Below are 72,089 nucleotides of genomic sequence, written 5' to 3' on the forward strand. Positions count from 1 at the left end.
TATTTATCATCCCTGTTGAACATACAATTCTCTGTCTTCAATTTTATCGTTTATTTAGATATTAGAGTACCTGAGGATTAATTAGAAACATCTTTTGACTTGTTTGGACGAACTTTACCAGTAACTTTTTGGATTCGTTTGTACTGTATGCATGTTGAACGAGTGGATTACTGAATCAAGCGAGCCAACTAAACGGCCATTTTTGGGATATAAAGAAGGACTTTGTCGAACAAAACAACCATTTGTTGTGTAGCTGGGACCCTTGGGATTGCAAACAGAGGAAGATCTTCGAAGGTAAGTGATTTATTTTATCACTATTTGTGATTTTGTGACGCCTGTGCTTGTTTGGAAAAGTATTTTGATGTGGGGCGCTGTCCTCAGATAATTGCATGGTATGCTTTCGCCATAAAGCCTTTTTGAAACCTGACAACACTGTTGGATTAATAAGAAGCTAAGCTTTTAAATGATGTAAGACACTTGTATGTTCATGAATGTTTAATATTACAATTTTGTCATTTGAATTTGGCGTGTTCCAGCTTCACCGGATGTTGTTGATTTTGATCCCCCTAGCGGGATCCGAGCCCTATTAATCAATATTTGTAATAAGGGTCGTCTAAAGGAGACCAAAAGGCGGCGTGTGAAGTGTTCATATTTACTTTTAATGAAGACACTTGACAAAATAACAAAAAACGACCAACACAGTCCCGTCAGGTACTTAGACTAGAACGGAAAACAACCACCCACAAAACCCCATGAAAAACAGCCTTCCTAAGTATGGCTTCCAATCAGAGACAACAAAAAACACCTGCCTTTGATTGGAAACCATACCCGGCCACAACATAGAAAATATAACATAGCACGACAATCTAGACAACCCACATAGAAAACAGAAAACCCAAAATACATAGACAAAAACACCCCCCTGTCACGCCCTGACCAATCTACTATGGAACAATGACCTCATTCTAAGGTCAGAACGTGACAATATTGGCTCTCAGCAGATATACAGTGCCTTCAAAAAGTATCCATACCCCTTAACTTCTTCCAAATGTTGTTGTTTTACAGCCTTAAATTCTAAATTGATTAAATATATGTTTTTCTCACGCATCTACACACAATACCCCATAATGACAAAGCAAAAACATGTTTTTATAAAATGGTTAAAAAATGTAATACAGAAATATCTCATTTACATAAGTATTCACATCCGAGTCAATACTTTGTAAAAGCCTCTTTGGCAACTACTACAGCTGAGTCTTTCTGGGTAAGTCTCTAAGCGCTTTCTACACCTGGATTGTGCAACATTTGCACAGTAAACTTTCCATTATTCTTCAAACTCTTTTCAAATTGTTTGTTGACCATTGCTAGATGACCATTTTCAGGTCTTGCCATAGATTTTCAAGTAGATGCCTGTGCTTAGCTCCATTCTGTTTATTTTTCATCCTAAAAAACTCCCCAGTCCTTAACGATTACAAGCATACCCATAACATGATCCCTATGCTTGAAAATATGGAGAGTGGTACTCAGTAATGTGTTGTATTGGATTTTCCCCAAAAATAACACTTTGTATTCGGGACAAAAAGTTAATTGCTTTGCAACTTGTTTTGCAGTATTACTTTAGTGCTTTGTTGCAAACAGGATGAATAGTTTAATTCTGTACAGACTTTCATCTTTTCACTCTGTCTAATCCATCCTCAGTTTTCTCCTCTCACAGCCATTAAACTCTGCAACTGTTTTAAAGTCACCATTGGCCTCATTGTGAAATCCCTGAGTGGTTTCCATCCTATCCGTCAAGGATGGACACCTGTATCTTTGTAGTGACTGGGTGTATTAATACACCATCCAAAGTATAATTAATAACTTCACCGTGCTCAAACAGATATTCAACGTCTGCTTTGTTTTGACCCATCTACCAATAGCTGCCCTTCTTTGCGAGTCATTTGAAAACCTTCCTGGTGTTTGTGGTTTTAATCTGTGTTTGAAATTCACTGCTTGACTGAGGGACCTTACAGATAATTGTATGTGTGGGGTACAGAGATGATGTAGTCATTCAAAAATCATGTTAAACACTATTATTGTACACAAAGTGAGTCCATGAAATATACAGTGCCTTGCAAAAGTATTCATCCCCCTTGGCGGTTTTTCTATTTCGTTGCTTTACAACCTGTAATTTAAATGGATTTTGATTTTGATTTCATGTAATGAACATACACAAAATAGTACAAATTGGTGAAGTAAAATGAAAAAAAATAAAGTTTGTGCATATGTATTCACCCCCTTTGCTATGAAGTCCCTAAATAAGATATTGTGCAACCAATTACCTTCAGAAGTCACATAATTAGTTAAATAAAGTCCACCTGTGTGCAATCTAAGTGTCACATGATCTGTCACATGATCTCAGTATATATACACCTGTTCTGAAAGGCCCCAGAGTCTGCAACACCACTAAAGAAGGACACCACCAAGCAAGCGGCACCATGAAGTCCAAGGAGCTCTCCAAACAGGTCAGGGACAAAGTTGTGGAGAAGTACAGATTAGGGTTGAGTTATAAAAAAATATAATTAACTTTGAACATCCCACGGAGCACCATTACAGTGCCTTGCGAAAGTATTCGGCCCCCTTGAACTTTTCGACTTTTTCCCACATTTCAGGCTTCAAACATAAAGATATAAAACTGTAATTTTTTGTGAAGAATCAACAACAAGTGGGACACAATAATGAAGTGGAATGAAATTTATTGGATATTTCAAACTTTTTTAACAAATAAAAAACTGAAAAATTGGGCGTGCAAAATTATTCAGCCCCTTTACTTTCAGTGCAGCAAACTCTCTCCAGAAGTTCAGTGAGGATCTCTGAATGATCCAATGTTGACCTAAATGACTAATGATGATAAATAGAATCCACCTGTGTGTAATCAAATCTCCGTATAAATGCACCTGCTCTGTGATAGTCTCAGAGGTCCGTTTAAAGCACAGAGAGCATCATGAAGAACAAGGAACACACCAGGCAGGTCCGAGATACTGTTGTGGAGAAGTTTAAAGCCGGATTTGGATACAAAAAGATTTCCCAAGTTTTAAACATCCCAAGGAGCACTGTGCAAGCGATAATATTGAAATGGAAGGAGTATCAGACCACTGCAAATCTACGAAGACCCGGCCGTCCCTCTAAACTTTCAGCTCATACAAGGAGAAGACTGATCAGAGATGCAGCCAAGAGGCCCATGATCACTCTGGATGAACTGCAGAGATCTACAGCTGAGGTGGGAGACTCTGTCCATAGGACAACAATCAGTCATATACTGCACAAATCTGGCCTTTATGGAAGAGTGGCAAGAAGAAAGCCATTTCTTAAAGATATCCATAAAAAGTGTTGTTTAAAGTTTGCCACTAGCCACCTGGGAGACACACCAAACATGTGGAAGAAGGTGCTCTGGTCAGATGAAACCAAAATCGAACTTTTTGGCAACAATGCAAAACGTTATGTTTGGCGTAAAAGCAACACAGCTCATCACCCTGAACACACCATCCCCACTGTCAAACATGGTGGTGGCAGCATCATGGTTTGGGCCTGCTTTTCTTCAGCAGGGGCAGGGAAGATGGTTAAAATTGATGGGAAGATGGATGGAGCCAAATACAGGACCATTCTGGAAGAAAACCTGATGGAGTCTGCAAAAGACCTGAGACTGGGACGGAGATTTGTCTTCCAACAAGACAATGATCAAAAACATAAAGCAAAATCTACAATGGAATGGTTCACAAATAAACATATCCAGGTGTTAGAATGGCCAAGTCAAAGTCCAGACCTGCATCCAATCGAGAATCTGTGGAAAGAACTGAAAACTGCTGTTCACTAACGCTCTCCATCCAACCTCACTGAGCTCGAGCTGTTTTGCAAGGAGGAATGGGCAAAAATGTCAGTCTCTCGATGTGCAAAACTGATAGAGACATACCCCAAGCGACTTACAGCTGTAATCGCAGCAAAAGGTGGCACTACAAAGTATTAACATAAGGGGGCTGAATAATTTTGCACGGCCAATTGTTCAGTTTTTTATTTGTTCAAAAAGTTTGAAATATCCAATAAATTTCGTTCCACTTCATAATTGTGTCCCACTTATTGTTGATTCTTCACAAAAAATTACAGTTTTATATCTTTATGTTTGAAGCCTGAAATGTGGCAAAAGGTCGAAAAGTTCAAGGGGGCCGAATACTTTCGCAAGGCACTGTAAATCCATTATTTAAACATTTTAAGAATATGGCACCACAACAAACCTGCCAAGAGAGGGCCGCCCACCAAAACTCACAGACCAGGCAAGGAGGGCATTATTCAGAGAGGCACCAAAGAGACCAAAGATAACCCTGAAGGAGCTGCAAAGCTTCACAGTGGAAATTGGAGTATCTGTCCATAGGACCACTTTAAGCCTTACACTCCACAGAGCTGGGCTTTATGGAAGAGGGCCAGAAAAAAAGCCATTGCTTAAAGAAAAAAATGAGCAAACACGTTTGGTGTTCGCCAAAAGGCATGTGGGAGACTCTGGTCTGATGAGACTAACATTGAGCTTTTTGGCCATCAAGCAAAACGCTATGTCTGGCGCAAACCCAACACCTCTCATCACCCCGAGAACCACATCCCCACAGTGAAGCATGGTGGTGGCAGCATCATGCTGTGGGGATGTTTTTCACCGGCAGGGACTGGGAAACTGGTCAGAATTGAAGGAATGATGGATAGTGCTAAATACAGGGAAATTCTTTATGGAAACCTGTTTCAGTCTTCAAGAGATTTGAGACTGAGACGGTGGCTCACCTTCCAGCAGGACAATGACCCTAAGCATACTGCTAAAGCAACACTCAAGTGGTTTAGTGGAAAACATTTAAATGTCTCTGAATGGCCTAGTCAAAGCCCAGACCTCATTCCTATTGAGAATCTGTGGTATGACTTAAAGACTGCTGTACACCAGTGGAACTCATCCAACTTGAAGGAGCTGGAGCAGTTTTGCCTTGAAGAATGGGAAAAAATCCCAGTGGCTAGATGTACCAAGCTTATAGAGACATACCCCAAGAGACTTGCAACTGTAATTGCTGCAAAAGGTGGCTCTACAAAGTATTGACTTTGGGGGGTGAATAGTTATACACGCTCAAGTTTTCTGTTTTTTTGTCTTATTCCTTGTTTGTTTCACAATAAAAAATATTTTGCATCGTCAAAGTGGTAGGCATGTTGTGTAAATGAAATGATACAAACCCCCCAAAAATCTATTTTAATTCCAGGTTGTAAGGCAACATAATGGGAAAAATGCCAGGGGGGGTGAATACTTTCGCAAGCCATTGTATTATGTGACTTGTTAAGCACATTTTTACTCCTGAACTTAATTTAGGCGTTTCCATAACATAGGGGTTGAATACTTATTGACTCAAGACATTTCAGCTTTTCATTTGTTATTAATTTGTACAAATTTCCAAATACATAATTCTATTTTGACATGATTGGGTATTGTGTCTAGGCCAGTGACAAAAAAAATCTAAATGTAATCCATTTAAATTCAGGCTGTAACACAACAAAATGTGATGTCAAGGGGTGTGAATACTTTCTGAAGGCTCTGTAGCTGAACAAACAGAAAACAATCGGATTATTATTTGACTGGGATTCAAGTCCTTCTTTCTCACACACACACACACACACACACACACACACACACACACACACACACACACACACACACACACACACACACACACACACACACACACACACACACATAGTCACATCCTGCCAGCAGTGCAATCCCGTTTACTGGTGCTTTCTCAGCTTGGGGCTGACTGTGGGCACAGTGACTCCCTCACAGAGTCACAGCAGGAGACAGACACATCGTTAAGGACAACAACAGCTACTCTGAAATAACAACCTCCCCTCTCTCTCTCTCTGTCCCCCTCTCTCTCTGCCCCCCCCTCTCTCTCTCTGTCCCCCTCTCTCTCTCTGTCCCCCTCTCTCTCTCTGTCCCCCTCTTTCTCTCGCCCCCTCTCTCCTTCTCTCCCCCTCTCTCTCCACCTCTCTCTCACTCTCTTTTTCTACTCCCCTCTCTCTCTCCCCCCCTCTCTCTCTCTGTCCTCTCTCTCGCTCTTTCCACACTCTCGCTCTGTCCTTCCTCTCTTTTCTCTTTCCTTCTCTCTCACACCTCCCCCAAACTGATCTGTTCCCCCTCTCCCCCTCCCTCTCACTACTCACAGCTAGTCAGAACTACATTGTCTTCCCCCCTGTCCAGGCTACATCATATTAACCAAAACATGCCTACCTTCTCATGTATCCCTTATCACTACTCAATAGGAAGTCTGTGCTGCTCTGACAAGTTTCAGTCTACAACCACCAACAGGTGGTCATTAACTAGTTCTCTTTCTGTGCGTACTTATCCTTCTTGGTTTCTGTTTTTCCCTCGCTCTTGCCCAATTCTCCTACTTCCCTGCTCTCCTGCTCCTTCCCCCGCTCTCCCCTCCCTTCTCTCTCCCCCTCCTTCCCCTGTCTCCCCCTCCTTCCCTCTCTCACCCTCTCCTTCCCCTGTCTCCCCCTCCTTGCCTCTCTCTACTCCTCCTTCCCTCTCTCTCCCTCTCCTTCCCTCTCTCACCCTCTCCTTCCCTCTCTCTCCCCCCCTCCTTCCCTCTCTCTCCCCCTCCCTCTCCCCCTCATTCCCTCTCTCCCCCTCCTTCTCCCTCTCTCCCCCTCTCTCCCACTCCTTCCCTCTCTCTCCTCCTCTCTCCCCTTCCTTCCCACTCCTCCTTTCCTCTCTCTCCCCTCCTTTCCTCTCTCACCCCTCCTTCCCCCTCTCTCCCCTACTTCCATCTCTCTCCCCTCCTTCCCACTCCTTCCCTCTCTCTCCTCCTCTCTCCCCCTCATTCCCTCTCTCTCCCCCTCCTTCCCCACTCTCCCCTCACTCCACCTCCTTCCCTCTCTCTCCCCCTCCTTCTCTCTCTCTCCCCCCCTTCCCCCTCACTCCCTCTCCTTTTCCCTGTTTGAGATTTGTGACAGGTGATGGTTAGGAGAATGTATGTCAGTCAGTCAAAGGGAAAAGACAAAAACAAACACAGGGACCTGACTGGAGATAACACAACTGGAATAACAAGACAAGAGGAGAATGGCCCCACTTTAAACAACTAACTACTGTCCCACTTTAAACCAACTAACTACTGTCCCACTTTAAACCAACTAACTACTGTCCCACTTTAAACCAACTAACTACTGTCCAATTTTAAACCAACTAACTACTGTCCCACTTTAAACCAGCTAACCTCTGTCCCACTTTAAAACAACTAACTACTGTCCCTCTTTAAACCAACTAACTACTGTCCCACTTTAAAACAACTAACTACTATCCCACTTTAAACCAACTAACTACTGTCCCACTTTAAAACAACTAACTACTGCCCCACTTTAAACCAACTAACTACTGTCCCACTTTAAACCAACTAACTACTGTCCCAGTTTAAACCAACTAACTACTGTCCCACTTTAAAACTACTAACTACTGTCCCACTTTAAAACAACAACTTTAAACGTTTTTAGGTTGTGCAGATAAGTAATTATCTTTTTGTTTTCTCATGATTTGATTGGGTCTAATTATGTTGCTGTCCTGGGGCTGTGTTTGGTCTGTTTGTGTTTGTGAACAGAGCCCCAGGACCAGCTTCTCCACAGGTTAACGGGACTCTTCTCAAGGTTCAGCTCTCTGTAGGTGAGGGCTTTGTTAAGGAAGTTTTGGGAATCACCTTCCTATTAGGTGGTTGTAGAATTGAACAGCTCTTTTCTGGATTTTGTTAATTAGTGGGTATCGGCCTAATTCACAGCTTTGTGGAAGTTACCTGTGAGGCTGATGTTTAGGCCAAGGTTTGTATCGTTTTTCATGTGTTCTAGGGCAACTTTGTCTAGATGGAATTTGTATTTGTGGTCCTGGCGACTGGACCTTTTTTGGAACACCATTATTTTTGTCTTAATAAGATTAACCGTCAGGGCCCAGGTCTGACAGAATCTGTGCAGAAGATCTAGGTGCTGCTGTAGGCTTTCCTTGGTTGGGGACAGAAGCACAAGATCATCTGCAAACAGTAGACATTTGACTTCAGATGGTAGTAGGGTGAGGCCAGGTGCTGCAGACTGTTCTAGTGCCCTCGCCAATTCGTTGATATATACAGTTGAAGTTGGAAGTTTACATATACCTTAGCCAAGGACATTTAAACTCCGTTTTTCACAATTTCTGACATTTAATCCTAGTCAAAATTCCCTGTTTTAGGTCAGTTAGGATCACCACTGTATTTTAAGAATGTGAAATGTCAGAATAATAGTAGATAGAATTATTTCTTTCTGCTTTTATTTCTTTCATCACATTCCCAGTGGGTCAAAAGTTTACATACACTCAATTAGTATTTGGTAGCATTGGGTCAAATGTTTCAGGTAGCCTTCCACAAGCTTCCAATAATACGTTGGGTGAATTTTGGCCCATTCCTCCTGACAGATCTGGTGTAACTGAGTCAGGTTTGTAGGCCTCCTTGCTCGCCCACGCTTTTTCAGTTCTGCCCACAAATGTTCTATAGGATTGAGGTCAGGGCTTTGTAATGGCCACTCCAATACCTTGACTTTGTTGTCCTTAAGCCATTTTGCCACAACTTTGGAAGTATGCTTGGAGTCATTGTCCATTTGGAAGACCCATTTGCAACCAAGCTTAAACTTCCTGACTGATCTCTTGAGATGTTGCTTCAATATATCCACATAATTTTCCTGCCTCATAATGCCACCTATTTTATGAAGTGTACCAGTCCCTCCTGCAGCAAAGCACCCCCACAACATGATGCTTCTACCCCCGTACTTCACAGTTGGGATGGTGTTCTTCAGCTTGCAAGCATCCCCCTTTTTCCTCCAAACACAGCGATGGTCATTATGGCCAAACAGTTCTATTTTTGTTTCATCAGACCAGAGGACATTTCTCCAAAAAGTATGATCTTTGTCCCCATGTGCAGTTGCAAACCGTAGTCTGGCTTTTTTATGGCGGTTTTGGAGCAGTGGCTTCTTCCTTGCTGAGCGGCCTTTCAGGTTATGTTGATATAGGACTCGTTTTACTGTGGATATAGATACTTTTGTGCCTGTTTCCTCCAGCATCTTCACAAGGTCCTTTGCTGTTGTTCTGGGATTGATTTTCACTTTTCGCACCAAAGTACGTTCATCTCTAGGAGACAGAACGCATCTCCTTCCTGAGTGGTATGACGGCTGCGTGGTCCCATGGTGTTTATACTTGCGTACTATTGTTTATACAGATGAACGTGGTACCTTCAGGCATTTGGAAATCGCTCCCAAGGATGAACCAGACTTGTGGAGGTCTACAATTTCTTTCATGAGGTCTTGGCTGATTTCTTTAGATTTTCCCATGATGTCAAGCAAAGAGGAACTGAGTTTTAAGGTAGGCCTTGAAATACATCCACAGGTACACCTCCAATTCACTCAAATGATGTCAATTAGGCTATCAGAAGCTTCTAAAGCAATGACATAATTTTCTGGAATTTTCCAAGCTGTTTAAAGGCACAGTCAACTTAGTGTATGTAAACTTCTGACCCACTGGAATTGTGATACAGTGAATTATAAGTGAAATAATCTGTCTGTAAACAATTGTTGGAAAAATGACTTGGGTCATGCACAAAGTAGATGTCCTAACCGACATGCCAAAAGTATAGTTTGTTAACAAGAAATTTGTGGAGTGGTTGAAAAACTAGTTTTAATGACTCCAACCAAAGTGTATGTAAACTTCCGACTTCAACTGTACATGTCGGTCTCTCACTCTTTCTAACCTCGGTTTCACACATTCATAATAGTTGTTAAAGCTATACAGGTGTCAGTGTGGCTGTGGAGGCAGGTGTCATTGTTGTGGGGTTGACTCCCAGACAGCGTGTCCCAACACGCATCATGGTTACATTACAACAGCTAGGGTCTAGTCAGTATGCCCTGACAACATGCTGCAACAATGTAGCAAGACCAATACAAATACTGTATTAATATAGAGGACACACACACACACACACACACACACACACACACACACACACACACACACACACACACACACACACACACACACACACACACACACACACACACACACACACACACACACACACACACACACGTCCAAAGAAATCAGAGATTAAAAGTGCCTGTCTATAACAGCTCTAGCCTTCCTTGTCTCAAACAGCTCTAGCTTCCCTTGTCTCAAATAGCTCTAGCTTCTCTTGTCTCAAACAGCTCTAGCTTCCCTTGTCTCAAACAGCTCTAGCTTCCCTTGTCTCAAATAGCTCTAGCTTCTCTTGTCTCAAACAGCTCTAGCTTCCCTTGTCTCAAACAGCTCTAGCTTCCCTTGTCTCAAACAGCTCTAGCTTCCCTTGTCTCAAATAGCTCTAGCTTCTCTTGTCTCAAACAGCTCTAGTTTCCTTGTCTCAAACAGCTGTAGCTTCCTGTCTAACGGGTTTCAGATAAAAAATATATATGATTGTGTGTGTGTGTGTGTGTGTGTGTGTGTGTGTGTGTGTGTGTGTGTGTGTGTGTGTGTGTAGTTCAGTGGAAAAACACTTATATCTTGTTTCAAAAGAAAAACTTCCCAGAGGACTATATTTATGACAGCCCATCAAATGTAACAGAACAATATAGTTGTACCCACATATATTTATGACAGCCAATCAAATGTAACAAAAATATGGTTGTACCCACATATGTCATCATAACGAATGACTGACAACAAATATCAAGTGGAATTGGAATGATAAGGGGCACTTTTGGAAAGGAAAAATTTGAGATAATGAACCACAGATTACTCAGTCAATTTACCCAAACTTTCACCGGTGGGTTATTTCGACTGTAGACTTCGGAATGTATCATTTATCAATTTCTAGTAAGTAGATACTAGCCTCGGTGAGATTTTGTAATTGTAGAAACATACTTCCAAGATCTATCGGAGAATGCATTGCGCAGGCGTGCTTGGTGAAGGGGAGTGACGTGGAGAAGACCTCGGAGCAGAGAAATTCACTCTGAACTTCCACTAGAGGAATTCAAGAAGCCCCTGGCCGATGTACGTTACGATATGGTGGATGGTTCTAAGTGAACTAACGCTTTTTTCACGGTTCTACTGGCTTTTACGGGAAGAAAACAACATTCGAAGACATTTCAACAGACGACCAGAACCGATGGGGACGTTATGTCGTTGGAGTTACGCGGGTGGATTCGGTTGTTTTAGTTGAGAAGAAGGAAAGTGTTGCGCTCGGAGCAACTGCGGTGGGATTAAACATGCTGACACCGACTTTAGCATACTTGTTATCGGTTATCCTGCTGTGTCGGATAGCGTTCTCTCAATACTCCAGCGACCAGTGTAGTTGGAAGGGCAGGTGAGAGTTCTTTATAACTTTCATTATTTCATGAACTGCTTGCTCATAATGGTCGAATTGAAGAGGAGCTGTGCAGACCAACTATTTGTAGGCTACCATTTAGATTTGAATGCTTCGTTTTGTGGAAATGAAAGTTACAGAACGGTGAATGCGTCAGTGTTTTTATCCAAGGCCGACTGGTTTAGAGATTGTTATAATGTAATAAACTAAATAGAGAATGTGTTATCCATTCTCTCCAGAGAGGTGAATTACACAAATGTTTCCCTCTTACTGAATGGTCACCTTGAGTCAGGTCTGAGGAATGCTACTTCTGTCAAGGACTCCAAGCGCGAGATGTTTTTGTCTTTATTTTATGTTCACAACATGATCATGGTTTTGAGATTATTACTTTAAAATGAAATGATATTTTAAAGCATTCACATTAAACTGAAATTGACCCTTTTTTCAACCTGAAGCGTTCTAATAAGGACCACTTTTAGGATCACGTTTAATGTTGATATGATCAAGTGGAAATGTCTACATTGTTTCATGAATGAACACAGTGATAGCCTAGCCACCCAGCATCAGTAAAAGTACAGTTTGAGGTGGCTCCTCACAACGTCTATAACAGGCTACCTTGTATACATTTCTACATCTCAACTGAGCACACAAGGCAACTTTTCCCTTTCGGTTCTTACTTCCCTTCACTTGTTCTAAAATTCTAGTCACTCTTTTTAGAAGCATCACCATGGCTTAAATAGTGACATAGTAAGAGGCTTTAGTACTTGATTTTGGCACCTCATGAAGTTTGACACTTTGTTAATGCCTCTAATATTTTATTTATTTATTTTATTGAACCTTTATTTAACTAGGCAAGTCAGTGAAGAACAAATTCTTATTTACAATGACGGCCTACCAAAAGGCAAAAGGCCTCCTGCGGGGTTGGGATTAAAATATAAATAAATTAAATAAAAATATAGGACCAAACACACATCACATCAAGAGAAACAACACAACAGTACATAAAGAGAGAGCTAAGACAACAACATAGCATGGCAGAAGCACATGACAACACATGACATTATGCTCAATGTAGGTATTAAATTACTGCTGGGGGTAGGCCGTCATTGTCAATAAGAATTTGTTCTTAACTGACTTGCCTAGTTAAATAAATAAATACAAATAAATGCTGATGTTATAGAGGTAAAAACATTATTTGTCATCATAAATAATCTATTACAGACAATCTAGTGGGTTAAAAATAATGTATTACAGACAATCTAGTGGGTTAAAAATAATCTATTACAGACAATCTAGTGGGTTAAAAATCATGTATTACAGACAATCTAGAGGGTTAAAAATAATCTATTACAGACAATCTCATTTTGTTTACCTGTTGGCCCCAGGCTGGAACTCAGGTCCTGTACGTACCTAACTGACCAGCTCTGCCCATTCTCCGTCATTTACCAGTTGTTGTCTTACCTCTCCTGATCAACACCTGTGATTGCTTTATGCCTCTCTCTAACGTCAATATGCCTTGTCTACTGCTGTCTTGGCTAGTTTTTATTGTTTTATTTCACTGTAGAGCCCTCAGTCCCCCTCAAAATGCCTTAGATAGCTCTTTCGTCCCACTCCACACACATGCGGAGACCACACCTAGGTTAACTGATGCCTCCAGAGACGAAACCTCTCTCATCGTCACCCAACGCATAGGTTTACCTCCACTGTACTCACATCCTACCATACCATTGTCTGTACATTATGCCTTGAATCTATTCTACCACGCCATAAATCTGCTCCTTTTATTCTCTGTTCAGAATGCACTAGACAACCAGTTCTTATAGCCTTTAGCCGTACCCTTATCGTACTCCTCCTCTGTTCCTCTCGTGATGTAGAGGTTAACCCAGGCCCTGTAGCCCCCAGTACTACATCTATTCCCCAGGCGCTCTCATTTGTTGACTTCTGTTACCGTAAAAGACTTGGTTTCATGCATGTTAACATCAGAAGCCTCCTCCCTAAGTTAGTTTTTTTCACTGCTTTAGCACACTCTGCCAACCCTGATGTCCTAGCCGTGTCTGAATCTTTGCTTAGGAAGGCCACCAAAAATTCAGATATGTCCATCCCCAACAATGTTTTCCACCAAGATAGAACTGCCAAAGGGGGTGGAGTTAGCCTGCAGAGTTCGGTCATGCTATCCAGGTCTGTGCCCAAACAGTTTGAGCTTCTACTTTTAAAAATCCACCTTTCCAGAAATAAGTCTCTCACTGTTGCTGCTTGTTATAGACCCCCCTCAGCCCCCAGCTGTTGCCATGGACACCATATGTAAATGAACCACCCGCCATTTATCTTCAGAGTTTGTACTGTTAGGTGACCTAAACTGGGATATGCTTAACACCCCGGCCGTCCTACAAATTGAGCTAGATGCCCTCAATATCACAAAAATTATCATGGAACCTACCAGGTACAACCCTAAATCCGTAAACACGGACACCCTCATAGATATCATCCTAACCAACTTGCCCTCCAAATACACCTCTGCTGTTTTCAACCAAGATCTCAGCGATCACTGCCACATTGCCTGCATCCGTAATGGGTCAGCGGTCAAACTACCGACACTCAACTCTGTCAAACACTCACTAAAACACTTCAGCGAGCAGGCCTTTCTAATCGACCTGGCCCGGGTATCCTGGAAGGATATTGACCTCATTCCGTCAGTAGAGGATGCCTGGTTATTCTTTAAAAGTGCTTTCCTCACCATCTTAAATAAGCATGCCCATTCCAAAAAAAGTTGACTAATAACAGATATAGCCTGTGGTTCACTCCAGACCTGACAGCTCTTGTATGCATCCAGTATACACAGGCAGTTAGGAAAACTAAGGCTAGCTTTTTCAAACAGAAATTTGCATCCTGTAGCATAAACTCCAAAAAGTTCTGGGACACTGTAAAGTCCATGGAGAATCAGAGCACCTCCTCCCACTGCAACACTGTCACTACCAATAAAACAACGATAATCGAGAATTTCAATAAGCATTTTTCTACGGCTGGTCATGCTTTCCACCTGGCTACCCCTACCCCGGTCAACAGCTCTGCACCCCCCACAGCAACTTGCCCAAACCTCCCCAACTTCTCCTTCATCCAAATCCAGATAGCTGATGTTCTGAAAGAGCTGCGAAATCTGGACCCCTACAAATCAGCTGAGGTAGACAATCTGGACCCTCTCTTTCTAAAATTATCCGCCGCAATTGTTGCAGCCAATATTACTAGCCTGTTCAACCTGTCTTTCGTATCGTCTGAGATCCCTAAAGATTGGAAAGCTGCTGCGGTCATCCCCCTCTTCAAAGGGGGAGACACCCTAAACCCAAACTGCTATAGACCTATATCTCTCCTACCCTGCCTTTCTAAGGTCTTCGAAAGCCAAGACAACAAACAAATCACCGACCATTTGGAATCCCACTGTACCTTCTCCGCAATCTGGTTTCCGAGCTGGTCATGGGTGCACCTCAGCCACACTCAAGGTCCTAAACGATATCATAACCACCATCAATAAAGGACAATACTGTGCAGCCATATTCGTCGACCTGGCCAAGGCTTTCAACTCTGTCAATCACAGCATTCTTATTGTTAGACTCAACAGCCTTGGTTTCTCAAATGACTGCCTCACCTGGTTCACCAACTACTTCTCAGACACAGTTCAGTGTGTCAAATCGGATGGCCTGTTGTTCGGACCTCTGGCAGTCTCTATGGGGGTGCCACAGGGTTCAATTCTCGGGCTGACTCTTTTCTCTGTATACATCAATGATGTCGTTCTTGCTGCTGGTGATTCTCTGATCCACCTCTACGCAGACGACACCATTCTGTATACTTCTGGCCCTTCTTTGGACACTGTGTTAACAAACCTCCAGACGAGCTTCAATGCCATACAACTCTCCTTCCATGGCCTCCAACTGCTCTTAAATGCAAGTAAAACTAAATGCATGCTCTTCAACCGATCACTGCCCGCACCTGCCCGCCGGTCTAGCATCACTACTCTGGACGGTTCGGAATATGTGGACAACTATAAATACCTAGGTGTCTGGTTAGACTGTAAACTCTCCTTCCAGACTCACATTAAGCATCTCCAATCCAAAATTAAATCTAGAATTGGCTTCCTATTTCGCAACAAAGCATCCTTCACTCATGCTGCCAAACATACCCTCGTAAAACTGACTATCCTACCGATCCTTGACTTCGGCGATGTCATTTACAAAATAGCCTCCAACACTCTACTCAGCAAATTGGATGCAGTCTATCACAGTGCCATCCGTTTTGTCACCAAAGCCCCATATACTACCCACCACTGCGACCTGTATGCTCTCGTTGGCTGGCCCTCGCTTCATATTCATCGCCAAACCCACTGGCTCCAGGTCATCTGTAAGTCTTTGCTAGGTAAAGCCCCACCTTATCTCCGCTCACTGGTCACCATAGCAACACCCAACCGTAGCACACGCTCCAGCAGGTATATTTCACTGATCAGCCCCAAAGCCAATTCCTACTTTGGCCGCCTTTCCTTCCAGTTCTCTGCTGCCAATGACTGGAACGAATTGCAAAAATCACTGAAGCTGGAGGCAGCTTACAGATCATTGCACCTGTACATAGCCCATCTGTAAATATCTTACCCAACTACCTCATCCCCATATTGTTATTTATTGTTTTGCTCCTTTTCACCCCAGTATCTCTACTTGCGCATTCATCTTCTGCTCATCTATCACTCCAGTGTTTAATTGCTAAATTGTAATTATTTCGCCACTATGGCCTATTTATTGCCTTACCTCCCTAATCTTACTTAATTTGCACACACTGTATATAGACTTTTCTATTGTGTTATTGACTGTACATTTGTTTTTGTGTAACTCTGTGCTGTTTGTGTTGCACTGCTTTGCTTTATCTTGGCCAGGTCACGGTTGTAAATGAGAACTTGTTCTCAACTGGCCTACCTGGTTAAATAAATAAATAAAACCTAGTGGGTGAAATTGGGTGAAGTGCAGTGGCATGAAGAGAAAGTGGTTTCCCCTTCTAAGCCAGCTGAGGAGTTGTCTTAATAAGCAGTTACTTTGAGCCTGTACCAATGAATCTGTTGCACATTACCTCTCCTCTCAGGTAATCTCTTCTAATTACATGCAGACTAGAAACGGTGGAAGAGTTAAACTGAGTTAATTAAAGAGAATGTGGTGAGGAGAGGAGAGGAGAGGCTGGTTGGGTTATGATGACCAACATGTGCCCTCCTCTGGTCCTCACTTCAATGGGCCTTATTCATATTTCACCATCTCGTTTTCATTTTAAATTGGGTCATTCCTACCAAGAACATCAAACCACCAGCCTGTTGCTGTTGGCATGGCGCCCATATGGTAATAGACTGCTAGTTTCCTGCCTTACAGCTTGGCTTGGCTTTGAACGACAGACTTGGGCCTAGTCTAGGACTTCAGATTATGAATGACAGATTTGGGCCTAGTCTAGGACTTCAGATTATGAATGAGAGACTTGGGCCTAGTCTAGGACTTCAGATTATGAATGACAGACTTGGGCCTAGTCTAGGACTTCAGATTATAAATTATATGAACGACAGACTTGGGCCTAGTCTAGGACTTCAGATTATAAATTATATGAACGACAGATTTGGGCCTAGTCTAAGACTTCAACAATTATGCATTACATTCTGTGTTAGCATCCCAAATGGTTCCCTATTCCCTTAGAGAGCCTTGTGGGCCCTGGTCATGACTAGTGCACTAAATAGGGAATAGGGTTATGGGCCCTGGTCATGACTAGTGCACTAAATAGGGAATAGGGTTATGGGCCCTGGTCATGACTAGTGCACTATATAGGGAATAGGGTTATGGGCCCTGGTCATGACTAGTGCACTAAATAGGGAATAGGGTTCCATTTTTAGACACTGACTGTCACTGTGTGTATGTATAGTGAGTGGTTTGGTGGTGCTGTCTGTCTGTTTGGCGCCAAGGGGTCGGTCCTGTCCAGAGTGCTGCCCGGACAAGTCTCTTCCAGTCCTTTTGTCCCGGCAGCAAGGGGAGGTTTGGCTGATTGACCTGCATTCAGCAGAGGCTCCTGGCAGCCTGGTTACTGTTGCTGCCGTTGGTTGTCTAAGTCAACTCCACTGTGTCCAAAATGGCATCGTATTCCCTATACAGTTTACTACCTTTGACCAGGGCCTATGGCACTATATAGGGAATAGGGTGCAATTTGGGATGTAGCCTGTGAGTCTGTCCCTCTCCTCTCCGTTCATCCACTTCTGTCTCTAGACTCCCCCTCCCCTCTCTCCGACCCTGAGGCAGCCTGCCAGGCAGTCAGTCGTGTGTTGCCAGAGCACTGAGTCCAGAAGGAACAATGTGCCATATAGACGTGTGTGTTGGGGCTGAGGTCAGTTGAGCCATGTCGAGGCAGGGCGGCTCGTGACTGGTCATGCTGCCGGCCGTGTGCAGCGCACGGAGCCGCAGGAGTCTTAACACTTTGTCTAAGGATATTAAACCACCAGGCAACACACACACTTAGCCTATTCCCTATGTAGTCCACTAGTTTTGACCCGGGCCGCTATTCCCTATACAGTGCACTCCTTTAGTCCAGAGCCCTATATAGGGAATAGGGTTCCATTTGAAGCACAGAGCTGCAGTCTGTAGTCTGCCTGTTGAGTATGATCAGAGGCAGGACATGATCACGTGAAGAGCTGCTATTTCCCTTTGAAGCTGCGCTGGATTTCAGAAAAGGTTACCAGTAGAAAGCTGACATTTTCTGTTATTTTGCCAAGTTATAGGCCTATTTTTTTTTTTGCTCGGTCCCTGGCTGGTGAAAGACTGGTTATCTTATGCTCTGTTCTATATTCATACAGACCCTTTCAGACTGTTGTACAGGCAGTCACAGACAGTGGTTCATGGTTGGCATTTCTCCCCCCCCAAAAAAAACAAAAATGTTTTTCTTCAGACCAAATGTATCATTCTTTCACACCTATCACAAGTGTGTTGGGAGTGTGACCATGTCTCTGTGTATGATGTGTTGTTGACCTCTCCCCCTCCCCCCCCTTCACTTCCAGTGGTCTAACCCATGAGGGCCACACCCGTGATGTGGAGCAGGTCTACCTACGTTGTTCCCAGGGTTCCCTCGACTGGCTGTACCCTACAGGGGCCGTCATCGTCAACCTGAGGCCCAACACCCTGTCCCCAGCAGCCGCGCGTCTCTCCGTCTGCATCAAGCCCTCTAGGGACTCCCACGGGGCTAACATCTACCTGGACCGGGCCGGGAAGCTGCGCCTGCTGCTGAGGGAGCAGGACCAGGCCCAGGGGAAGGTGACCTGCTTCAGCATCCAGGAGGGGTCTCTGTTCATAGAGGCCATACCTCACAGAGACATCAGTAAGAGGATCACCTCGTTCCAGTATGAGCTGGTTACAGAGAGGACCGGGGCTGGAGCTGGAGCCTTGACTGGGATGGAGCCACAAGCACTGTCTGGTAAGATACATTCTTATTGTTGTTGCTTTGGTCATTAAAGGGGAAGTTCAGTATGGCTAAAGCACTGTCTGGTAAGATACACTCTTATTGTTGTTGCTTTGGTCATTAAAGGGGAAGTTCAGTATGGCTAAAGCACTGTCTGGTAAGATACACTCTTATTGTTGTTGCTTTGGTCATTAAAGGGGAAGTTCAGTATGGCTAAAGCACTGTCTGGTAAGATACATTCTTATTGTTGTTGCTTTGGTCATTAAAGGGGAAGTTCAGTATGGCTAGAGCACTGTCTGGTAAGATACATTCTTATTGTTGTTGCTTTGGTCATTAAAGGGGAAGTTCAGTATGGCTAAAGCAAAGACGGTACATTATGAAGCTTAAACTGCTTCTCCAGTAGAAATTCGCATTCACAATGTCATGGCAACGTTGGCTATCGAAGCTCATGTGTAGAAAAAAAATAATAAACACACACAGCCTACATATCAATACCAACACACACAGCCTTGATATCAATACCAACACACGCAGCCTACATATCAATACCAACACACGCAGCCTACATATCAATACCAACACACACAGCCTTGATATCAATACCAACACACACAGCCTACATATCAATACCAACACACACAGCCTACATATCAATACCAACACACGCAGCCTACATATCAATACCAACACACACAGCCTACATATCAATACCAACACACACAGCCTACATATCAATACCAACACACACAGCCTACATATCAACACACACAGCCTACATATCAATACCAACACACACAGCCTTGATATCAATACCAACACACACAGCCTACATATCAATACCAATACACACAGCCTACATATCAATACCAATACACACAGCCTACATATCAATACACACAGCCTACATATCAATACCAACACACACAGCCTACATATCAATACCAACACACACAGCCTACATATCAACACACACAGCCTACATATCAATACCAACACACACAGCCTTGATATCAATACCAACACACACAGCCTACATATCAATACCAACACACACAGCCTACATATCAATACCAACACACGCAGCCTACATATCAATACCAACACACGCAGCCTACATATCAACACACACAGCCTACATATCAATACCAACACACGCAGCCTACATATCAATACCAATACACACAGCCTACATATCAATACCAACACACGCAGCCTACATATCAATACCAACACACGCAGCCTACATATCAATCACACACAGCCTACATATCAACACACACAGCCTACATATCAATACCAACACACACAGCCTACATATCAATACCAACACACGCAGCCTACATATCAATACCAACACACACAGCCTACATATCAATACCAACACACGCAGCCTACATATCAATACCAACACACGCAGCCTACATATCAATACCAACACACGCAGCCTACATATCAATACCAACACACGCAGCCTACATATCAATACACACAGCCTACATATCAATACACACAGCCTACATATCAATACCAATACACGCAGCCTACATATCAATACCAATACACACAGCCTACATATCAACACACACAGCCTACATATCAATACCAATACACACAGCCTACATATCAATACCAACACACGCAGCCTACATATCAATACCAACACACGCAGCCTACATATCAATACCAATACACGCAGCCTACATATCAATACCAATACACGCAGCCTACATATCAATACCAACACACGCAGCCTACATATCAATACCAACACACGCAGCCTACATATCAATACCAACACACACAGCCTACATATCAATACCAACACACACAGCCTACATATCAATACCAACACACACAGCCTACATATCAATACCAACACACACAGCCTACATATCAATACCAACACACACAGCCTACATATCAATACCAACACACACAGCCTACATATCAATACCAACACACACAGCCTACATATCAATACCAACACACACAGCCTACATATCAATACCAACACACACAGCCTACATATCAATACCAACACACACAGCCTACATATCAATACCAACACACACAGCCTACATATCAATACCAACACACACAGCCTACATATCAATACACACAGCCTACATATCAATACACACAGCCTACATATCAATACACACAGCCTACATATCAATACACACAGCCTACATATCAATACACACAGCCTACATATCAATACCAATACACGCAGCCTACATATCAATACTAACACACGCAGCCTACATATCAATACCAATACACGCAGCCTACATATCAATACCAACACACACAGCCTTGATATCAATACCAATACACACAGCCTACATATCAATACCAACACACACAGCCTTGATATCAATACCAATACACACAGCCTACATATCAATACACACAGCCTTGATATCAATACCAATACACGCAGCCTACATATCAATACCAACACACGCAGCCTACATATCAATACCAACACACGCAGCCTACATATCAATACCAACACACGCAGCCTACATATCAATACACGCAGCCTACATGTCAATACCAATACACGCAGCCTACATGTCAATACCAATACACGCAGCCTACATATCAATACCAATACACACAGCCTACATATCAATACACACAGGCTACATATCAATACCAATACACACAGCCTACATATCAATATCAATACACACAGCCTACATATCAATACCAACACACACACAAACTATCTAGGCACTCCTTTGATATAAAGTTGTTTTTGACCAATGAAAGTGTGTCAGTTTGTCACTTTCACAACGTTGGAGTAATAACATGTTCAACTATTTAAGACATTGTCTCCAGTCTAGGTTGTGCCTTTAGATTTAGAGAAACAAAACCACAAAATGAACTTCTCATTGACTTCTCGAACCCCAAACCCCAAACCTGGTCTGTTTGGTCTGTTTCACAAGCATGCCCGGAAGTCTTGCGATGTTGCTAGTTTAGAAACTCTTTGCCTAAAGTTAACTGAAGTTTGTAGTGGCTGATGACAGACAACTGAACCATGGATGCTAGTTTCACCTGGTCCACAGACTACTTTCAGAGTGAGGAACCAGCTAGCATCAAGGTGTAAAATCCTCAACTTCCCCTTTGATGGCAGTTGATGGCAGTGGCTAAGTAGACAAATCCTAACAGTGGATCAGACTCTCCTGGTTGGCCCAGAGACTACGTTCAAGGAAAGGAACCATCTAACTAATGTTGTCATTTTGGTGACCTATCCCTTTAAGTTTTGTTTCAATGACATTAGGCACCATATCCTGACTATTCCAGGTGACTTATCCAGACGGAGGTCGATCAGAGGGTCAACTGGCCATTCAGCTGACAGTTTAATTGACTGACTAGGAAGTGGTTTTCTTTGTCTTAGTGTCTGTAGTCAGGACGTAGTTCTGTACTGAATGCAGCCATCTGCTGGTGAAAACATCTCCGTTTGTAGATCTGTATTTACAAGAAAAACTATTCCAAATCATTTTTGATATTCAATCTTCAGTTTATTTCTCTTTCCACTGAAGAAAGTCTGAATCTCAGTGTTGTTTTTTGTAATATTATGTTACGCTGACAATTGTATGACATTTCGCAGTTCCCTTCCCACAAGTCAGTGTTATGAAGCCGGTGTATCATGGCTGTGAGTTGACTTGGGGGGAGTGTTTCATAGCGAACCACTGACTCCCTACAGTACCCTGGTTTGTCTGTATAGAGGGCTACAGTCAAACGGAGAGGGCCTCACTCTAAAAACAGAGGTGTGTTTTCGTCATGCTGTGTACCTGCCAACCCTGCATGACTCCTGGCTGGGAGGAGATCCAAACCAGAGAGACTGGTATTTTCTTCCACACTAAGGAGTCGTATGAGTTCTATCTACCTCACATCTGTTTCTACTGCTTTCTGGGGACACATGTTCATATCCTGCATAATCAGCTGGCACAACGGGCAGATAGAGACTGATAAACAGTCAGGACCTAATGTAGGGGATCTAACACAGTGGTCTAATGGTTGTAGATAGTGTAGTTGGTCTTAATGTAGGGGATCTAACACAGTGGTCTAATGGTTGTAGATAGTGTAGTTGGTCTTAATGTAGGGGATCTAACACAGTGGTCTAATGGTTGTAGATAGTGTAGTTGGTCTTAATGTAGGGGATCTAACACAGTGGTCTAATGGTTGTAAATAGTGTAGTTGGTCTTAATGTAGGGGTTCTAACACAGTGGTCTAATGGTTGTAGATAGTGTAGTTGGTCTTAATGTAGGGGATCTAACACAGTGGTCTAATGGTTGTAGATAGTGTAGTTGGCTCAGGTTGGGCTTAATATCGTGCTTCTGGGACCAGGTTCTAATATAGTAGTCTAACGCTCAGGGTTGTTATGACCAGCTTGGTTTCCTGCACTGTGCTTCTGTGGCATGAGCTTGTGGTGTGATGTGGCGATAGGACCCTAGCCCAGGGGGAGAGGGAGGGAGGGAGGGGGGAGCCCGTGGTCTTGTCGTCGACTCGGCAGCAGGGTCTAGAGGGCTTGGTGATCTGACTGCACTTGTTTGGCTCTGTTCTCTCTCTCTCTGGTCTCTCTCTCTCTCTGGTCTCTCTCTCTCTCTCTGGTCTCTCTCTCTCTCTCTGGTCTCTCTCTCTCTCTCTCTGGTCTCTCTCTCTCTCTCTCTGGTCTCTCTGTCTCTGGTCTCTCTGTCTCTGGTCTCTCTCTCTCTGGTCTCTCTCTCTCTGGTCTCTCTCTCTCTGGTCTCTCTCTCTCTCTCTCTGGCTCTCTCTCTCTCTCTGGTCTCTCTCTCTCTCTCTGGTCTCTCTCTCTCTCTCTGGTCTCTCTCTCTCTCTCTGGTCTCTCTCTCTCTCTCTGGTCTCTCTCTCTCTCTGGTCTCTCTCTCTCTCTGGTCTCTCTCTCTCTCTCTCTCTCTCTCTCTCTGGTCTCTCTCTCTCTGGTCTCTCTCTCTCTGGCTCTCTCTCTCTCTGGTCTCTCTCTCTCTCTCTGGCTCTCTCTCTCTCTCTCTCTGGTCTCTCTCTCTCTCTCTCTCTCTCTCTCTCTCTCTCTCTCTCTCTCTCTCTCTCTCTCTCTCTCTGGTCTCTCTCTCTCTCTGGTCTCTCTCTCTCTCTGGTCTCTCTCTCTCTCTGGTCTCTCTCTCTCTCTCTCTCTCTGGTCTCTCTCTCTCTCTCTCTGGTCTCTCTCTCTCTCTCTGGTCTCTCTCTCTCTCTCTCTCTCTCTCTGGTCTCTCTCTCTCTGGTCTCTCTCTCTCTCTCTCTCTGGTCTCTCTCTCTCTCTGGTCTCTCTCTCTCTCTGGTCTCTCTCTCTCTCTCTCTCTGGTTCTCTCTCTGGTCTCTCTCTCTCTCTCTCTCTCTCTCTCTCTCTCTGGTCTCTCTCTCTCTCTCTCTCTGGTCTCTCTCTCTCTCTGGTCTCTCTCTCTCTCTCTCTGGTCTCCCTCTCTCTCTCTGGTCTCTCTCTCTCTCTGGTCTCCCTCTCTCTCTCTGGTCTCTCTCTCTCTCTGGTCTCCTCTCTCTCTCTCTGGTCTCCTTCTCTCTCTCTCTCTCTCTCTCTCTCTCTCTGGTCTCCTTCTCTCTCTCTGTCTCTCTCTCTCTCTCTCTCTGGTCTCCTTCTCTCTCTCTGTCTCTCTCTCTGTTCTCTCTCTGTCTCTCTCTGGTCTCTCTCTCTCTCTCTCTGTCTCTCTCTGGTCTCCTTCTCTCTCTCGCTCTCTCTCACTCTCTTTCTGGTCTCCTCTGTCTCTCTCTCTCTGGTCTCCCTCTCTCTCTCTGGTCTCCCTCTCTCTCTCTCTGGTCTCCCTCTCTCTCTCTCTGGTCTCCTCTCTCTCTGGTCTCCCTCTCTCTCTCTGGTCTCTCTCTCTCTGGTCTCTCTCTCTCTCTGGTCTCCTTCTCTCTCTCTCTCTCTGGTCTCCTTCTCTCTCTGGTCTCCTCTGTCTCTCTGTCTCTCTCTCTGGTCTCTCTCTCTTTCTGGTCTCCTCTGTCTCTCTCTCTCTGGTCTCCCTCTCTCTCTCTGGTCTCCCTCTCTCTCTCTCTGGTCTCCCTCTCTCTCTCTCTGGTCTCCCTCTCTCTCTCTCTGGTCTCCCTCTCTCTCTCTCTGGTCTCCCTCTCTCTCTCTCTGGTCTCCCTCTCTCTCTCTCTGGTCTCCCTCTCTCTCTCTCTGGTCTCCCTCTCTGTCTCTCTCTCCCTGTTTGTTTTTCTCCACTTCTTTCCAGTTGTCTCTGTCAGACCTGCTCTGCTGGGATTGAGTTGCTCTCTCCATCTCTCTAGAATGTATCTCACACCAGATGTTGAGAGAAGGAACTTTATTCCTCACGCTTTCTCCCTTTTCTCTGCCTCCTCTCTTTCACTGCCTTCTCTCTATATATATATCTTTCCTACATCTATATTTCTCCCACTGTCTACTCTTGTCTTTCATTCCTCTTCCCTTCATCTATGCGTCCTGTCTCCCCTCTCTTCCACCGTCCTTCTGTAGTGGTTGTGATCAGAGAGGGGTGGTATTGCTGAGCTGCCCTCCATCAGAGGAGAATGCATCTGGGACCAGATGTTGCAGCTGGGGACACCATCTCCCCCTCTCCTTCCCTCCACCGCTCTTCCCATCCCTCCATCCCCTCTCTGTGAAGTGGTTGAGATGGGAGCAGTACAGCGTGTGTTTGGCTGGGTTGAGAAAGCTGACTCCGACTCAGATCATGCCAGGCCATTCCTGTGGCAACGTTTCATGTCTGACATCTGAGCGCCGACCAGAGAGAGAGAGAAGGATACCAGAGAGAGAGAGAAGGATACCAGAGAGAGAGAGGAGGATACCAGAGAGAGAGAGGAGGATACCAGAGAGAGAGAGAGGAGGATACCAGAGAGAGAGAGGAGGATACCAGAGAGAGAGAGAGAGAGAAGGATACCAGAGAGAGAGAGAGAGAAGGATACCAGAGAGAAAGAGAGAGAAGGATACCAGAGAGAGAGAGAGAAGGATACCAGAGAGAGAGAGAGAAGGATACCAGAGAGAGAGAGAGAAGGATACCAGAGAGAGAGAGAGAAGGATACCAGAGAGAGAGAGAGAAGGATACCAGAGAGAGAGAGAGAAGGATACCAGAGAGAGAGAGAGAAGGATACCAGAGAGAGAGAGAGAGAAGGATACCAGAGAGAGAGAGAGAAGGATACCAGAGAGAGAGAGAGAAGGATACCAGAGAGAGAGAGAGAAGGATACCAGAGAGAGAGAGAGAAGGATACCAGAGAGAGAGAGAGAAGGATACCAGAGAGAGAGAGAGAGAGAGGAGGATACCAGAGAGAGAGAGAGAAGGATACCAGAGAGAGAGAGAGAAGGATACCAGAGAGAGAGAGAGAAGGATACCAGAGAGAGAGAGAGAAGGATACCAGAGAGAGAGAGAGAAGGATACCAGAGAGAGAGAGAGAAGGATACCAGAGAGAGAGAGAGAAGGATACCAGAGAGAGAGAGAGAAGGATACCAGAGAGAGAGAGAGAAGGATACCAGAGAGAGAGAGAGAAGGATACCAGAGAGAGAGAGAGAAGGATACCAGAGAGAGAGAGAGAAGGATACCAGAGAGAGAGAGAGAAGGATACCAGAGAGAGAGAGAGAAGGATACCAGAGAGAGAGAGAGAAGGATACCAGAGAGAGAGAGAGAAGGATACCAGAGAGAGAGAGAAGGATACCAGAGAGAGAGAGAGAGATACCAGAGAGAGAGAGAGAGATACCAGAGAGAGAGAGAGAGATACCAGAGAGAGAGAGAGGAGGATACCAGAGAGAGAGAGGAGGATACCAGAGAGAGAGAGGAGGATACCAGAGAGAGAGAGAGAAGGATACCAGAGAGAGAGAGAGAAGGATACCAGAGAGAGAGAGAGAAGGATACCAGAGAGAGAGAGAGAGGATACCAGAGAGAGAGAGAGAGGGATACCAGAGAGAGAGAGAGAGGGATACCAGAGAGAGAGAGAGAGGGATACCAGAGAGAGAGAGAGAGGGATACCAGAGAGAGAGAGGGATACCAGAGAGAGAGAGAGAGGGATACCAGAGAGAGACATAGAGGGATACCAGAGAGAGACATAGAGGGATACCAGAGAGAGAGGGATACCAGAGAGAGAGAGAGGGGGATACCAGAGAGAGAGAGAGGGGGATACCAGAGAGAGAGAGAGGGGGATACCAGAGAGAGAGAGAGGGGGATACCAGAGAGAGAGAGAGGGGGATACCAGAGAGAGAGAGAGGGGGATACCAGAGAGAGAGAGAGGGGGATACCAGAGAGAGAGAGAGGGGGATACCAGAGAGAGAGAGAGGGGGATACCAGAGAGGGAGAGAGGGGGATACCAGAGAGAGAGAGAGAGGGGGATACCAGAGAGAGAGAGAGGGGGATACCAGAGAGAGAGAGAGGGGGATACCAGAGAGAGAGAGAGAGGGATACCAGAGAGAGAGAGAGAGAAGGATACCAGAGAGGGAGAGGGGGATACCAGAGAGAGAGAGAGGGGGATACCAGAGAGGAGAGAGGGGGATACCAGAGAGGGAGAGGGGGATACCAGAGAGGGAGAGGGGGATACCAGAGAGGGAGAGGGGGATACCAGAGAGAGAGAGAGGGATACCAGAGAGAGAGAGGGATACCAGAGAGAGAGAGGGATACCAGAGAGAGAGAGGGATACCAGAGAGAGAGAGGGATACCAGAGAGAGAGAGAGAAGGATACCAGAGAGAGAGAGAAGGATACCAGAGAGAGAGAGAGGATACCAGAGAGGGATACCAGAGAGAGAGAGAGAGGGATACCAGAGAGAGAGAGAGGGATACCAGAGAGAGAGAGGGGGATACCAGAGAGAGAGAGGGGGATACCAGAGAGAGAGAGAGGGGGATACCAGAGAGAGAGAGCGGGATACCAGAGAGGGATACCAGAGAGAGAGAGAGAGAGAGAGGGATACCAGAGAGAGAGAGAGGGATACCAGAGAGAGAGAGAGGGATACCAGAGAGAGAGAGAGGGATACCAGAGAGAGAGAGAGGGATACCAGAGAGAGAGAGAGGGATACCAGAGAGAAAGAGAGGGATACCAGAGAGAGAGAGGGATACCAGAGAGAGAGAGGGATACCAGAGAGAGAGAGAAGGATACCAGAGAGAGAGAGAAGGATACCAGAGAGAGAGAGAAGGATACCAGAGAGAGAGAGAAGGATACCAGAGAGAGAGAGAAGGATACCAGAGAGAGAGAGGATACCAGAGAGAAGGATACCAGAGAGAAGGATACCAGAGAGAGAGAGAGCGAGAGAGAGAGAGCATACCAGAGAGAGAGAAGGATACCAGAGAGAGAGAGAGAAGGATACCAGAGAGAAGGATACCAGAGAGAGAGAGAGAGAGAGAGAGAGAGAGAGAGAGAGAGGATACCAGAGAGAGAGAAGGATACCAGAGAGAGAGAGAGAAGGATACCAGAGAGAGAGAGAGAAGGATACCAGAGAGAAGGATACCAGAGAGAGAGAGAGAAGGATACCAGAGAGAAGGATACCAGAGAGAGAGAGAGAGAGAGAGAGAGGATACCAGAGAGAGAGAGAAGGATACCAGAGAGAGAGAGAAGGATACCAGAGAGAGAGAGAAGGATACCAGAGAGAGAGAGAAGGATACCAGAGAGAGAGAGAAGGATACCAGAGAGAGAGAGAAGGATACCAGAGAGAGAGAGAGAAGGATACCAGAGAGAGAGAGAAGGATACCAGAGAGAGAGAGAGAAGGATACCAGAGAGAGAGAGAGAAGGATACCAGAGAGAGAGAGAAGGATACCAGAGAGAGAGAGAAGGATACCAGAGAGAGAGAGAGAAGGATACCAGAGAGAGAGAGAGAGAAGGATACCAGAGAGAGAGAGAGAGAGAAGGATACCAGAGAGAGAGAGAGATAAGGATACCAGAGAGAGAGAGAGAGAAGGATACCAGAGAGAGAGAGAGAGAAGGATACCAGAGAGAGAGAGAAGGAGAGCAGAGAGAGAGACCAGAGAGAGAGGAGACCGAGAGAGAGAAGGATACCAGAGAGAGAGAGAGAAGGATACCAGAGAGAGAGAGAGAGAGAAGGATACCAGAGAGAGAGAGAGAAGGATACCAGAGAGAAGGATACCAGAGAGAGAGAGGAGGATACCAGAGAGAGAGAGAAGGATACCAGAGAGAGAGAGGAGGATACCAGAGAGAGAGAGAGAGGATACCAGAGAGAGAGAGAGAGAGAAGGATACCAGAGAGAGAGAGGAGGATACCAGAGAGAGAGAGAAGGATACCAGAGAGAGAGAGAAGGATACCAGAGAGAGAGAGAAGGATACCAGAGAGAGAGAGAAGGATACCAGAGAGAGAGAGAAGGATACCAGAGAGAGAGAGAAGGATACCAGAGAGAGAGAGAGAAGGATACCAGAGAGAGAGAGAGAGAGAAGGATACCAGAGAGAGAGAAGGATACCAGAGAGAGAGAGAAGGATACCAGAGAGAGAGAGAGAGAGAGGATACCAGAGAGAGAGAGAGAGAGAGAGAAGGATACCAGAGAGAGAGAGAAGGATACCAGAGAGCGAGAGAAGGATACCAGAGAGAGAGAGAGAAGGATACCAGAGAGAGAGAGAGAGAGAGAGAGAGAGAGAGAGAGAGAGAGAGAGAGAGAGAGAGAGAGAGAGAGAGAGAGAGAGAGAGAGAGAGAGAGAGAGAGAGAGAGAGAGAGAGAGGGAGACCAGAGAGAGAGAAAGGGAGACCAGAGAGAGAGAGAGGAGAGCACCTAGCTTCAACAACTGGAGCTGCCTTGCAAATGGCAACCTATCCCCTAAGGGCCTGGTGAAAGTAGTGCAGTATAAAGGGAATAGGGTGCCATTTGGGATAGATCCCAGGGTCAGGGTTTGGAGCCTGTGGTGCACCATATCCTAGAGGTTCTCTGATGCTATGGTGGCAGCCTCATTCCTCTCATTAAAGGCCCTGCTCCCTACTCGTTGCCCTGGGGACGAGGGGTGTGAGGTCGGTACTCTGATGTCACCCTCCTCTCCAGCTGTTCCTAAGCCCCTGAGCCTGTGGCTGGGTAACCTCTGACCCCTCCTCACCCTCCCCTCAACGCCTCTTCAACTCACCCTCCCCTCACCCCCTCCTCAGTGACCTCAATCTGGACTTCAGACAAACCTGTCTAAAAAATAATCTCGCTGTCTGGAAACATGCCTCAGGGTCATGGTCTCGTCTGTAAGTGGTTTGTGGACAGGTCAGAGGTGGCAGAGCAGCGCAGGGCTGTAGAGATGGGGCTCTCGTTTCAGTAACACCAAGGTCTACTTTATATAGGGCTTGTAAGTACTTTAAAGACTGCTAATCATTAGTTTTTATCCAGTATGTAAAGTGTTACCATTTTTATATCTGAATGTAACAGATATATCTGTTCATGTGAATCCTTGAATTAGAATGTGTTCTTGATATTATTTCACTGGACTGTTTGAATAGAGAGTTGTTCTCAGCCCTGTGAGAGAGAGGAAGTGTTTAGTCCACTTGGGCTAACAGACAGAATACACAGCCAGCCAGTCAGCCTGCCAGCCAGTCAGCCAGCCAGCCAGTCAGTCAGCCAGCCAGTCAGTCAGTATTGAGGATAACCGGACCACTACCCCACCCTCTAAACGCTCCCTCTCTCTTTCCCTTCTGTTTACATGAGGTCACAACCAGGTCTATAAGCATGTTTACAACCATGTTTACATGAGGTCAAAACCAGGCCTGTAACCATGTTTACATGAGGTCAAAACCAGGTCTGTAACCATGTTTACATGAGGTCAAAACCAGGTCTGTAACCATGTTTACATGAGGTCAAAACCAGGTCTGTAACCATGTTTACATGAGGTCAAAACCAGGCCTGTAACCATATTTACATGAGGTCAAAACCAGGCCTGTAACCATGTTTACATGAGGTCAAAACCAGGCCTGTAACCATGTTTACATGAGGTCAAAACCAGGTCTGTAACCATGTTTACATGAGGTCAAAGCCAGGCCTGTAACCATGTTTACATGAGGTCAAAACCAGGCCGTAACCATGTTTACATGAGGTCAAAACCAGGCCTGTAACCATGTTTACATGAGGTCAAAGCCAGGCCTGTAACCATGTTTACATGAGGTCAAAGCCAGGCCTGTAACCATGTTTACATGAGGTCAAAGCCAGGCCTGTAACCATGTTTACATGAGGTCAAAACCAGGCCTGTAACCATGTTTACATGTGGTCAAAACCAGGCCGTAACCATGTTTACATGAGGTCAAAACCAGGCCTGTAACCATGTTTACATGAGGTCAAAACCAGGCCTGTAACCATGTTTACATGAGGTCAAAACCAGGCCTGTAACCATGTTTACATGAGGTCAAAACCAGGCCTGTAACCATGTTTACATGAGGTCAAAACCAGGTCTGTAACCATGTTTACATGAGGTCAAAGCCAGGCCTGTAACCATGTTTACATGAGGTCAAAGCCAGGCCTGTAACCATGTTTACATGAGGTCAAAACCAGGCCTGTAACCATGTTTACATGAGGTCAAAACCAGGCCTGTAACCATGTTTACATGAGGTCAAAACCAGGCCTGTAACCATGTTTACATGAGGTCAAAACCAGGCCTGTAACCATGTTTACATGAGGTCAAAACCAGGCCTGTAACCATGTTTACATGAGGTCAAAACCAGGCCTGTAACCATGTTTACATGAGGTCAAAACCAGGCCTGTAACCATGTTTACATGAGGTCAAAACCAGGCCTGTAACCATGTTTACATGAGGTCAAAACCAGGCCTGTAACCATGTTTACATGAGGTCAAAACCAGGCCTGTAACCATGTTTACATGAGGTCAAAACCAGGCCTGTAACCATGTTTACATGAGGTCAAAACCAGGTCTGTAACCATGTTTACATGAGGTCAAAACCAGGCCTGTAACCATGTTTACATGAGGTCAAAACCAGGCCTGTAACCATGTTTACATGAGGTCAAAACCAGGCCTGTAACCATGTTTACATGAGGTCAAAACCAGGCCTGTAACCATGTTTACATGAGGTCAAAGCCAGGCCTGTAACCATGTTTACATGAGGTCAAAGCCAGGCCTGTAACCATGTTTACATGAGGTCAAAACCAGGCCTGTAACCATGTTTACATGAGGTCAAAACCAGGCCTGTAACCATGTTTACATGAGGTCAAAACCAGGCCTGTAACCATGTTTACATGAGGTCAAAACCAGGCCTGTAACCATGTTTACATGAGGTCAAAACCAGGCCTGTAACCATGTTTACATGAGGTCAAAACCAGGTCTGTAACCATGTTTACATGAGGTCAAAACCAGGCCTGTAACCATGTTTACATGAGGTCAAAACCAGGCCTGTAACCATGTTTACATGAGGTCAAAACCAGGCCTGTAACCATGTTTACATGAGGTCAAAACCAGGCCTGTAACCATGTTTACATGAGGTCAAAGCCAGGCCTGTAACCATGTTTACATGAGGTCAAAGCCAGGCCTGTAACCATGTTTACATGAGGTCAAAACCAGGCCTGTAACCATGTTTACATGAGGTCAAAACCAGGCCTGTAACCATGTTTACATGAGGTCAAAACCAGGCCTGTAACCATGTTTACATGAGGTCAAAACCAGGCCTGTAACCATGTTTACATGAGGTCAAAACCAGGCCTGTAACCATGTTTACATGAGGTCAAAACCAGGCCTACAACTATGTGAACATGAGGTCAACATCGTAAACGTCTGTTCCCAGTGGACTTTGTAGAAAGACACCATGTGCAGCCAGCCAGCCAGCCAGCCAGACCAGGTCAGCTTAGCCTTGTCTTTCCTCATCCTGGGCATCTGGTTGTCATTGGTTTTGGAGTGTCAGGCAGGGTGTGTTGGGGGGGTGGTTTCTGTAGCCTGTGAGGTGCCTCCTGGGGCAGCCACCTCCCCCTCACACCTGTCCTCCCCTCACCTCCCCCATTTCTTCCCCTCACTTCCCCCATCCTCCCTCCCCCTCACACCCCATCCTCCCCCTCACCTCTCCCATCCTCCCCCACACACCCCATCCTCCCCCTACCCCACACATCCTCCCCCAGCACCAGGCCTGTTTAATGAGTAGCCCCTGTCCTGTACCTCAGACAGACAGACAGACAGACAGACAGACAGACAGACAGGACCAGGCCCTCTCTGTTTGGTATAAAGTCATAGTCCATGACAGGAGACTCCCGTCCTACTGCCTCCCTGTTGGCCTGCCTGTTCTGCCTGGGCTGCTGGGTAAATAAGCAACCATCTGGGAGAGCTGAAATGAATTACAGCACGTGCCTCCCTACGGGCCACAGCCCACTTCCTGTGCGTGTGCGGCACGTGTCTTCAATGACCTGCTGTGTGACTGTTTTTTGAAGTAGTTGGAAGTTAAGTGCTAGAGTTGATGGCTACTTTTTGATAGGGTTGTATGACATTAAATAATGAAGGCCTCACTTTGATCCCTGGTAGAACTGTCTGTCTTTTGTCCTGCAGCTCATCTCTTCTTTCTCTCTCTCTCTGTCTTTTGTCCCGGGACTCATCCTTCTCTGTCTCTTCTCTCTCCACAGCTCCCTGTCAGCCCTGCAGTGATGCTGAGGTGCTGTTAGCAGTCTGCACCAGCGACTTTGGTAAGAACAATTTACAAACCCTTTATGCATCCTTTTATGTATACTTATTAAAGGTACAGTAGGTTAAAACGACAGTTTTCTGGTTGCTAACTGATCTACTGCTTATTACACTTGCTTTCAATGAGAATGACAGATCTTTAACTCATATTTCTATGTGCATTTGGTTGGGTTGCACACAAAGTTACAACCTTTAACCTTTAAATGTGAAATGTTACTCTTGTGGTTATGGCAGAGTTTGTATTGTACTGTAGTATTTGTTATACTTTATACTGTATCTTTATACTGTGCTGTAGTATTTGTTATACTGTATCAGTATACTGTACTGTAGTATTTGTTATAATGTATCAGTATACTGTAGTATTTGTTATACTTTATACTTTATAAGTATACTGGGCTGTAGTATTTGTTATAATGTATCAGTATACTGTAGTATTTGTTATACTGTATCAATATACTGTGCTGTAGTATTTGTTATAATGTATCAGTATACTGTAGTATTTGTTATACTTTATACTTTATAAGTATACTGTGCTGTAGTATTTGTTATACTGTATCAGTATACTGTACTGTAGTATTCTAACATATATTATCACTCTCCTCTCCTCCTCTCTGCAGTGGGGAGGGGCACCATCCAGGGGGTGGAGCAGGAGACGGAGCAGTTGTCGGTCACCGTGGCGATAAGCCGCCTGTACAGACAGAAGACTAAGGTGTTTGTGTCAGGGGGAGTGAGAGTGAGGAGGTGGACAGGCAGGGTGAGGATGCCCAGGCAGTGTGGGGTGAGGCCCGGCCCGGGGAAGGGGGACGGAGACTTCCTGTTCACGGGGAGCGTAAGGTTCGGGGAGGCCTGGATGGGGTGTGCCCCGAGATACAAGGACTTCCTCAGACTGTACCAGGAGGCAGAGCAGAGTGGGACTAACCCCTGTCATGTGGACACAGACTGAGTGTCAGGGAGCTACCCGGCCACACCCACAACAACAGGCCTCTTCCGGAATGGACAGCAGACCCAGGTCTGAGCCTAACGTGGACACTAACTGAGAGGGGGGCAGACAGACAGATGGACAGACAGACTGGCCAACACACAGATACCTTCTGATCCTACTGTCTTCCTGCTCTGGTGCTCCTGAATGTTGCCAAGCAGCATTGCAACTGTTGGACTAATTTCTCAAAGCCAACGTTGTTGTTGTTGTGGAATGTTCATAGCCTGTTCCGGAATGTTCTAAGACCGTTCTGGAATGTTCTAAAACTGTTGACGTTCCATTGGAATGTTCTCAGACTTCCATTCTCTGAGACGTACATCAACAGTCAGACGATGTGAGGTTTCTAATGTAGCAGACCCTCTCTGGAACTGATGTGTAGAAGATGTGAACGATGAACATTTCTGAAACAGAGGATCCAACTGCTTTGTGAAAAGCTTCATGTACAGTTTTGAAGATGTTTCTTATGAAAGAAATGTATACATTAAAAGCCTGCTTTTTATTTGTGATTTATTTTGTTTTTATGAAAATGTATAAGTGCAATTTACAGTCTTTATTATGTCTTCAGGCTGTTGAATTATAAACCCCCTTTTTTGTGTGTGATTAAAAGTTTTATTCCTTGGAACATCGCGTTGTGTGTTTTAGTGTGTGTGTGCACAGGTTTTTTGTGGGTGTGTGTGAAGTGAATATATATATATATTTACACAAACCAAATCATCAAGGACAAAACCAACCTAGAACGCCCACAGACAGACTTCAGTGTTCATGGCCATTTCCTATTGAAGACTTTCATTGTTCCTGTTAGGAATGTTTAGCCTCCTCACCTTGCAGGGCGGTGCAGTTACATGTCTACTCACAATTAAGGTCAGTGTGTTTACATGAGTAGAGGTTAAATCAGTGAACAGTAGTAGACACTGATCACATTAGGGGCTGGATTCAATCTGTTTCGCTGAAGTTCAGCGTTACAGTGTGATTAAAATTGAAACGCAATGTTCCCGAGTTAGCGGAGACTGCATTCACGGTAAACACTGCTTATGTCTGCTCAGTAGGAAATGAACTTTAACCACTAGACGTCTAAGCCTTTGGGGGGTAGGATCATTTACCTATTTGATTTTCAATTGTAAGACCACTGTAGGTATCAACAATATATAATTTTTTATTGACAAAATATTTAATTTGGCCTTTACTACTATAGCCCATAGAAACATATTGAATAACACATAAATGTCAAATCAGACAGTCAAAAAATAAATCATAAGGAATACAATTTAAGTTTCTGTGGTGTATCTAGGAAAGCTCAGGAAATATTTGTAAAAAAAAAAAAATGGACACAGTTAAAGCTGCAATATGTATCTTTCCGGGTGACTTGAACAAATTCACATAGAAATGTAGTTATAGATCTGTCATTGAAAGCAAGTCTAAGAAGCTGTAGATATGTTCTATGTGTGCTATTGCAGTGCTTCCAGTTCTTAAGTTTAGTTTTTTGCGTCTTTTACTTTCGGTTTTGTACACCAGCTGAAAATACAATATTTTTGGTTATGGAAAATATATTTCACAGCAGTTTGGATGGTACAAGAGCATCCTGTCGGGCTGTATCACCGCCTGGTATGGCAACTGCTCTGCCCACAACCGTAAGGCTCTCCAGAGGGTAGTGAGGTCTGCACAACGCATCACCGGGGACAAACTACCTGCCCTCCAGGACACCTACACCACCCGATGTCACAGGAAGGCCAAAAAGATCATCAAGGACAACAAACAACCACCCGAGCCACTGCCTGTTCACCCTGCTATCATCCAGAAGGTGAGGTCAGTACAGGTGCATCAAAGCTGGGACCGAGAGACTGAAAAACAGCTTCTATCTCAAGGCCATCAGACTGTTAAACAGCCATCACTAACATTGAGTGGCTGCTGCCAACATACTAACTCAACTCAAGCCACTTTAATAATGGGAATATTGGATCTAATAAATGTATCACTAGTCACTTTAAACAATGCCACTTTATATAATGTTTACATACCCTACATTACTCATCTCATATGTATATACTGTACTCTATACCATCTACTGCATCTTGCTATGCCGTTCGGCCATCGCTCATCCATATATTTATATGTACATATTCTTATTCATTCCTTTACACTTGTGTGTATAAGGTAGTTGTGAAATTGTTAGATTACTTGTTAGATATTACTGCACTGTCGGAACTAGAAGCACAAGCATTTCGCTACACTCGCATTAACTTCTGCTAACCATGTGTATGTGACCAATAAAATTTGATTTGATTTGATATATAATGATTTTCTACAATATACTTGCATGTTTTGTCACAAACTGAAATTAGGAAAACTAAGATTTTTGCAACCAGGAATTGGTGGAGTGATTTCTGTCTACATAATGCGCCTTAAACCCCTTTTTACTGTTGGCACAAAACTACTTTGATACCATTTTTCTTAACCAGTACTGGGTTACCTTCAGAGGTAAATTGTTAAAAGTAGCCCTTGTACACAGAGTTGTATGGTTTGTTAAACTTCAAAATCAAAGGTTTTTGTTTGGCATACATTTGAAGTGAAAAATCTGAGTCTCTGTTACCGTAGAATTGCCCTTTAGATAACGTCACTTACTGGCTATTAGGCTCCTGTTGTGCTGTAAAGGAACGACTGAGGCCCCTAAAGCAGCGATACCATATCAGGGAGATGCATTAAATATGAAGGTGATAGAACTGTCCTGTGTTGTTGTTATCTGTCCAGGTGATAGAACTGTCCTGTGTTGTTGTTATCTGTCCAGGTGATAGAACAGTCCTGTGTTGTTGTTATCTGTCCAGGTGGTAGAACTGTCCTGTGTTGTTGTTATCTGTCCAGGTGGTAGAACTGTCCTGTGTTGTTGTTATGTGTCCAGGTGATAGAACTGTCCTGTGTTGTTGTTATCTGTCCAGGTGGTAGAACTGTCCTGTGTTGTTGTTATCTGTCCAGGTGGTAGAACTGTCCTGTGTTGTTGTTATCTGTCCAGGTGGTAGAACTGTCCTGTGTTGTTGTTATCTGTCCAGGTGGTAGAACTGTCCTGTGTTGTTGTTATCTGTCCAGGTGGTAGAACTGTCCTGTGTTGTTGTTATCTGTCCAGGTGGTAGAACTGTCCTGTGTTGTTGTTATCTGTCCAGGTGATAGAACTGTCCTGTGTTGTTGTTATCTGTCCAGGTGATAGAACTGTCCTGTGTTGTTGTTATCTGTCCAGGTGGTAGAACTGTCCTGTGTTGTTGTTATCTGTCCAGGTGATAGAACTGTCCTGTGTTGTTGTTATCTGTCCTGGTGGTAGAACTGTCCTATGTTGTTGTTATCTGTCCAGACTACTGAGTACAACTTTAACCATGTGAACATGAGGTCAGCATCATAAATCTCTGTTCCCAGTGGACCTTGTAGAAAGACACCATATGCAGCCAGTCAGCCAGCCAGACCAGGTCAGAGATGTAGCAGCTTTGCCTTTCCTCATTCTGCTCACCTGGCTCTCTTTGGTTTAGGAGTGTTGGGGGTGGTGTGTCAAGCAGGGTGTGTTGGGGATGGTTTCTGTAGCCTCTGAGAAGTACCTCCTGAGGCAGCCACCTCTTCCATCCTCCTCCTCACACCCCGTCCTCCCCCTCACACCCGTCCTCCCCCTCACACCCCGTCCTCCCCCTCACACCCCGTCCTCCCCCTCACACCCCGTCCTCCCCCTCACACCCCTTCCTCCCCCTCACACCCCCCCCCTCACACCCCTTCCTCCCCCTCACACCCCATCCTCCCCCTCACACCCGGCCTCCCCCTCACACCCCGTCCTCCCCCTCACACCCCGTCCTCCCCCCTCACACCCCGTCCTCCCCCTCACACCCCGTCCTCCCCCTCAACTCTCCTGTCCTCCCCCTACCCCACACATCCTCTCCCAGCACCAGGCCTGTTTAATGAGTAGCCCCTGTCCTGTACCTCAGGCCGACCGAGTCCATAACAGGAGACTGACTTTCTGCTGCCTGCCTGTCGGCCTGCTTGGGCTGCCTGTTATACTCCTGTTCTGCCTGCCTGCTGGGGCTGCTGGGTAAATAAACAACCATCTGGGAAACATGAAGTTAATTACAGCACATGCCTCCCTGCGGGCCACAGCCCACTTCCTGTATGTGTCGAGCACGTGCCTGGTGCCAATGACTGGCCTTGTGTGTGTCTGTTATTGAGGTAGTTGAAGCTGTAAAGTGCTAGAGAAAGTGCTAGAGTTGATAGTAAGTCTGTGACAGTAACTGTTGTATGACAAAAGAGTAAAGGCATCCATTTTGTCTCTTGCTGGACATGGTATACTACAGCTGTCTGCCTTTCTTTTGGCCTGTGGCTCATCCCTTCTTCTCTCTCCACAGAGGGGTGCAGACAGACAGACAGATGGACAGACAGACTGGCCAAGACACATAGATACCTTCTGATCCTACTGTCTTCCTGCTCTGGTGCTCCTGAATGTTGCCAAGCAGCATTGCGACTGTTGGACTAATTTCTCAAAGCCAACTTTGTTGTTGTTGTGGAATGTTCTAAACCTGTTCCAGAATGTTCTAAGACCATTCTGGAATGTTCTAAAACTGTTCCATTGACGTTCCATTGGAATGTTCTCAGACTTCCATTCTCTGAGACGTACATCAACAGTCAGACAATGTGAGGTTTCTAATGTAGCAGACCCTCTCTGGAACTGATGTGTAGAAGATGTGAACGATGAACATTTCTGAAACAGAGGATCCAACTGCTTTGTGAAAAGCTTCATGTACAGTTTTGAAGATGTTTCTTATGAAAGAAATGTATATATTTAATGCCTGCTTCTTTATTTTAATTTTATAAAAATATAGAAGTATAAATTGCAGTCTGTATTATGTCCCTAGGCTGGTGAATTATAAAAATGTTATTTATTTTTCTCCAGTGATTAAAATGTTTTATTCCCTGGACCATCGTGTTTGTCTTGTGTGAAGTGACTGTATTTACACAAACCAAATCATCAAGGACAAAACCAACCTAGAACGCCCACAGACAGACTTCAGTGTTCATGGCCATTTCCTATTGAAGACTTCCATTGTTCCTGTTAGGAATGTTTAGCCTCCTCACCTTGCAGGGCGGTGCAGAGCTCAACTTCTATTCACAACAGACAGGTCAGTGTCTTTGCATCACTAATGTTCAGCGTTACAGTGTGATTTACATTTAAACGTTAGCGGAATCTGTATTCACCGTGAATGCTGCATATGTCGGCTCGGTAATTTCCTACTTTTACATTTCTATCAGGCAATCTGTAAGGCTTCAGTGATCCGGTTTGAATTGAGCCACTAGATCTTCTAACTGATTGGTTATTTAGCTCCAGTCTTCTGGTTTGAACTGATGCCCCCTTCCCCTCCCATATGAAACATCCCTAATTCAAGGTTTCCCTCAGACTGTGGCTGCTGGGAGACACTGGTCACTCTGGGGGAGATTCATATCACTGGTTAGAATGAGAGAGAGAAATGGAGAGAGAGAAACGGAGAGAGAGAGATGGAGAGAGAGATGGAGAGAGAGAAACGGAGAGAGAGAGACAGAGAGAGAGACAGAGAGAAAAGGAGAGAGAGAAACGGAGAGAGAGAGACACAGAGAGAGAGACAGAAAGAGAGATGGAGAGTTGGGAGTGTTCTTCCTCTCCTCTGGTTCCTGTGGTGTTGGGGGTGACAGTATTCCTCTCCTCTGGTTCCTGTGGTGTTGGGGTGGCAGTATTCCTCTCCCCTGGTTCCTGTGGTGTTGGGGTGGCAGTATTCCTCTCCCCTGGTTCCTGTGGTGTTGGGGTGACAGTATTCCTCTCCCCTGGTTCCTGTGGTGTTGGGGGTGACAGTATTCCTCTCCTCTGGTTCCTGTGGTGTTGGGGTGGCAGTATTCCTCTCCCCTGGTTCCTGTGGTGTTGGGGTGGCAGTATTCCTCTCCCCTGGTTCCTGTGGTGTTGGGGTGACAGTATTCCTCTCCTCTGGTTCCTGTGGTGTTGGGGGTGACAGTATTCCTCTCCTCTGGTTCCTGTGGTGTTGGGGTGGCAGTATTCCTCTACCCTGGTTCCTGTGGTGTTGGGGTGGCAGTATTCCTCTACCCTGGTTCCTGTGGTGTTGGGGTGGCAGTATTCCTGTCCTCTGGTTCCTGTGGTGTTGGGGTGGCAGTATTCCTCTCCCCTGGTTCCTGTGGTGTTGGGGTGACAGTATTCCTCTCCTCTGGTTCCTGTGGTGTTGGGGTGACAGTATTCCTCTCCTCTGGTTCCTGTGGTGTTGGGGGTGGCAGTATTCCTCTCCTCTGGTTCCTGTGGTGTTGGGGGTGACAGTATTCCTCTCCCCTGGTTCCTGTGGTGTTGGGGGTGACAGTATTCCTCTCCTCTGGTTCCTGTGGTGTTGGGGGTGACAGTATTCCTCTCCCCTGGTTCCTGTGGTGTTGGGGTGACAGTATTCCTCTCCTCTGGTTCCTGTGGTGTTGGGGGTGACAGTATTCCTCTCCTCTGGTTCCTGTGGTGTTGGGGGTGGCAGTATTCCTCTCCCCTGGTTCCTGTGGTGTTGGGGTGGCAGTATTCCTCTCCTCTGGTTCCTGTGGTGTTGGGGTGGCAGTATTCCTCTCCTCTGGTTCCTGTGGTGTTGGGGTGGCAGTATTCCTCTCCTCTGGTTCATGTGGTGTTGGGGGTGACAGTTTTCCTCTCCTCTGGTTCCTGTGGTGTTGGGGTGGCAGTATTCCTCTCCTCTGGTTCCTGTGGTGTTGGGGGTGGCAGTATTCCTCTCCTCTGGTTCCTGTGGTGTTGGGGTGACAGTATTCCTCTCCCCTGGTTCCTGTGGTGTTGGGGTGACAGTATTCCTCTCCTCTGGTTCCTGTGGTGTTGGGGGTGACAGTATTCCTCTCCTCTGGTTCCTGTGGTGTTGGGGGTGACAGTATTCCTCTCCTCTGGTTCCTGTGGTGTTGGGGTGGCAGTATTCCTCTCCCTGGTTCCTGTGGTGTTGGGGGTGACAGTATTCCTCTCCTCTGGTTCATGTGGTGTTGGGGGTGACAGTATTCCTCTCCTCTGGTTCCTGTGGTGTTGGGGGTGACAGTATTCCTCTCCCTGGTTCCTGTGGTGTTGGGGGTGACAGTATTCCTCTCCCCTGGTTCCTGTGGTGTTGGGGGTGACAGTATTCCTCTCCCTGGTTCCTGTGGTGTTGGGGGTGACAGTATTCCTCTCCCCTGGTTCCTGTGGTGTTGGGGGTGACAGTATTCCTCTCCCTGGTTCCTGTGGTGTTGTATGTGGTGGTGTGTCAAGGTCAACGTGAAAGGCCTCTTTGTTTCAGCGTAGAGCCCCAGTATGAGGACAGAGGAGAAGAGACTGACTGCACTGAATACACTACTGTGAATGACTGGCCACTGGACAGAGCACAGGAATCTGGAAATGGAGTTATAGCTTTGATTGGCATGTAAAATTCATCCGGTGTTCCCAGAGGACTCATTTTTCCATTTTCTTTTCCCCTCAAATTAAATACGAAGAGAGAGTCAAATGCTATTTATCTCTGAACTGTGTGCCACTGCCCACCACACTAGATGCTGCTGTTAATGCTACCCTGATGGCTGTGTCTGTTAAGACAACATTCAGAGGATGCTAATTCTACCCTGATAGCTGTGTCTGTTAAGACAACATTCAGAGGCTGTTAATGCTACCCTGATAGCTGTGTCTGTTAAGACAACATTCAGAGGCTGCTAATGCTACCCTGATGGCTGTGTCTGTTAAGACAACATTCAGAGGCTGTTAATTCTACCCTGATAGCTGTGTCTGTTAAGACAACATTCAGAGGCTGCTAATGCTACCCTGATAGCTGTGTCTGTTAAGACAACATTCAGAGGCTGCTAATGCTACCCTGATAGCTGTGTCTGTTAAGACAACATTCAGAGGCTGCTAATGCTACCCTGATAGCTGTGTCTGTTAAGACAACATTCAGAGGCTGTTAATGCTACCCTGATAGCTGTGTCTGTCAAGACAACATCCAGAGGCAGTCTTTTTGTCTCTCAAGACGGAAATGTACCTCGAATGTCTTTCAATAAGTTGACCCAAACAGACAATTGCTATTCCAGACTGCGCTGTGTGCTCAGTTGAATGTGTGAATTCCAGCTGAACGCCAGAGGCCCCAGAATCACTCACTGGGAAATGCAAACAGAGTTCCTATGGTTACACTGCTGTGCTGCAAACCTTCTCTCTCCCTCTCCCTGCCTCTCTCCCTCTCTCTGTCTCCCCTTCTCTCCCTTTTCAACTGTCTTCGTCTCGTCTCTCTTACTCTTTCTCTCTTACCCTCTCTCTGCCTCCCTTGCTCTATCACTCTCTCTCCCCCACTTACTCTCTCCCCCTCGCTGTCTCTCCTCTCTCAGTGTCTCTCCCCCTCTCTGTCTCTCCTCTCTCTGTCTCTCTCTTTCTTTGTCTCTCCATCTTCATCTCTCTCTCCATCTCTCCTTGTGCTCCTGAGAGGGGAGAGCAGGAACAGAGGAAGAGAAGAGAAGGCAGGAGAGCTAACGGTTGGCTCTTTGCCGTTGACAATGTATTCTCCTGCACAGCTGTCTGTCCTGTCAGGCTTCTCAGACCACCTTTCTCTTTGAGTGAGTGAGTGAGTGAGTGAGTGAGTGAGTGAGTGAGTGAGTGAGTGAGTGAGTGAGTGAGTGAGTGAGTGAGTGAGTGAGTGAGTGTCTGTGTGTGTCTGTGTATCACAGAGGGGTGAGCAGAGCAGCTGCTGGGTCCAGACGTTTTCAGTCCTCAGAGTTTTACTTGGCTTCTGAAGAGTGACGTCACTTCCTCCATAATGACCAGCTCACCTCAAATCAAATCAAATGTATTTGTCACATACACATGGTTAGCAGGTGTTAATGCAAGTGTAGCGAAATGCTTGTGCTTCTAGTTCCGACAGTGCAGTAATATCTAACAAGTAATCTAACAATTCCACAACAACTACCTTGTACACACAAGTGTAAAGGAATGAATACGAATATGTACATAAAAATATATAAATGAGTGATGGCCCAACGCCATAGGCAAGATGCAGTAGATGGTATGGTGTACAGTATATACATATGAGATGAGTATTGTAGGGTATGAAAACATATAAAGCAGCATTGTTTAGGGTGGCTAGTGATACATTACATCAGGATGGCAAGATGCAGTAGATGGTATAGAGTACAGTATATACATATGAGATGAGTAATGTAGGTTATGAAAACATTATATAAAGTGGCATTGTTTAAAGTGGCTAGTGATACATCTAATTAAATCAAGATGGCAAGATGCAGTAGATGGTATGGCGTACAGTATATACATATGAGATGAATAATGTAGGTTATGTAAACATTATCTAATATAAATAATATAAAGTGGCAAGTGATAAATTGATTACATAAATTTCCCATTATTAAAGTGGCTCTAGAGTTGAGTTAGTATGTAGGCAGCAGCCACTCAATGTTAGTGATGGCTGTTTAAAAGTCTGATGGCCTTGAGATAGAAGCTGTTTTTCAGTCACTCGGTTCCAGCTTTGATGCACCTGTACTGACCTCACCTTCTGGATGATAGCAGGGTGAACAGGCAGTGGCTCGGGTGGTTGTTTGTTGTCCTTGATGATCTTTTTGGCCTTCCTGTGACATCGGGTGGTGTAGGTGTGCTGGAGGGCAGGTAGTTTGCCCCCGGTGATGCGTTGTGCAGACCTCACTACCCTCTGGAGAGCCTTCCGGTTGTGGGCATAGCAGTTGCCGTACCAGGCGGTGATACAGCCCGACAGGATGCTCTCGATTGTGCATCTGTAAAAGTTTGTGAGTGTTTTTGGTGACAAGCCAAATTTCTTCAGCCTCCTGAGGTTGAAGAGGCGCTGCTGCACCTTCTTCATCACGCTGTCTGTGTGGGTGGCCCATTTCAGTTTGTCCGTGATGTGTACGCCGAGGAACTTAAAACTCTCCACCCTCTCCACTACTGTCCCGTCAATATAGATAGGGGGCTGCTCCCTCTGCTGTTTCCTGAAGTCCACGATCATCTCCTTTGTTTTGTTGACATTGAGTGCGAGGTTATTTTCCTGACACCACACTCCGAGGGCCCTCACCTCCTCCATGTAGACCGTCTCGTCATTGTTGGTAATCACGCCTACCACTGTAGTGTCGTCTGCAAACTTGATGATTGAGTTGGAAGTGTGCATGGCCACGCAGTCGTGGGTGAACGGAGAGTACAGAAGAGGGCTGAGAACGCACCCTTGTGGGGACCCAGTGTTGAGGATCAGCGGGGTGGAGATGTTGTTACCTACCCTCACCACCTGGGGGCGGCCCGTCAGGAAGTCCAGGACCCAGTTGCACAGGGCGGGGTCGAGACCCAGGGTCTCGAGCTTAGTGACGAGTTTGGAGGGTACAATGGTGTTAAATGCTGAGCTGTAATCGATGAACAGCATTCTTACATAGGTATTCCTCTTGTCCAGATGGGTTAGGGCAGTGTGCAGTGTGATGGCGATTGCGTCGTCTGTGGACCTAATGGGTCGGTAAGCAAATTGGAGTGGGTCTAGGGTGTCAGGTAGGGTGGAGGTGATATGATCCTTGACTAGTCTCTCAAAGCACTTCATGATGACGGAAGTGAGTGCTACAGGGCGGTAGTCATTTAGCTCAGTTACCTTAGCTTTCCTGGGAACAGGAACAATGGTGGCCCTCTTGAAGCATGTGGGGACAGCAGACTGGGATAAGGATTGATTGAATATGTCTGTAAACACACCAGCCAGCTGGTCTGCGCATGCTCTGAGGACGCGGCCGGGGATGCCGTCTGGGCCTGCAGCCTTGCGAGGGTTAACACGTTTAAATGTTTTACTCACGTTGGCTGCAGTGAAGGAGAGCCCGCAGGTTTTGGTAGCGGGCCGTGTTAGTGGCACTGTATTGTCCTCAAAGCGAGCAAAAAAGTTGTTTCGTCTGTCTGGGAGCAAGGCATCGTGGTCCGCGACGGGGCTGATTTTTCTTTTGTAGTCCGTGATTGACTGTAGACCCTGCCACATACCTCTCGTGTTTGAGCCGTTAAATTGCGACTCCACTTTGTCTCTGTACTGACGCTTAGCTTGTTTGATTGCCTTGCGGAGGGAATAGCTACACTGTTTGTATTCGGTCATGTTTCCGGTCACTTTGCCCTGATTAAAAGCAGTGGTTCGCACATTCAGTTTTGCGTGAATGCTGCCATCAATCCACGGTTTCTGGTTGGGGAATGTTTTAATAGACGCTGTTGGTACGACATCATCGATGCATTTATTAATGAACTCGCACACCGAATCAGCATATTCGTCAATGTTGTTGTTCACAGCAATGCGGAACATATCCCAGTCCACGTGATCGAAGCAATCTTGAAGCGTGGAATCCGATTGGTCGGACCAGCGTTGAACAGACCTGAGGGCGGGAGCTTCCTGTTTTAGCTCCTGTCTATAGGCTGGGAGCAACAAAATGGAGTCGTGGTCAGCTTTTCCAAAGGGAGGGCGGGGGAGGGCCTTATATGTGTCGCGGAAGTTAGAATAACAGTGGTTTAGGGTTTTGCCCGCCCTGGTAGCACAACCGATATGCTGATGCAGCCTCAGGATATGTGGTTTCCAGTTTACATAGAGTCCAATGAAGTTCTTTCAGGGCCGTCGATGTGTCTGCTTGGGGGGGATATACACGGCTGTGATTATAATCAAAGAGAATTCTCTTGGTAGATAATGCGGTCGGCATTTGATAGTGAGGAATTCTAAGTCAGGTGAACAAAATGACTTGAGTTCCTGTTATGATCACACCACGTCTCGTTAATCATAAGACATTGGTGAGTAGTATGCTCGGGAGCGGTGCGCGATGTGCCCGTCTACGGAGCCTGACCAGAAGACCGCTCCATCTGCCCCTTCTTCTGCGGCACTGTTGTTTTGGCTCGCCAGCTGGGATCCGATCCATTGTCCTGGGTGGTGTTTAAATAGAACTTGACGGTCTCTCTCTCTCTCTCTCTCTCTCTCTCTCTCTCTCACACACACACACACACACACACACACACACACACACACACACACACACACACACACACACAGTGGGGGGAAAAAGTATTTGATCCCCTGCTGATTTTGTACGTTTGCCCACTGACAAAGAAAGGATCAGTCTATAATTTTAATGGTAGGTTTATTTGAACAGTGAGAGACAGAATAACAACAAAAATATAGAGAAAAACGCATGTCAAAAATGTTATAAATTGATTTGCATTTTAATGAGGGAAATAAGTATTTGACCCCCTCTCAATCAGATAGATATCTGGCTCCCAGGTGTCTTCTATACAGGTAACGAGTTGAGATTAGGAGCACACTCTTAAAGGGAGTGCTCCTAACCGCAGCTTGTTACCTGTATAAAGGAGACCTGTCCACAGAAGCAATCAATCAATCAGATTCCAAACTCTCCACCATGGCCAAGACCAAAGAGCTCTCCAAGGATGTCAGGGACAAGATTGTAGACCTACACAAGGCTGGAATGGGCTACAAGACCATCGCCAAGCAGCTTGGTGAGAAGGTGACAACATTTGGTGCGATTATTCACAAATGGAAGAAACACAGAAGAACTGTCAATCTCCCTCGGCCTGGGGCTCCATGCAAGATCTCACCTCGTGGAGTTGCAATGAGCATGAGAACGGTGAGGAATCAGCCCAGAACTACACGGGAGGATCTTGTCAATGATCTCAAGGCAGCTGGGACCATAGTCACCAAGAAAACAATTGGTAACACACTACACCGTGAAGGACTGAAATCCTGCAGCGCCCGCAAGGTCCCCCTGCTCAAGAATACATATACATGCCCGTCTGAAGTTTGCCAATGAACATCTGAATGATTCAGAGGACAACTGGGTGAAAGTGTTGTGGTCAGATGAGACCAAAATGGAGCTCTTTGGCATCAACTCAACTCGCCGTGTTTGGTGGAGGAGGAATGCTGCCTATGACCCCAAGAACACCATCTCCACCGTCAAACATGGAGGTGGAAACATTATGCTTTGGGGGTGTTTTTCTGCTAAGGGGACAGGACAACTTCACCGCATCATTTGACGGGGCCATGTACTGTCAAATCTTGGGTGAGAACCTCCTTCCCTCAGCCAGGGCATTGAAAATGGGTCGTGGATGGGTATTCCAGCATGACAATGACCCAAAACACACGGCCAAGGCAACAAAGGAGTGGCTCAAGAAGAAGCACATTAAGGTCCTGGAGTGGCCTAGCCAGTCTCCAGACCTTAATCCCATAGAAAATCTGTGGAGGGAGCTGAAGGGTCCAGTTGCCAAACGCCAGCCTCGAAACCTTAATGACTTGGAGAAGATCTGCAAAGAGGAGTGGGACAAAATCCCTCCTGAGATGTTTGCAAACTTGGTGGCCAACTACAAGAAATGTCTGACCTCTGTGATTGCCAACAAGGGTTTTGCCACCAAGTACTAAGTCATGTTTTGCAGAGGGGTCAAATACTTATTTCCCTCATGCGTTTTTCTGGATTTTTTTGTTGTTATTCTGTCTCTCACTGTTCATATAAACCTACCATTAAAATTATAGACTGATCATTTCTTTGTAAGTGGGCAAACGTACAAAATCAGCAGGGGATCAAATACCTTTTTCCCCCCACTGTAGGTGGGCTACTGTACATCTCCTTAATTTGGTACATTTTTTTTTTACAGTATCTTTTGTACAGAACTGTATTTTCCATACATTGTCGTACAACGCTTTGGCTGTCGGCTGAAGAATGAGTCAATACTATTACAATTCATTGCTGAATAATTCTGGAGGGTTTACAGTAATCTTACTCCCTCACAGCAGCTCGACCTCACTGTGTGACCCACGTAGACCCTGATGACAATACAGTTCAGATCACAGTGAATGAATACAGAGGCTCTCTCTCTTACATAGGCTTCTCTGTGCTGCCCATCTGATCTGATCCAGTCAGAAGCCGGGGCAGGGCTGTCTCGTGGGCTGCCCATCTGATCTGATCCAGCCAGAAGCCGGGGCGGGGCTGTCTCGTGGGCTGCCCATCTGATCTGATCCAGCCAGAAGCCGGGTCGGGGCTGTCTCGTGGGCTGCCCATCTGATCTGATCCAGCCAGAAGCCGGGTCGGGGCTGTCTCGTGGGCTGCCCATCTGATCTGATCCAGCCAGAAGCCGGGGCGGGGCTGTCTCGTGGGCTGCCCATCTGATCTGATCCAGCCAGAAGCCAGGTTTGGGGTGTCTTGAACTGCACAGTCACTTGGCAGCTAGAGGAAGGGCCAACCGAGAGAGAGAAAGAGTGAAAGAGCAAGAGGTCCCCTGGAGAGAGAGAGAGAAAACGAGTGAGTCTTCAATGTAATGGAGACATTTCTGCCTCTTTAGGGAAGTAGAGGAATCTGAGGAATGTATTGACTTCACACAAGCGTGCACCGCTTCTCCCCGACCCCCTTTCAGCCTCCCAGCCCCCCTCTCCGCCCCCCTCTCAGCCCTGATTAGTGTGAATCAATGGAGTTCTGTGTTGTGGTGTCTGTTCTGCACGTGGTCCTCTGCCCCCAGCACAGAGACACAGCCACCACCCACACTGAGCTGAGCCACAGCAGCAGGGCACTGCCTACGGCTGCACAGTCAGACCTTCTATAAGTTCTGACAGCACACTGCTGTCGCCCTCACATCTAAACAGTACCTCCATCACAACTTTACATTCACCTTGAAAGTCAAACCCACATCAGTCTCGCAGCACAGCCAACGGTTTGATTTGTGATTTAAACCTCTGCTTCAATATTTGTTTCGGGGTTTTTTTCACACTAAATTAGGAGACGTTGAGTTTTTCTCTAATCCAGTACTAGACAGCTGATTGTAGGAAATGTACAACTCTGCTACCTCTTGACATACATCGGAGGTTCACAGTACTCTGTCTGGCTTGATTTTCCTGTTGTTTTTTTATATGTATGATGTGATGTTTATTTCAGCATGTTTTATTAGCATTCACCATCAATAGACACTGATGTCCTTATACAACAGGATTCAAGGGAGACCCAGAGAGTGGAGAGGCCGAAACTCACCAAAGGCCATCGAGGCATGTGTGATTTCTTTTAAAATGCATTGTTTTGAATTGTAATGACCCACCCGAAACAGGGCGGGTTGTCTGCTTTGATGCCTCGCTCAGTTAGAACGTGTCTTTATTTTTGCGTTTTATCGTTGCCGCTGTAGTCACACAAAACAATATAAATGCCATTATTCACTTTTTTTGGGGGGGGGGGGACTCATTTGAATTGGAAGAGGGTTGAGGCTTTATCATACGTGCTAAATTAGACCAATTCATCCACTTATGGAAACACATCAGAGAGAGTCAGAGAGAGAATCAGCGAGAGAGTCAGAGAGAGAGTTAGAGAGAGAGTCAGAGAGAGAGTCAGAGAGAGCCAGAGTCAGAGAGAGTCAGAGAGCCAGAGAGAGAGAGTCAGAGAGATATTCAGAGAGATATTCAGAGAGCCAGAGAGAGAGTCAGAGAGCCAGAGAGAGATTCAGAGAGCCAGAGAGAGAGTCAGAGAGCCAGAGAGAGAGTCAGAGAGCCAGAGAGAGTCAGAGAGCCAGAGAGAGATTCAGAGAGCCAGAGAGAGATTCAGAGAGCCAGAGAGAGATTCAGAGAGCCAGAGAGAGATTCAGAGAGCCAGAGAGAGATTCAGAGAGCCAGAGAGAGATTCAGAGAGCCAGAGAGAGATTCAGAGAGTCAGAGAGAGATTCAGAGAGCCAGAGAGAGAGAGTCAGAGAGTCAGAGAGAGATTCAGAGAGCCAGAGAGAGATTCAGAGAGCCAGAGAGAGATTCAGAGAGCCAGAGAGAGAGTCAGAGAGCCAGAGAGAGATTCAGAGAGCCAGAGAGAGATTCAGAGAGCCAGAGAGAGATTCAGAGAGCCAGAGAGAGATTCAGAGAGTCAGAGAGAGAGTCAGAGAGTCAGAGAGAGATTCAGAGAGCCAGAGAGAGATTCAGAGAGCCAGAGAGAGAGTCAGAGAGCCAGAGAGAGTCAGAGAGCCAGAGAGAGATTCAGAGAGCCAGAGAGAGATTCAGAGAGCCAGAGAGAGTCAGAGAGCCAGAGAGAGAGTCAGAGAGCCAGAGAGAGATTCAGAGAGCCAGAGAGAGATTCAGAGAGCCAGAGAGAGATTCAGAGAGCCAGAGAGAGATTCAGAGAGCCAGAGAGAGATTCAGAGAGCCAAGGCACCTCTCTAATCCCCAAGGGGACTGTGTGTCTAGACAGACAAAATACCTTGTAGCCTCCTCCATCACACCCCGCCTCACCCACACCTCTACCCTCACTTCACCCTCCACTGTAGGGTCAGAGGTACAAAGGGCCTGGTGCCCTAGGTGTGTGTGTGTCACAGGGTCATAGACATACAGGAGGATTAGGACCCTGTGTGTGTTGTGTTGTGTTGTGTGTTTCCTGCAGAAGGTGGTGTTGGGGACCACACCACAGTCCTGTCTAGATATCAACTATCACAGCACTAGTCAGGGGATTGTAACTCCGCTCTCAACTGCTCTCATCCTGCCTGTTTGGCCCTGTCCGGGGGTATCATCGGATGGGGCCACAGTGTCTTCTGATCCCTCCTGTCTCAGCCTCCAGTATATATGCTGCAGTAGTTTGTGTGTCGGGGGGCTAGGGTCAGTCTGTTACATCTGGAGTATTTCTCTTGTCTTATCCGGTGTCCTGTGTGAATTAAAATATGCTCTCTCTAATTCTCTCTTTCTCTCTTTCTTTCTTTCTCTCGGAGGACCTGAGCCCTAGGACCATGCCTCAGGACTACCTGGCATGATGACTCCTTGCTGTCCCCAGTCCACCTGGCCGTGCTGCTGCTCCAGTTTCAACTGTTCTGCCTGCGGCTATGGAACCCTGACCTGTTCAACGGACGTGCTTGTTGCACCCTCGACAACTACTATGATTATTATTATTTGACCATGCTGGTCATTTATGAACATTTTAACATCTTGACCATGTTCTGTTATAATATCCACCCGGCACAGCCAGAAGAGGACTGGCCACCCCTCATAGCCGGGTTCCTCTCTAGGTTTCTTCCTAGGTTTTGGCCTTTCTAGGGAGTTTTTCCTAGGGAGTTTTTCCTAGCCACCGTGCTTCTTTCACATGCATTGCTTGCTGTTTGGGGTTTTAGGCTGGGTTTCTGTACAGCACTTTGAGATATCAGCTGATGTACGAAGGGCTATATAAAAAATATAAAAAAAATACTAACATTTTATTTGAACTGTGGAACGGGGCGGTGTGTGAGTCTGCTCCATGTTTCAACTGTGGAACGGGGCGGTGTGTGAGTCTGCTCCATGTTTCAACTGTGGAACGGGGCGGTGTGTGTGTCTGCTCCATGTTTCAACTGTGGAACGGGGCGGTGTGTGTGTCTGCTCCATGTTTCAACTGTGGAACGGGGCGGTGTGTGAGTCTGCTCCATGTTTCAACTGTGGAACGGGGCGGTGTGTGTGTGTGTGTGTGTGTGTGTGTGAAGCCCCTCTTGATCTCAGGGAATCAGCCCTCATAAGATCATTATTACTCAGGTTTTACTCTGGCTGACAGGTACCGTGCGTGCGTGCGTGTGTGTGTCAGGTACCGTTGGGATTACGCTGCAGTCAAAACACTGGAACGGCCAAATTACACTGAACCCAAAGACTTCAAAGGGTGACACGCACATTTGCCAGTAATACTTCAAAGAAATTGTCCCAGACGTTATGCTAAGTTATCCCTGTAAAAAATAGATATGTTTCTTCAATCTGTTGACATCCTTTGAACTTAATGTTATATTACCATTGAGCTCTGATTGTAGGCTACAGCTACCAGTAATATCTCAATCAACCAACTGTCATCCAACTGTTGTGGTTGGCTTCCTTGATATTACCAATGGCTCCTGTCCTGTGACTGTCTGTCTATGAAAAGGGATGTGGTTTTGTGGTAATACGAGGTTCCCTTCTCTCCTTTCCTCTTTTTCCTTCCCCGTCTCCCCCTACCCCTCTCTTCCTCCCCATCTCCCTCCATCTCTCTCCCCCTACCCCTCTCTTCCTCCCCATCTCCCTCCATCTCTCTCCCCCTACCCCTCTCTTCCTCCCCATCTCCCTCCATCTCTCTCCCCCCTACCCCTCTCTTCCTCCCCATCTCCCTCCATCTCTCTCCCCCTACCCCTCTCTTCCTCCCCATCTCCCTCCATCTCTCTCCCCCTACCCCTCTCTTCCTCCCCATCTCCCTCCATCTCTCTCCCCCTACCCCTCTCTTCCTCCCCATCTCCCTCCATCTCTCTCCCCCCTACCCCTCTCTTCCTCCCCATCTCCCTCCATCTCTCTCCCCCTACCCCTCTCTTCCTCCCCATCTCCCTCCATCTCTCTCCCCCCTACCCCTCTCGTCCTCCCCATCTCCCTCCATCTCTCTCCCCCCTACCCCTCTCTTCCTCCCCATCTCCCTCCATCTCTCTCCCCCTACCCCTCTCTTCCTCCCCATCTCCCTCCATCTCTCTCCCCCTACCCCTCTCTTCCTCCCCATCTCCCTCCATCTCTCTCCCCCCTACCCCTCTCTTCCTCCCCATCTCCCTCCATCTCTCTCCCCCTACCCCTCTCTTCCTCCCCATCTCCCTCCATCTCTCTCCCCCTACCCCTCTCTTCCTCCCCATCTCCCTCCATCTCTCTCCCCCTACCCCTCTCTTCCTCCCCATCTCCCTCCATCTCTCTCCCCCTACCCCTCTCTTCCTCCCCATCTCCCTCCATCTCTCTCCCCCTACCCCTCTCTTCCTCCCCATCTCCCTCCATCTCTCTCCCCCTACCCCTCTCTTCCTCCCCATCTCCCTCCATCTCTCTCCCCCTACCCCTCTCTTCCTCCCCATCTCCCTCCATCTCTCTCCCCCTACCCCTCTCTTCCTCCCCATCTCCCTCCATCTCTCTCCCCCCTACCCCTCTCTTCCTCCCCATCTCCCTCCATCTCTCTCCCCCCTACCCCTCTCTTCCTCCCCATCTCCCTCCATCTCTCTCCCCCCTACCCCTCTCTTCCTCCCCATCTCCCTCCATCTCTCTCCCCCCTACCCCCTCTCTTCCTCCCCATCTCCCTCCATCTCTCTCCCCCCTACCCCTCTCTTCCTCCCCATCTCCCTCCATCTCTCTCCCCCCTACCCCTCTCTTCCTCCCCATCTCCCTCCATCTCTCTCCCCCCTACCCCTCTCGTCCTCCCCATCTCCCTCCATCTCTCTCCCCCCTACCCCTCTCTTCCTCCCCATCTCCCTCCATCTCTCTCCCCCCTACCCCTCTCTTCCTCCCCATCTCCCTCCATCTCTCTCCCCCTACCCCTCTCTTCCTCCCCATCTCCCTCCATCTCTCTCCCCCCTACCCCTCTCTTCCTCCCCATCTCCCTCCATCTCTCTCCCCCAACCCCTCTCTTCCTCCCCATCTCCCTCCATCTCTCTCCCCCAACCCCTCTCTTCATCCCCATCTCCCTCCATCTCTCCCCCACCCCTCTCTTCATCCCCACCTCTCTTCCCCCATCTCCCTCACCTCTCTTCATCCCCTACCCCTCTCTTCCTCCCCATTTCCCTCCAGCTCTCTCCCCCTACCCCTCTCTTCCTCCCCATCTCCCTCCATCTCTCTCCCCCCCTACCCCCTCTCTTCATCCCCATCTTCCCATCTCCCTCACCCTCTCTTCATCCCCTACCCCCTACCCCCTCTCCTCCTCCCCCTCTCCATCTCTTCCGCCCACTCTCCCTTTCTTCCTCCCCCTTCCCATCTCCTCTCCCCCCACCCACCTCTCTCTCTTTCCTCCTTCATATAATTAACTTAAAATAATGTTCACAACCACCAAAAACAATAACTGTAGCGACCCTTCATGAGGAATGCTTTTCCAACAGTCTTGAAAGAGTTTCCACATATGTTCACACATATGACACTATTCTTGGTTACTACATGATTCCATATGTGTTATTTCATAGTTTTGATGTCGTCACTATTATTCTACAATGTAGAAAATAGTAAAAATAAAGAAAAACGTTTTAATGAGTAGCTGTGTCCAAACTTTTGACCGGTAGTGTATCTCCATCTGGCTGTTGGTTTTATAGGTGTTTCTGTTTTTCTGTAGTTCTTAAAGGCACAATCATTTTATTTATTTTATTTTTTTGGGGGGGCTCATTATATGTCTTTAATGTATGGCTCAGGTAGAATCAGGCTCAGGTAGAATCAGGCTCAGGTAGAATCAGGTTCAGGTAGCATCAGGCTCAGGTAGAATCAGGCTCAGGTAGCATCAGGTTCAGGTAGCATCAGGCTCAGGTAGAATCAGGCTCATGTAGAATCAGGCTCAGGTAGAATCAGCCTCAGGTAGCATCAGCCTCAGGTAGCATCAGGCTCAGGTAGCATCAGGCTCAGGTAGAATCAGGCTCAGGTAGAATCAGGTTCAGGTAGCATCAGGTTCAGATAGCATCAGGCTCAGGTAGAATCAGGCTCAGGTAGAATCAGGCTCAGGTAGCATCAGGTTCAGGTAGCATCAGGCTCAGGTAGAATCAGGCTCAGGTAGCATCAGGCTCAGGTAGAATCAGGCTCAGGTAGCATCAGGCTCAGGTAGCATCAGGTTCAGATAGCGTCAGGCTCAGGTAGAATCAGGTTCAGGTAGCATCAGGTTCAGGTAGCATCATTCTCAAGTAGCATCAGGCTCAGGTAGAATCAGGCTCAGGTAGCATCAGGCTCAGGTAGCATCAGGCTCAGGTAGCATCAGGTTCAGGTAGAATCAGGTTCAGGTAGAATCAGGCTCAGGTAGAATCAGGTTCAGGTAGCATCAGGTTCAGATAGAATCAGGCTCAGGTAGCATCAGGTTAGAATGTTCATGTTGATCAAAGCTCCAATCAAATCCAGACATATTAATATGCTTTAGAATGACACTTCTGATTTGGATGGGAAATACCGGGTTACCTGGGAGAAAAGTGATTGTTCTCGAGATGGTACATTTGTAGAATACCGTGAAAATATTTAACCCTAGTCTATAGCTTATTCTTTAGATGTTTGGGGTTGCTGGTGATCCATGATGGGCAGGTATAATCACAATGACACTGGACTAGTCCACCTGTCAGAGTCTTTAGGGGGTCTATATGTTTCCATCTAATTGGCGACAGATTTTCAATATGCACATTTAAGGGTTTCTTTTAGGAACATTTGGCGCCAGACATTGTGACTGGGAAGATGTTAATTTAACAGATATTTGAGAAATGTACAGGACATCCATATGGATTCAGCTCCAACTTGGCGCAGCCAGCTCCATCAATGATATTGGCCAAATGAGCCCAGTTCTTTAGATACGCAAAACCAGTTTAGTTTAATTCTGTTGAGACATTTTCATTGGCTAAATTAAATTAGGTCTGTCTTTTTAACTGTGTGCTCCATATTTAGATGAAGTCGGGTCATTAGTAGGTCTGTTGTAAAATACATAACATTAGCCTGTTGCTGTCATGTGTTGGGTATGGTAGGCACTTGCCTTTGTTGGTAATTGCTGCAATATAGCCTGTTCAGAAGGTTTAAAACAGTTTTGTTTGATTCTGTTGAGCCATTTGCATGTCTTTAAAAACAGTCTATAACAGATTACAAAAACACTTGCTTGTGTTTGACGAATATGCAAAACTTTATAGCAATTTTATAATCGTTTTTTTTAGGCTACTTTCCTAAAACAACAAATGGTTCAGCTGTTGGAGAGTTGAACACTAAATGCATCAGGGCATTGCGTACATAGACCTATAGGCTTAGATATCCACTGTATGATATTAATATAAAAAACATATAGCCGATATAAAGGAAGTGAAGCTTAGGCCCCAAAGATATGGAAAGAGAGAGAGAGATATGCCGGTGCCATGTTACAATCCCGACATGTATTTCTTTATAATAGATGGCTACTGCGTCTGCTATACAGATAGACTTACAGGAGGTTAATTCAACATGTATTTCTTTATAATAGATGGCTACTGCATCTGCTATACAGATATTACCTTACAGGAGGTTAATCCAACATGTATTTCTTTATAATAGATGGCTACTGCGTCTGCTATACAGAGAGACTTACAGGAGGTTAATCCAACATGCATTTCTTCATATGAGAAAGCTACTGCATCTGATATACAGATATTACCTTACAGAAGGAGGTTAATTTGTTAATTTTCAATCAGAATATGTTGTATAAAGACATGCATTATATTTTGTTATATTATAGGAGTAGCTCTGGTAGGCCTGGAACATTCTTCCTCACCTCAAGTTCAAATGTCAGAGTCAGTAGCTAAAGCTTAATAATAGTCACAACAAACCTTCACAAAAGTTCAACTTTATTAGGGTAATATCACAAGTAAGTCAAGCCATTGTTTATAGGGAAATTATAGCTTGCGAAAGTATTCACCCCCTTGGCATTTTTCCTATTTTGTTGCCTTACAACCTGGAATTAAAATATATTTTTTGGTTGTTTGTATCATTTGATTGACACAACATGCCTACCACTTTGAAGATGCAAAATATTTTTTCTTGTGAAACAAACAAGAAATAAGACAAAAAACCTGAAAACTTGAGCGTTTCACGTTTTTTCTGGCCACTCTTTCGTAAAGCCCAGCTCTGTGGAGTGTACGGCTTAAAGTGGTCCTATGGACAGATAGTCCAATCTCCGCTGTGGAGCTTTGCAGCTCCTTCAGGTTTATCTTTGGTCTCTTTGTTCCCTCTCTTGCATGGTCCATGAGTTTTGGTGGGCGGCTCTTTCTTGGCAGGTTTGTTGTGGTGCCATATTCTTTCCTTTTTTAGTAATGGATTTAATGGTGCTCCGTGGGATGTTCAAAGTTTTTGATATTTTTTTATAACCCAACCCTGATCTGTACCTCTCCACAACTTTGTCCTCGACCTGTTTGGAGAGCTCATTGGTCTTCATGGTGCCACTCGCTTGGTGGTGCCCCTTGCTTAGTGGTGCCCCTTGCTTAGTGGTGTTGCAGACTCTGGGGCCTTTCAGAACAGGCGTATATATACTGAGATCATGTGACAGATCATGTGACACTTAGATTGCACACAGGTGGACTTTATTTAACTAATTATGTGACTTCTGAAGGTATTTGGCTGCACCAGATCTTATTTAGGCGCTTCATAGCAAAGGGGGTGAATACATATGCACACACCCCTTTTCCATATTTTTTTCCCTCAGATTTTTAAAACAAGTTATTTTTTTCATTTCACTTCACCAATTTGTACTATTTTGTGTATGTCCATTCCATGAAATCCAAATAAAATCCATTTAAATTACAGGTTGTAATGCAACAAAATAGGAAAAATTCCAAGGGGGGTGAATACTTTTGCAAGGCACTGTATGAGCAGGCTGTTATATTGTGGTGAACACTCAGCATTACAGTTGGAACTTAATTTGGACAAAGTAAATGGCATCCCATCCCAGGGGAGGGGCCATTCTCCAAACACTCTGACAGAGAAGGAAAGACAAGAGGGGTCCTGATCCTTCTAAAGCAATGTGTGTGTGTGTGTGTGTGTGTGTGTGTGTGTCTGCTATTGAAGGCTCTGTCTGGGTCCTCTGCAGGACTAATAACAGAGATGTATGGCTCCAACAAGAGGAAGTTGTCAATGTCAGGGCTGCAAATAGCACTTTTATTTACTCACACCCCTACTCCACCACACTGACCTCCTCCACCACACTGACCTCCTCCACCACACTGACCTCCTTCATTTACCAGAATCTGCTGCAGTTCCGTTTAGGCAGCAGCAGCTCCATGGCAACCGTAGGCCCTGTCAAAAAGGACAACAACTTTCTCATGATGTCACCATGGCTTTGTGATTGGTTGGTCTATTGTTGGTCTGTGTATTATATTCAGGTTTGGATGGTGCGTCTGTCTTGAAGTTCAGCCTTAACTCACTGCCATTCAGAGAGGAACAGTTCAGTAGAAGGTTAATAGAAGTAAACACAGTTTACCCTCCTTTTGAAGAAAAAATGCATTAAAAAGAAACGTTACTTTTTTTCACGGCGGCAGGCGATCAGAGTTGACCCACCAATTAAAATTTAAAAAATGAAATACACACTTTGAATATTCAAACTACCGGTCTAAAAGTCTGATACAGAACTCAATCAGTGAAAGTTTGCTGGATCAAATCCCCGAGCTGACAAGGTAAAAATCTGCTGTCCTGCCCCTGAACAAGGCAGTTGTCATGCTTGTCTGAAGGAATGGACCAAGGTGCAGCGTGGTAGGCGAACATTTTTCCTTTATTAAAAATGAACACCGTCAAAACAACAAAATACAAGAACGAACATAAAGTTCTGCAGGCTACACAGTAACTAACAAAAGCAAGATCCCACAAAAACCCAGTGGGAAAAGGCTGCCTAAATATGATCCCCAATCAGAAACAACGAATGACAGCTGCCTCTGATTGGGAACCATATCAGGCCAACATAGAAATACAAAACATAGATTTGCCCACCCAAGTCACACCCTGACCTACCAAAATAGAGAATAAAAAAGGCTCTCTAAGGTCAGGGTGTGACAGTACCCCCCCCCCAAAGGTGCGGACTCTGGCCGCAAACCTGAACCTATAGGGGAGGGGCCGGGTGGGCATCTCCTCTTGGTGGAGGCTCCGGTGCGGGACGCAGACCCCGCTCCGCTTGAGGCTCCCCCCACTTCCGTGGAACCGGACCGTGGATCGTCGCCGGAGGCTCCGGACCGTGGATCGTCGCCGGAGGCTCCGGACCGTGGATCGTCGCCGGAGGCTCCGGACCGTGGATCGTCGCCGGAGGAACCGGACCGTAGATCGTCGCCGGAGGAACCGGACCGTAGATTGTCGCCGGAGGCTCTGGACTGGGAACCCCCGCTGGAGGCTCTGGACTGCCGACCGTCGCTGGAGGCTCTGGACTGCCGACCGTCGCTGGAGGCTCTGGATTGCAGACCGTCGCTGGAGGCTCCGAGCCATGGATCGTCACTGGAGGCTCCGGGCCATGGATCATCACTGGAGGCTTCGGGCCATGGATCATCAGTGGAGGCTTCGAGCCATGGATCATCACTGGAGGCTTCGGGCCATGGATCATCACTGGAGGCTTCGTGCCATGGATCACCACTGGAGGCTTCGTGCCATGGATCATCACTGCAGGCTTCGTGCCATGGATCATCACTGGAGGCTTCGGGCCATGGATCATCACTGGAGGCTTCGTGCCATGGATCACCACTGGAAGCCTCGTGCCATGGATCATCACTGGAGGCTGGGTGCGTGGAGCAGGCACAGGGCGTACCAGGCTGGAGAGACGCACTGGAGGCCGGGTGCGTGGAGCAGGCACAGGTCGTACCGGGCTGGGGAGACGCACTGGAGACTGGGTGCGCGGAGCTGGCACAGGATATACTGGGCCGTGGAGGCGCACTGGAGGTCTGGAGCGTAGAGTTGGCACAACCCGTCCTGGCTGGATGCTCACTTTAGCCCGGCAAGTGCGGGGCGCTGGCACAGGACACACTGGGCTGTGAAGGCGCACTTGCGACACAGTGCGTAGAGCCGGCGCAGGATATCCTGGACAGAGGAGACGTACTGAAGACCAGGAGCGCTGAGCCAGCACAACCCGTCCTGGCTGGATGCTCACTTTCGCACGGCAAGTGCGAGGAGCTGGCACAGAATGCACCGGGCTGTGGATGCGCAAAGGAGACATATTGCGTATCTCCGCAAAGCATGGTATCTGAACCGTGACCAACTCCTCATCGTAATTACAGGGAGTTGGTTCTTGTTCCCATCTTTGCTCCGCTCGCCACCCCGTATGCCCCCCCAAAATGTTTTTTTGAGGCTGCCTCTCGGGTTTCCGTCGTCTCCTTGATTCCTGGTCTCGTCGCCGTTCCTCTCTCGCTGCCTCCGCCTGCTTCCATGGTCTTATCCCCTGCCATAACCTCCTCCCATGTCCATGATGTTCTCCACTCCCTTTTCTCCCGGGCTCAGGATCCCTGCTCCTCCTGGCCACGCTGCTTGGTCCTTTGGTGGTGGGATCTTCTGTTACGCTCGTCTGAAGGAATGGACCAAGGTGCAGCATGGTAGGCGAACATTTTTCCTTTATTAAGAATGAACACCGTCAAAACAACAAAATACAAGAACGAACGGAAAGTTCTGCAGGCTACACAGTAACTAACAAAAACAAGATCCCACAAAAACCCAGTGGGAAAAGGCTGCCTAAATATGATCCCCAATCAGAGACAACGAATGACAGCTGCCTCTGGTTAGAACCATATCAGGCCAACATAGAAATACAAAACATAGATTTGCCCACCCAAGTCACACCCTGACCTACCAAAATAGAGAATAAAAAAGGCTCTCTAAGATCAGGGCGTGACAGCAGTTAACCCACTGTTCCCCGGTAGGCCAGCATTGTAAATAATCATTTGTTCTTAACTGACTTGCCTAGGTTAAATAAAAATGTAAAATTAAAAATGAAATAGCAGAAGTCTCTCTGTAATACGGTTACAGTCTACAAAAGCATCAGATGTCATTCAGTGGCCTGGTCATGAACCGTGTAAACCATACACTCTCAGTTTTGGACTGTGTATGGGTCGAGCTTTGGTTTCAAATTCATCCCACTCCTTCCAACTGGCCAGCTCAGTCTCCCCTGGCTGTTTCATCCCTCCTCCCACATCTCTCTCTTCCTGTATCTCTGAGTTTTTGGTAACTTTCTCTCATACTCATCATCACCGTTACATTGACTGAGACAATACATGGTGGAAAAACGGAACTGAAAGTGACCAAATTAAAATAACAATAGCTGTATATTATCATAACGGGGTTCGAATGCTTTGTGTTTGTGTGTGAGTTCAATGCATCCTATCATTAATCACAACCCTGTTGTCTGACTGTAACTAAGGACCCCGTAACCAAGGGAGAGCACTGTTTTTCCCCCCCAGACTCCTTCACTCAGTGTCAGGGTGAGACCCTGGATCGGGATCGGCTGTTTGCACAGTCCAATGAGCTTTGTGTCACCGCGGGACGTCGTCATAGCAACCAGACTGACACCCCCCCCCGCGCCGACCCCTGGCCCTATGTCACGACTTTCAGAGAGAGGAGACGCATTCTGCATATAACCATATAAATACAGACATTAGACATATAGATGACAGGGGTAGGAAGAGGGGGGACAAGGGGAGACGGGGGAAGGGATGAAACAGGGGGGGCAGGGGTAGGAAGAAGGGGGACAAGGGGAGACGGGGGAAGGGATGAAACAGGGGGGGCAGGGGTAGGAAGAAGGGGGACAAGGGGAGACGGGGGGAAGGGATGAAACAGGGGGGGCAGGGGTAGGAAGAGGGGGGACAAGGGGAGACGGGGGAAGGGATGAAACAGGGGGGGCAGGGGTAGGAAGAGGGGGGACAAGGGGAGACGGGGGGAAGGGATGAAACAGGGGGGCAGGGGTAGGAAGAGGGGGGACAAGGGGAGACGGGGAAGGGATGAAACAGGGGGGGCAGGGGTAGGAAGAGGGGGGACAAGGGGAGACGGGGGGAAGGGATGAAACAGGGGGGCAGGGGTAGGAAGAGGGGGGGACAAGGGGAGACGGGGGGGAAGGGATGAAACAGGGGGGCAGGGGTAGGAAGAGGGGGGACAAGGGGAGACGGGAGGAAGAGGTGAGGGGAGAGCAGGGGTGAGACATGGGCGACAAAGGGGACAAGGGCATGCCATCATAGCCTTCAGGAGAAACAACACACGTTTCTGAGACATGATGCTGACGACACACACATCTTAAGAGTATCGTGGAACGCCACAATGACCATCAGCCTTGGTAGGATGAGTGAAGAGCGTGATGGTGGTGTGATGGAATGTGTGTCTAAATGACAGGGATAAAGGATGAGGTGATGGATGAGAAGGAAGTAGAGGACAGAGGACACGGGGTTTTATACAGGAAAGGATGTGAGCTGCTAGCTCTGGGACGGGGGTGATAGATCGATTCAGAGGGGTGCAGGGGTGAGGAGGGAGGGGTGAGGGAGGGGTTGGGTCTCACACAAACCATCCTGACCCCAACATAAACACACACACACACCTCTGACAGTCCAGACACTCAGACACACCCTCTGACAGTCCAGACACAAAAAATACACCCTCTGACAGTCCAGACACAAAAAATACACCCTCTGACAGTCCAGACACAAAAAACAAACCCTCTGACAGTCCAGACACAAAAAACAAACCCTCTGACAGTCCAGACACAAAAAACAAACCCTCTGACAGTCCAGACACAAAAAACAAACCCTCTGACAGTCCAGGCACACAGACACACCCTCTGACAGTCCAGGCACACTTCCCTGAGCCTAATTTGAACTCATAGTGTGTGTGTTTGGGGGGGGGGTATCCATGTATAATCATTAGGGCAGTAGTGTGTGGTCAGTGTTGGAAAAAGTATCTAATTGTCATACCTGAGTAAAAGTAAAGACACCTTAACAGAAAGTGACTCAAGTAAAAGTGAAAGTCACCCAGTAAAATACTACTTTAGTAAAAGTCTAAAAGTATTTGGTTTTACATATACTTAAGTATCAAAAGTAAAAAGTATAAATAATTTCATATTCCTTATATTAACAAACCAGACGACACCATGTTCTTTTTATTACTGATAGCCAGGGGCACAACATCATTTACAAACTAAGCATGTGTGTTTAGTGAGTCCGCCAGATCAGAGGCAGTAGAGATGACCAGGGATGTTCTCTTGATAAGTATGTGAATTATACCATTTTCCTGTCCTGCAAAGCATTCAAAATGTAAGGAGTACTTTTGGGTGTCAGAAAAAAATGTAGGGAGTAAAAAGTACCTTATTTTCTTTAGGAATGTAGTGAAGTAAAAGTTGTCAAAAATATAAATAGTAAAGTAAAGTACAGATTCCCCCCAAAATTACTTAAGTAGTACTTTAAAGTATTTTTACTTAAGTACTTTACACCACTGTGGGTGGTGTTGTGTCCATGTGTAACCATTAGGGTTTAGGCAGTAGTGTGTGTGTGTGTGTGTGGGGGGGGGGGGAGCAGTAGTGTATGTGTGTGTTGTGGAGCATTAGTGTGTGTGTGTGTGTGTGTGTGTGTGTGTTGTGACAACAGTTCGTTAGAGGACAAGTGCTAGTGACAGCTGAACAGTCAGCTGGGGAGAGAATGGCTGAGCCCAGGGAAAGTAGAGCTGTACAGGAACACACACACACACAACTGCTCCACACCGCACGCACGCACGCACGCACGCACGCACGCACGCACGCACGCACGCACGCACGCACGCACGCACGCACGCACGCACGCACGCACGCACGCACGCACGCACGCACGCACGCACGCACGCACGCACGCACGCACGCACGCACGCACGACACGCCCCCCCACACACACACACACACACACACACACACACACACAGTGAAGGGGTGGACAACTTCCAAATATGACTTCTAGCCCAGCTGTACCATACCCACAGCTGACAATTATCCTTACCACTGGATATATTGAAGGCTTAGGACGTTGACGTTCTACCAAGCATAGACCCCCCTTGACACTACTCAGAGGGGCCAGAGGAAGGTCACAGGTCATCCCGTCTAACCTCTGACCTCTACAGGCCAAGCAGAGAGGACGTAATTAACCAGGGCAAACAGGCATGGAGCCCAAACTGACAATGAAAGACAAATTACTACTGCTTTAGTGGCTGTCTGAGGGTAAACAACTCACTGGTTAATGATTAATGATTTCCCGTCACGAAGAGGAATGGAGGCAGGCTGGACAACTCAAATACATGAGGCTTCTAATAAACCCTCTACTAGGAGATGTGTTCACGGCTGAAAGTAACAAAAAAATAAGCTGAATTTTGGGTATAACTATCATTTGAAATATATATATATATTTTTACAAATGTCCTAAAACCCAAATACAAGCAAAGAAATGAATGAAAAGAATCTGAAACAACAATGGTCATTGTCCACCGCCCACAACGTCAACACTGAACATTCTGTTTGTTGTATTGCTACGTACAAGGACAGACAGCGTTCAAAGACACAACAACTAGCAGCCTGTCACGACAAGTAACTAGATACTGAATGACAAAAACACAGCAGATACAAGATATGGACTGAATGAATGTCAAAGCCACTCACCCCCCTCCTCTAAATGACTTTCACACACTACAACACAGCCTGATTTGTTGATGGATGGATAACCTGGGAAAAACAACAACGAGCAGCCTGTCACAACAAGTAACTGCTGTTGCGTTTGCTAGTGGTGCACATGCTCTTCCATGTCCCTGTCAGTTGAAACTAGAAGCACAGAGGGAAAACTCCTCCATGTCCCTGTCAGTTGAAACTAGAAGCACAGAGGGAAAACTCTTCCATGTCCCTGTCAGTTGAAACTAGAAGCACAGAGGGAAAACTCCTCCATGTCCCTGTCAGTTGAAACTAGAAGCACAGAGGGAAAACTCCTCCATGTCCCTGTCAGTTGAAACTAGAAGCACAGAGGGAAAACTCCTCCATGTCCCTGTCAGTTGAAACTAGAAGCACAGAGGGAAAACTCTTCCATGTCTACAGCTGGCCATGCTCAGATTGGATGACATAAGGTACAGATTTAATGGGTATTTAAGGGGTATTATCACTGCTCTACTACGGAATGTGTAGCATGTCAGAAGAGAGGGGACAGGGTGGGAGAGAAGGGATGGGGGGGGAGAAGAGATTCTCACTATCAAATGTGCTGACGGGCAAATTCCCTCTCACCCTGCTATCTCAGAAATGCAAGGCTGCTGAAAGACTGTCTCTTTTTATTAGGATCTACTCTCTCTCCTTCATTCCTTGTCATATATTCTTGTTCTCCCTCCTCTCTCTCATTCATTCCTCGTCCTATATTCCTGGTGTCATGACGTTGGCCTGTGGGTGAGGTTTATGACCCCCCCATAAATACCTTTCTCCCTTCCCTCTCTCTTGACTCTACAGATTTTAAAATAGCTTTTCGGCAAAAGCACATTTTGCAATATTCTGAGTACATAGCTCGGCCATCACAGGCTAGCTAATTTGACACCCTCCAAGTTTGGGGCAACCTAAACTCAGAATTACTATTAGAAAAATTTGATTACCTTTGCTGTTTTTCGTCAGAATGCACTCCCAGGACTTCTACTTCAACAACAAATGTTGTTTTGGTTCCAAATAATCCATAGTTACATCCAAATACCTCCGTTTTGTTCATGTGTTCAGGTCACTATCCGAAGAGTAACGCGCGAGCGCATTTCGTGACAAAAAAATTCAAAATATTCCATTACCGTACTTAGAAGCATGTCAAACGCTGTTTAAAATCAATTTTTATGCTATTTTTCTCGTAAAATAGCGATAATATTCCAACCGGACAACGTTGTATTCATTCAAAGACAAATAAAAAAATTGAGAAGTCTCGTGAACGCGCAGCTCAGTCTCACTGTCCCCAGGCTGACCGCTTACAAACTCTGCTGCTGTACTTTGCCCAGAGACAGGAGACACGTCATTACGCTTTCTGAACGCTTTAGAGAGCCAATGGAAGCCTTAGAAAGTGTCACGTAACAGCACAGATGCTGTAATGTCGATAGAGATGCAACAGAAGGACAACAAATTGTCAGGCGGGGCACTTCCTGCATGGAATCTTCTCAGGTTTTGGCCTGCCATATGAGTTCTGTTATACTCACAGACACCATTCAAACAGTTTTAGAAACTTTAGAGAGTGTTTTCTATCCAAATCTACTAATTATATGCATATTCTAGTTTCTGGGCAAGAGTAGTAACCAGATTAAATCGGGTACGTTTTTTATCCGTCAGTGAAAATACTGCCCCCTATCCCAAACAGGTTAAAAGGGCTCAGATAATAAGCTGTTCCAAGGAAGGACATAGACCACCTACAGAACGAAGCCAACCTCAGCAAGAATCTAACGAAATTAGCATTGAATATCAATGTGAAGGTGACGACCTACACGCCGGAAGGATGAATTTCGACTTTACCAGCCAGAATATAGCATGAGCTTAAAGTATGGCAACTTGATATGAACTTTGAACTCTTATTCACTAAAGAAGTGATACCTCCTAGCCGTCGCGTTAGCGCAGCAACTGTAGACGTGGGCTAGGAGAGGATGGACAGAGTACCTGTTCTACCACACGACGACGGTAATACCAAGTACCCATTCTACCACCAGAGATCCATGCTGGACAAACCGGCCTTCCATCGACGACCAATCTACCGAAGCGCAGCTCAGAGTAAATATTTATTGCATTCTCCTTTTTCAAATGGGCGGTAATTTAGAATGCTAGAGATACTGTATTTACGATAGCATAGCTTCTCCCTTTGTTCCTCAGTGTTCCCGCTCTTTCACTCAAACCCCCCTCCCCCGTTTCTTTGTGTAACCAGCCGCTATATTGGCTCCGTTCACCAGGTCCATTAATGTATGATTCATTCTGTGTATATGTAATTCTGTGTGATTAGTTAGATATTTAGTAAATAAATAATTAAACCAAATTTTGGATTGCTGATTCAACTTGTTCGTGAAGATAACCAAGAATTTACAACTTTCAGATGAGACTAAATAAGGTGAGGATTACATATTGACTGCTACTGACGTAAAAGATTACCAGGTCTTTAAGAGTTTATTCGGAAGATAACAGCTCTATAAACATTCTTTCGTGGTGCCCCGACTTTCTAATTAATTATTTACCTGATTAGCTTAATCAGGTAATATTAATTACAGAGAAATTATTTTATAGAAAGCATGTCATATCACTTAATCCGGCATAGCCGAAGACACGACACTGGTCTCCCTCCTCTCTCCCTTCCTCATCCTATATTCTTGTTCTCCCTCTCTCTCCTTCATTCCTCATCATTCATTCCTCATCCTATATTCCTGGTCTCCCTCCTTCATTCCTCGTCCTATAGTCCTAGTCTCACTCCTCTCTCCATTCCTCATCCTATATTCCTGGTCTCTCTCATCCATTCCTCGTCCTATATTCCTGGTCTCCCTCCTCTCTCTCCTTCATTCCTCGTCCTATATTCCTGGTCTCTCTCCTCTCTCTCCTTCATTCCTCGTCCTATATTCCTGGTCTCCCTCCTCTCTCTCCTTCATTCCTCGTCCTATATTCCTGGTCTCCCTCCTCTCTCTCCTTCATTCCTCGTCCTATATTCCTGGTCTCTCTCCTCTCTCTCCTTCATTCCTCGTCCTATATTCCTGGTCTCCCTCCTCTCTCTCCTTCATTCCTCGTCCTATATTCCTGGTCTCCCTCCTCTCTCTCCTTCATTCCTCGTCCTATATTCCTGGTCTCCCTCCTCTCTCTCCTTCATTCCTCGTCCTATATTCCTGGTCTCTCTCCTCTCTCTCCTTCATTCCTCGTCCTATATTCCTGGTCTCCCTCCTCTCTCTCCTTCATTCCTCGTCCTATATTCCTGGTCTCCCTCCTCTCTCTCCTTCATTCCTCGTCCTATATTCCTGGTCTCTCTCCTCTCTCTCCTTCATTCCTCGTCCTATATTCCTGGTCTCCCTCCTCTCTCTCCTTCATTCCTCATCCTATATTCCTGGTCTCTCTCCTCTCTCTCCTTCATTCCTCGTCCTATATTCCTGGTCTCTCTCCTCTCTCTCCTTCATTCCTCATCCTATATTCCTGGTCTCTCTCCTCTCTCTCCTTCATTCCTCCTAGACACAAGCACACACACTGCCCTTACTAGGAGAAAACGGTTTAATAATCACTGAACTCATTTTTCCTAATCAATGATGAGTATTGAGTCTGTCATGACAGTGTTTCTCAATCTTCTCCTCTCTAAAAAAAGTGAATAAATTGGAAACGGGAAAATCATGATACGGTTTCTGTTTGTTTATTGACAGATTGTTTTTGTTCTATTTTTTACTTTTGCAGTCCACATCCTCATTCAAAGACACGACACAGAAAGACAGACAGACGGATGAGGAATGCTCAATCCCAAATGGACCCAGACTACTATCCATTCCATGACCATACTAGCATACCAATTAGAATGTACTGTAGCAAAGTGTGTGGGTCTTGGAACATCACTGAAGGCTGTGACCTTTTAGAAGTGCAGCTGTACTTTGTGATGTGTCACACAGAATGCCATCCTGAAGGATCTTGTGCTACAGTTCCTACTGAGAATAGTTTCCCGCCGCCTACTGGACAGGACCCTATGGAAGAAAACATCGTACAAAAAAGAAAAAGGAGAATAAGTACAATATTGAAGTTAATCATGTGTCAAGGAGCTAAAAGTGGATAATATTGTCGTTTCTTTTCATAGACAAACTAAATCAAGTCCTTACTCTGATAAATAGTTGAAGGTCATATCTATGAAAGGTTCTCTCTTATCGGAGCAGACCTCGTTCTCGACTAATTACACAGTAAAGTGAATCAAGGTTTGGCAGGCAGAGGAAAGGCAAACATCTGGGTCTAATAAGGAATCGTCAACCTCACTAACAAACAGACAGCCCTCTTTATATTACAACCCTGATATGAATGGGCTGCTATTCTGCAACCTGCAACAGCACCTGACTTACAACATAAGGGCCAAACATCTATTTCCTTTAGACTAATAAAGTATTCAATCATTGATTAATTCATCCATCCACATGCAAAAATACACCAACATTTTTGATTAGCAGTTCTCAAAATGGTTACCGTGGCAACGAGCTGGGGCTTCTGTACTCCTAGCCAATCACAGAGCTGGTTTCTGTGGGTCCTCACCGTGACGACATCCTCCTCCCTAAAACCAGAGGATACAGAGAGGACAACATAATGTGAAGACAACATGAAGACGACAGACTGACCCTACAGTAGGACCGACCCTACAGTAGGAATGAGCAGGCCTGAGCCTACAGTAGGACTGAGCAGGCCTGAGCCTACAGTAGGACTGAGCAGGCCTGAGCCTACAGTAGGACTGAGCAGGCCTGAGCCTACAGTAGGACTGAGCCTACAGTAGGACTGACCCTACAGTAGGAGTGAGCAGGCCTGAGCCTACAGTAGGAGTGAGCAGGCCTGAGCCTACAGTAGGACTGAGCAGGCCTGAGCCTACAGTAGGACTGAGCCTACAGTAGGACTGAGCAGGCCTGAGCCTACAGTAGGACTGACCCTACAGTAGGACTGAGCAGGCCTGACCCTACAGTAGGACTGACCCTACAGTAGGACTGAGCAGGCCTGACCCTACAGTAGGACTGACCCTACAGTAGGACTGAGCAGGCCTGACCCTATAGTAGGACTGACCCTACAGTAGGACTGAGCAGGCCTGACCCTACAGTAGGACTGACCCTACAGTAGGACTGAGCAGGCCTGACCCTACAGTAGGACTGACCCTACAGTAGGACTGAGCAGGCCTGACCCTACAGTAGGACTGACCCTACAGTAGGACTGACTCCTCTAGAAAACACTGTGACCAATGAGCAGTTAGTAGAAAAGGGAAAAGCCTCATTCTCTGGAAATGGTCTTTAGTAGTTTAATAAATTAGCAGCAGTCCCAGCAGGAGATAAAATAGTCTGTCTGTCCACTGCTCATCTCTTGTTAAAACCTTTTCTAGTTCATGACCTTTAAACCCTGCACTCAAAGACCTGCTCCAAGGTCTGTCCTTAAAACCCTGCACTCAAAGACCTGTTCCAGGGTCTGTCCTTAAAACCCTGCACTCAAAGACATGTTCCAAGGTCTGTGCTTGAAACCCTGCACTCAAAGACCTGCTCCAAGGTCTGTCCTTGAAACCCTGCACTCAAAGACCTGTTCCAAGGTCTGTCCTTAAAACCCTGCACCCAAAGACCTGTTCCAAGGTCTGTCCTTAAAACCCTGCACCCAAAGACCTGTTCCAGGGTCTGTCCTTAAAACCCTGCACCCAAAGACCTGTTCCAAGGTCTGCATCCCAATTCTCCACACTTTTCCTAAAGTGTGCATTTGTACAGTCCCTCTCCGGCATTTAAAAGCATAGGATTGAGAGGGGCTTACACCATTGTTAACTTAATGACCGGGAGTGTGCACATGCACACCTGGGGAAGGGGGGAGAATCGGAACGCAGCGCTACGGACTAATTGAGTTCCTGTCTCTGATTTCACTGACCAGTTGGTGTCACTCAGCGACGTCATGACATCATCCATCACATCAGGGTCGATGACATCATCGTAGGTCAGCAGCATCTCGTACACCTGGCTGGCTGTGGTCTTCCTGATCTGTACAGAGAGAGAGAAAGAAAGAAAAAAGAAAGAAAGAAAGAAAGAAAGAGTTACACCTGGCTGGCTGTGGTCTTCCCTAGCTTCCCTATCAAATCTAAACATGTCAAGCAGAAGACCTTAGAAAATTAACAACAATGACGAATGGTTTGATGAAGAACGCAAAAACCTACGAAAGAAATTGAGAAACCTATCCAACCAAAAACATAGACCCAGAAAACATGAGTCTATGCCTTCACTATGGCAAAAAACACACACATTTCTTTCCACAGGGCCGTGGGGTGAGACAAGGATGCAGCTTAAGCCCCACCTTCTTCAACATAAATATAAACTAATTGGCGAGGGTACTAGAACAGTCTGCAGCACCCGGCCTCACCCTTCTAGAATCTGAAGTCAAATGTCTGTTTGCTGATGATCTGGTGCATCTTTCCTCAACCAAGGAGGGCCTACAGCAGCACCTAGATCTTCTGCACAGATTCTGTCAGGGCCCTGACAGTAAATCTCAGTAAGACAAAATAGTGGTGTTCCAAAAAAGGTCCAGTCGCCAGGACCACAAATACAAATTGTGCCACCGGTAACTTCCACAAAGCTGTGAACGAGAAACAAGGCAAGAAGGGTCTTCTACGCCATCAAAGGGAACATAAAATTCGACATACAAATTAGGATCTGGCTAAAAATACTTGAATCAGTTATAGAACCCATTGCCCTTTATGGTTGTGAGGTCTGGGGTCCGCTCACCAACCAAGAATTCACAAAATGGGACAAACACCAAATTGAGACAACATGAAAAATTCTGCAAAAATATCCTCAGTGTACAACGTAAAACACCAAATAATGCATGCAGAGCAGAATTAGGCCGATACCCGCTAAATTCTACAACCACCTAAAAGGAAGTGATCTATTGGGTGAAATACCACAGTGTGCCATCACAGCAGCAAGATTTGTGACCTGTTGCCACAAGAAAAGGGCAACCAGTTTTTGTACTTTAACTATTTGCACATCATTACAACACTGTATAAAGACGTTTGAAATGTCTTTATTCTTTTGGAACTGGAGTGTAATGTTTACTGTTCATTTTTATTGTTTATTTCACTTTTGTCTATGATTCATTTCACTTGCTTTGGCAATGTTAACATATGTTTCCCATGCCAATAAAACCCCATACATTGAAATTGAGAGAGAGAAAGAGAGAGAGAGAGAGAGAGAGAGAGAGAGAGAGAGAGAGAGAGAGAGAGAGAGAGAGAGAGAGAGAGAGAGAGAGAGAGAGAGAGCGAGAGAGCGAGAGAGAGATAGATGAGAGAGAGAGAGGGAGACAGGGAGAGAGAGAGAGAGAGAGAGAGAGAGAGAGAGAGAGAGAGAGAGAGAGAGCGAGAGAGAGATAGATGAGAGACAGGCAGAGAAAGAGACAGAGATGCAGAGAGAGCGAGCTAACTCACCACAGGGAAGGGGTGACAGAGGAGCAGCAGCAGCTGAAACAGAACCTTCTTACGGACCTCTCCCTGGAACTGGATCAGACCACAGAACCTACAGGAGGGGAGAGAGAGTAGGGTTAGGGTGAGAGGTCAAGGGGCAGAGTGTGTATATCAGGTTGTGTGTTATGACTAA

General features: G+C 46.2%; 2 protein-coding genes across 3 annotated transcripts in view; one reads left to right on the forward strand and one right to left on the reverse strand.

The window, feature by feature from the left end:
* The first annotated feature begins 11,012 nt into the window (after window positions 1–11,012).
* metrnla (meteorin like, glial cell differentiation regulator a) lies at window positions 11,013–35,023 on the forward strand. Its single transcript, XM_014194489.2, has 4 exons — window positions 11,013–11,393; window positions 18,448–18,860; window positions 33,365–33,424; window positions 34,040–35,023. Exons 1-4 carry the CDS (start codon window positions 11,296–11,298, stop codon window positions 34,363–34,365), a joined length of 897 nt encoding a protein of 298 aa, XP_014049964.1. The 5' UTR covers window positions 11,013–11,295; the 3' UTR covers window positions 34,366–35,023.
* A 33,110-nt stretch (window positions 35,024–68,133) lies between these two features.
* Window positions 68,134–72,089, reverse strand: part of tbcd (tubulin-specific chaperone d) — a 102,240-nt gene continuing 98,284 nt past the window's right edge. For both annotated transcript variants that reach the window (NM_001140546.1, XM_045714259.1), the window contains 4 exons: window positions 71,921–72,008; window positions 70,375–70,484; window positions 68,959–69,043; window positions 68,134–68,471 (listed from right to left, as the gene is read on the reverse strand). In NM_001140546.1, the coding sequence (NP_001134018.1) occupies window positions 68,457–68,471; window positions 68,959–69,043; window positions 70,375–70,484; window positions 71,921–72,008 (298 nt within the window). In that variant the 3' untranslated portion in view covers window positions 68,134–68,456. The remainder of the gene's footprint in view (window positions 68,472–68,958; window positions 69,044–70,374; window positions 70,485–71,920; window positions 72,009–72,089) is intronic.

The sequence above is a fragment of the Salmo salar genome, chromosome ssa03 (assembly GCF_905237065.1).
Source record: "Salmo salar chromosome ssa03, Ssal_v3.1, whole genome shotgun sequence".
Lineage (NCBI taxonomy): Eukaryota > Metazoa > Chordata > Actinopteri > Salmoniformes > Salmonidae > Salmo > Salmo salar.

Bases quoted from the DNA above. Each gene is read 5' to 3' on its own strand.
- metrnla (XM_014194489.2), top strand. From the start codon at position 11,296: ATGCTGACACCGACTTTAGCATACTTGTTATCGGTTATCCTGCTGTGT. The intron at 11,394-18,447 runs GTGAGAGTTCTT...CTTCACTTCCAG, and splicing joins CAGTGTAGTTGGAAGGGCAG to TGGTCTAACCCATGAGGGCC. The intron at 33,425-34,039 runs GTAAGAACAATT...TCCTCTCTGCAG, and splicing joins AGTCTGCACCAGCGACTTTG to TGGGGAGGGGCACCATCCAG.